At 33.2% G+C, this 72089-nt stretch overlaps 2 protein-coding genes across 2 annotated transcripts; one reads left to right on the top strand and one right to left on the bottom strand.

Moving 5' to 3' along the window:
- Positions 1-273: 273 nt before the first annotated feature.
- LOC126889617 (4-aminobutyrate aminotransferase, mitochondrial-like) lies at positions 274-13001 on the bottom strand. The gene is made up of 2 exons (XM_050658090.1): positions 12101-13001; positions 274-1009 (listed from the first exon to the last, which is right to left on the bottom strand). Exons 1-2 carry the CDS (start codon positions 12935-12937, stop codon positions 308-310), a joined length of 1539 nt encoding a protein of 512 aa, XP_050514047.1. The 5' UTR covers positions 12938-13001; the 3' UTR covers positions 274-307.
- A 3340-nt stretch (positions 13002-16341) lies between these two features.
- LOC126889618 (alaserpin-like) lies at positions 16342-33213 on the top strand. The gene is made up of 2 exons (XM_050658091.1): positions 16342-16613; positions 29787-33213. Exons 1-2 carry the CDS (start codon positions 16406-16408, stop codon positions 30770-30772), a joined length of 1194 nt encoding a protein of 397 aa, XP_050514048.1. The 5' UTR covers positions 16342-16405; the 3' UTR covers positions 30773-33213.
- Positions 33214-72089: the final 38876 nt, after the last annotated feature.

Raw genomic sequence — 72089 nt, forward strand, 5'->3', positions numbered from 1 at the left:
GTTGATTTTAAGCTTGGACCGTTTTAGTGCCCTTTTCCGTATGAATGAAAATAGTACTCCATCGTAAAAAATTGTTCTGTAAAACTGAGAACTATTCTCAAGTACCTAACATTATCACGACATTCAGACACGTTTTAACGATGGTCGGAAACCACTCAGTACGTTTCGGCGCCTGACACATACAAATTTAAGGCACACGAATTTCGGTATTGGTTATTTTGCCGCATACACAAGACGTTAACACATTTCAAAATACACAACCAGATATTTAATATTTCAAATATATATTTTGAACACACCATAAAATCTAACAACGTTTTGCACCACCCTTTATTTCTTTTAATACCTTCCGTAATATCTCTAAGTAGATGTCACCGTGATGCTCCTGAAACACCAGCGCTGGCCTTAAACGAATTGTTCGAGTACCACTTCCTCCAGCTTGAATACCATTTTTCTTTAATTTAATTACCACAGCATCCCTTGTCTTTTCGTCTTTAACGTTATACGCAATAAAAGTCCCTCTTCCTCTCACGGAATCAATCAAAGGCGTAAACTCGTGCTCTAAGTCTTTCAGACCACATAATAAATTCCTGCCAGAGGTATTCACTTGATCTAATAAATTCTGGCATTTGATGGTGTTGAGGATGGCTTCTAAGATAATAGCCTTGCCTTGATCACCCATCCAGGTGTTAAATATTCTTCCACCGTGTTTAACTTTTACTGCATCACTGTAAAAATAACCTGCTGCTTGCATTTTTTTACTAAAAGTTACAAAGTCTGGAGGACATGGTAAATCAAAATATTCATGACACCAAAACTTTCCGGTGCTACCACAACCCGTTTGAACCTCATCCATGATTAAATAAGCGAAATTATCTTTACAGATTTGTTGAAGATCTTTGAAAAACTCAGCTGATGCATGATTATCGCCACCTTCTGATTGTATGGGTTCAATTATAACTCCTGCAACAGGCGCACACTTTTTTTGCCTGTGGAATATTTCTTTTACCTAAAAATAAATAAACATTTTCAATTTACATACCTTACATTTCTAGTTCAATCGGAGAGTACAGCAAGAATCTCTACCGATTTCGGGCTTCTTAGCTTCTCATCAGGAGACCCATATGCTCTTCTCTCTGAATGAACCAGGATAATACTCCGCGTGGCGTCACGGATTGCAACGAACGAAATGGCAGCGATGTCCTAGCGACATCCGCTCGAAAAAATTTTAAGTTTTTAATCTAACAACACATAAAATGATATTTAAAATACCATATTATACCCTACCAGATTAAAAACAATGGAACACCATCTCTGGTTACACCATCCGAGGATTCTAAAAATGCAAGCCATGCTGTTGCTGAGACTGTAGGAAGATGAGGGAATTTTACATTTTATAATTAACATCCTATCAGGCGGTAAATATCCAGCGAGAATTGTTCCCTTAGTATTCCAAATAGAGTAAATATATAAATTAGAAATGAATAAACATTTTCAATTTTGTTGCAACCCGAAACTGCAGTCGCCGTATATTTCTAGTTCAATCAGAAATTACAGCAAGAATACCTACCGAATTATAATTTGTAAAATTCCCTCATCTTCCTATAGTTTCAGAATACGAATAGCTTGCATTTTAGAAGCCTCGGATGGTGTAGCCAGGGAAGGTTTTCCATTGTTTTTAATCTGATAGGGTAGAAAATGGTATTTTAAATACCATTTTATGTGCTATTAGATTAATAGCTTAAACTTTTTTCTAGCAGATGTCTCTAAAACATCTCTGCCATTTCGTTCGTTGCAATCTGTGACGGCACGCGGAGTATTATCATGGTTCAGTCAGAGAGAAGAGCATACGTGTCTTCTGATGAGGGGATAAGAAGCTCCGAAACCGGTAGATATTCTTGCTGTACTTTCTTATTGAACCAGAAATATAATGCGACTGCAGTTAACCTTTGTCGGGCGGTATAATTTTACAGTGGTAACAGGCGGCATAGGTACAATTGTACCTGTTATTTATTTTCTTAAAAATTCTTTAATCTAAAGGGAAATATTTGTTAGTTTAAAGATAATATTATTGATTACTAGCATAATTGGTTAAAAATTGTTTAGTATTGCAATAAATAAATAATAATATTGGGCAATTTGTCCTAGTACGGATTTACAAACAAAGATTAGAAGCCGCTGTTAAGTGACCCCCTGTTATCTATCGTAAATTATTGAAATTACTGCAACAATAAACTTGGAAATAGTGGTCGTAAACAAATTCTAGGAAGAGTAGCATTGTATTTTATTCTAATTGGAGACAATAGATTTCATCCACATTTAATTATTCGGTATTTGTCAATACGTGTATACCTAAAAATTATCATGAGTAATAATGATCCTAAATTTAGTTTACCGAAATGCGAACAAAAGAGGTATATATAGAATCAACAAAGAAAACTTGCGAGAGATGTGGAATTGTGGAATATGGAGTCTCTGCTACTTATACGTGCAGCAATGTCTCGTGATCATTTCAAGACCATGCTAAGATTTATAAGATTTGACAACGAAAATATCAGTCAATAACGTAAAAAAACCGATAAGGCTGCACTCATACGAGGTACCTGGACAATACTGAATAAAAAAGTGCACCAAGGCTACAAACCATGCCAATGTATAACCATAGATGTACAACTGTTTCTGTTTAGAGGCCGCACACAATTTACACAAAATATGTATCTTCTACACCCACTAAATATGTGTTTGTAATGCATAAAATCCCATACAAATTCATCTTTATATTTGAAAAACCACATATGAAGAGTACAGGGGAAAAAAAAGGAATGTCACTTTTTCATGAATTTTGGCTTTTCTCGGCATGTGGTAGCAAAAACTGAGTACTATCGACTAGACTATCGATTCAGAACCATAATCAGGAAGATCTGTCTATAAATTTTCTAAGAATTTGTATCCAGGCGAAAGACCAGGATTTTACGCCACTGGACAAAAATAACGAGTGTTTTTTGTGCATTATTAAATTAATAACTTAATATAGATTAAGATAATAATAAGATTATAGACCAATAATTGCTAGAATTCTGTTAAGAATCTCCTAAGTAGTTTTTAGATAACATAAGAATTAAACCTTTATTGGTGTTCATCTGAATATGTATAAAATATGACATTCCTTGTTTTTCCCCTGTACTCTTCATATGGTTCCCGACAAGTTAATGTTGGATAACGAACAGTTTTGGATCTGGTCACGTCTAATAACTTTTTACCAGTTCTGAACTAGCTAAAGTCTAGAATTCATGTCACATGAGATTATTGGGCTGAATTAGAAAAAATAAGAAATTTCTGTCCATCAATATGCAATCAAGCAAAAAAATAGCTATGTTTCTTTGCTAAAAATATAGCAAATCTTGCATACAATCATGAATGCTCTTATTTGATAAAGAAAAACAAAGCAGTAGTGTTACTCTCGTCCATGCAAATAACCGGACAAGTAGCCGGAAATGATTGAGTATTAGAGTAAAACAAAAAGGGGTGTTGATACCATGGATAAAATGCTGGGTGAGTATACTGTCAAACGTCGAACATTGTTTTGGCTCTTGGCCTTTTTTATAATATGATTGACGTCACTGGCTTAGCATCCTACATTACATCGAGATCGAGGGTACAATCCACTATAACAAACAAAGGACCAACGCAAGAAGTCTTTGAAGGATTTTTCTACTTTCTACAGATCTTTGTCTTGTTGTAGATATGTAGATACTCCTTCTCAAGTATCTCACAGCATTCCTGGATCTACTCCAGTAACCACAAGTCGCCATATTTGTCAAAACGAATGGAAAAACAACCAAAACGAGAAAAAGTTGTGTAGTATGTTTTCTACCTCGGTGTGACACATATTCTTTGTCTAGAACGACATGTATGGGTTGCGAAAATCCAAACAAAATTCATTTTTTATTTTGGTTCAAATAAACTATCATTTAAATACAAAATGTATTGATATTTTACAACATTCATTTAAAAAAAATATATAAGGTTCAAATTTACCTATTGCCGTCAGTTTATGGGGTAGGAAAAATTTAAACTACCGGCTGGGAACTGGATAAAGATTTCTTTGTTATATTTTCCAGTTATGGAGTATATCCAGTTAATATACTGGATCAATGTAGAGATGTTACAACATTTCAAGTCTCTATCTCTTTAACAAAAAAAGTTATGAAAATTTGAAAACTCTAAAGGTTACAATAATAATTGTACCTATGCCGCCCGACAGAGGTTAATGCAGGAAATTGAAAATGTTTATTAATTTTTAATTTATAATATTATTTACTTTATTTGGAGTACTAAGGAAACCATTCTCGCTGAAAATTTACCGCCTTAGTAAGGATGTGAATTATAAGTAATTTGAATAAATATTCCCTTATCTTCCTATAGTCTCAGAATCAGCATGGCTTGCATTTTTAAAAGCCTTGAATGGTGTATGCGGAGAAGGTTTTCCATTGTTTTTAATCTGGTAGGGTATAAATAGGGGAGTGAATATAGATTTTTACTTCGGAAAAAATCAAACAAGATAGAACTTTTTGTAGTTTTATTAAGAAATATTTAATAAAAACATCAAATATCAAAATGTTCTACTCGAGAAGTGGTTGCTTCATTTTTTATTAAACAAATGAACTACGAAATTAGATGTTTTTTTTAAATAACTCCGAAAATTTAAATTTTAGAAAAAAACTGACTTGACCATTGAAAAATTCAGAAAATTTTATAAAAAAAAACCTTATACCTATAAAGAATTTTATAAAATTAAATCTGTATCTTCTATAATTTTTTATTTATAACGCTAAAGTAACCCTTCTCACAAACATTGGCACACTGTAAATAGACCGGGCAGTATTGTCGCCCCCGCTAGCGCAATTATTCCGATTCGATTTTTTTGCACAAATTTACTCAAAAAGAGGTCATTATAACATATCCACAGGGTGCCGGGCGGTGCCGTGGTCGAAAATTTTTTTAAACAATTCTTTTTAAACAAATTCACAAAAATATTTTTTTATTTCCAACAATTTTTTTTTAGATAAATTGGGTCATTCTGAGCAAAAAAGGTATCTTGTCATTTTTCTCTCAAATTGACTGTTGTCTAGTTATAAGCCATTAAAAATTTGAAAAATGCAAAAATGGCCATTTCAAGGTTTCATAACTCGATCAAAAATGATTATTATGAAATTCAAAAAGTGACAAAATCAAGATTCAAATACCTTCTTCAATGTCCTGAAGAGATTTTTGTCACTATTTTATTACAAAGCTGTCATTTTTAGTTATTAACAATTAGCGGTATAGTCCAACTGTATCGTCGCCCCCGTTAGCGGAACTATTTCGATTCGATTTTTTTGCACAAACTTACTCAAAAACAAGTCTTTATAACATATCTACAGGGTGCCGGGCGGTGCCGTGGTCGAAAAATTTTTTAAACAATTTTTTTTAAACAAATTCACAAAAATAACTTTTTCATTTCCGACAATTTTTTTTTAGATAATCTGGGTCATTGTGAGTAAAAAAGGTATCTGCTCATTTTTCTCTAAACTTGACTGTTGTCGAGTTATATGCGATTAAAAATTTTTAAAATGCGCAAATGGCCATTTTCAATGCTTGATAACTCGATTAAAAATTATTATTATGAAATTCAAAAAGTGGCAAAAGCAAGATTCAAATATCTTCTTCAACGTCTTGAAGAGATTTTTGGCATTATTTTATTACAAAGCTGTTATTTTTAGTTATTAGCAATTAGCGGTATAGTCCAACTGTATCGTTGCCCCCGTTAGCGGAACTATTTCGATTAGATTTTTTTTGCACAAACTTACTCAAAAAGAGGTCCTTATAACATATCCACAGATGCCGGTCGGTGCCGTGGTCTAAAAATTGTTTAAACAATTTTTCGACCACCGGCCGGCACTCTGTGGATATGTTATAAGGACCTATTTTTGAGTAAGTTTGTGCAAAAAATCTAATCGAAATAGTTCCGCTAACGGGGGCAACGATACAGTTGGACTATACCGCTAATTGCTAATAACTAAAAATAACAGCTTTGTAATAAAATAATGACAACAATCTCTTCAGGACGCTGAAGAAGGTATTTCAATCTTGATTTTGTCAGTTTTTGAATTTCATAATAATCATTTTTAATCGAGTTATGAAGCCTTGAAATAGCCATTTTCGCATTTTTCAAATTTTTAATCGCATATAACTCGACAACAATCAATTTTAGAGAAAAATTAGAAGAGACCTTTTTTGCCCAGAATGACCCAAGTTATCTAAAAAAAATTGTTGGAAATGAAAAAATTATTTTTGTGAATTTGTTTAAAAAAATTGTTTAACAAATTTTTCGACCACGGCACCGCAAGGCACCCCATGGATATGTTATGAGTACCCCTTTTTGAGTAAGTTTGTGCAAAAAAATCTGATCGAAATTGTTCCGTTAATGGGGGCGACGATACAGTTAGACTATAGCGCTAATTGTTAATAACTAAAAATAACAGCTTTGTAATAAATTAATGACAAAAATCTCCTCAGAACGCTAAAGAAGGTATTTTAATCTTGATTTTGTTTTTTTTTTAATTTCATAATAATCATTTTTGATTGAGTTATGAAGACTTGAAAATAGCCATTTTCGTATTTTTAAAATTTTAATCGCGTATATCTCGACAACAGTCAATTTTAGAGAAAAATGACAAGAGACCTTTTTTGCTCAGAATGACCCAAATTATCTAAAAAAAATTGTTGGAAATAAAAAAATTATTTTTGTGAATTTGTTTAACCCAGATATTACTACCGTCCTTTTAAAAGGCAGTGTAAATTATGCGTAATTTAGGTTAGTACAGCTACCAACTGATAGATGGCTCTAGATGGAGTGTTTTCAAGAGCCAGCATTCGACAAGTTTTAACGATTTTAGTGCGCGCACATGCTGTAATTGTGAGGTTATCTGTGTAAATTGTCAGGTTTTGGACTACAAAATGGATGCTTATAATTGGAGGTAAGTCTAGAATTAAAAAACTGTTATTTCACGGCATTGGCATGTGGATTATTGTATAATAAGGACTTATGTACGTATATTCTTGGCTCGAATAGTTGTCACGTTGTTTCAAAGACTCGCCGCTTGGGATTTCATTTTGTTCTTTTAAAAGGACGGTAGTAATTAGTACTACCAACGTGCGTATTGTTTCAGGAGGCCTCTCAAATTGCATGAGCTATTAGAAGAGCTTGATTCTGATGAAATCCCAGTCCCTCCAGATGGTTTGATCATATTTCCCCCAGAAAATGCCAATGATGATGTCACCGATTGCGACTCCGGCGATGAAGAACTAACTACAATAAATAATTTACCGGGTAGTCAGTTGAGAAACGATGTAGAACTTGTTTTTGACAACGCGACTGAATTACCACAAGATTCTGTGAATTCCAGCCTACCAGAAGAATATTCGGATGATGACAATATACCATTGGCTTTGTTTCTTTCCAAGGAAAAGCTGCCCCATCAATTAGAGAAGAGAATATCTGCACACTGGATTCAAGGAGACTTGTATCAACACCCTGATTGTACTTACTGGAAAACTCAATTTGGACCGAAAATGACTCAGTCGCCGATGGAAATTTTCAATTTGCTTTTTGATGATGAAGTCATCAATTTGGTTACCGAATACACTAACATCTACGCAGGACAAAGAAATCTTTTGAACGACATTACTCAAAATGAGATTCGATGTTTTATAGGCGTTCTTGTATTGAGTGGTTATGTGGTTGTGCCGAAAAGGTACATGTACTGGGAAAATCGTGACGATTCGCACAACGCAATGGTGGTAGCTGCTATATCTAGGGATAGATTTTCCCACATAATGAAAGTTTTGCATGTTTGCAATAACTTGTCATTAGATAAATTTGATAGATTTGCCAAGATGCGACCCCTGTTCGACGTAATAAACAAAAAATTTATACAATTTTCCCCTTTAGAACAACATCACAGCATAGATGAGGCAATGGTTCCGTATTTTGGTCGCCATCCCACAAAACAATTCATCAGGGGAAAACCAATCCGTTGGGGGTACAAAATGTGGGTAGGAGCCCTTCGTCTGGGATACATAGTTTGGTTTTCTCCTTACCAAGGTAATTCCACTACAATACCTGAACAATATAAAGTCCTTGGATTGGGTGCATCAGTAGTTCTATCCTATGCAGACAGATTGAATGAAGTATGGCCTCAAAGGCGATTCCATCTTATTTTTGATAATTATTTTACTTCTATTCATTTACTGCATGAGCTAAAACAAAGAGGCATATTTGGTACAGGCACTGTAAGGGAAAATCGCACCATGAAATGCCCTTTACCCTGTTCATCTATTATGAAAAAAACTGAACGTGGTATCGTCTTGATAAAAATACAGGAATAGTGGTTTGCCGCTGGCATGATAATAATATCGTTTCTATTGCTTCCAATTTTGTACCAGTAATGCCTTGCTTCTCTGTAAAGAGATTTTCACAAGCAGAGAAAAAACATATTCAAGTTCCTCAACCAAATATTGTTAGAATATACAACAACTTCATGGGCGGCGTTGATCGCAGTGACCAGAACAGCAGTTTATATCGAGTGTCCATAAGAGGAAAGAAATGGTATTTTCCCCTTTTTGCTCATTGCGTTGATATGGCTATTCAAAATGCGTGGCAGATTCACAAAACTCAAGACGGTAAACTGGATCAACTTGAATTTAGAAGATCTATTGCAATAATATTTTGGAAACTTTTAAAAAAGAAACAAAACGCGGACCTTCTAAGCGGAATTCGAATTCGGTAGCCAATTCAAGATATGACGGTATTAACCACTTGGTTCTTTATCAAGAAAAGCAATCGCGATGTGGATATTGTCACAAAAAAGTCCAGTTTTTGTGTGAAAAGTGCAAAATACCTTTACATCCAAAATTTTGTTTTAAATCCTTTCATTCTTTGTAAATTGATACTAATAAAATATATATGATATCTGGTACCGTATATTACTACCGTCCTTTTAAAAGAACATGTCAAAACTTGACAGGTATCGTCATAAAAAAATATATGATTGTGTTTTTTGGTTCCATATGCTATAATTTCCATGAAAATTCGAAATTAATTCAAAATGTTAACAATAAAAGTTTCAGTAATATCTGGGTTAAAAAGAATTGTTTAAAAAATTTTTCGACCACGGCACCGCCCTGCACCCTGTGGATATGTTATAAGGACCTCTTTTTGAGTAAGTTTGTGCAACAAAACCTAATCGAAATAGTTCCGTTAACGGGGGCGACGATACAGTTGGACTATAGCGCTAATTGTTAATAACTAAAAATAACAGCTTTTTAATAAATTAATGACAAAAATCTCTCCAGAACGCTGAAGAAGGTATTTTAATCTTGATTTTGTCTCTTTTTGAATTTCATAATAATCATTTTTGATCGAGTTATGAAGCCTTGAAAATGGCAATTTTCGCATTTTTAAAATTTTTAATCGCGTATAACTCGACAACAGTCAATTTTAGAGAAAAATGACAAGAGACCTTTTTTGCTCAGAATGACCCAAATTATCTAAGAAAGAATTTTTGGAAATAAAAAAATTATTTTTGTGAATTTGTTTAAAAAAAATTGTTTAAAAAATTTTTCGACCACGGCACCGCCCGGCACCCTGTGGATATGTTATAAGGACCTCTTTTTGAGTAAGTTTGTGCAACAAAACCTAATCGAAATAGTTCCGTTAACGGGGGCGACGATACAGTTGGACTATAGCGCTAATTGTTAATAACTAAAAATAACAGCTTTTTAATAAATTAATGACAAAAATCTCTCCAGAACGCTGAAGAAGGTATTTTAATCTTGATTTTGTCTCTTTTTGAATTTCATAATAATCATTTTTGATCGAGTTATGAAGCCTTGAAAATGGCAATTTTCGCATTTTTCAAATTTTTAATCGCGTATAACTCTACAACAGTCAATTTTAGAGAAAAATGACAAGAGACCTTTTTTGCGCAGAATGACCCAAATTATCTAAGAAAGAATTTTTGGAAATAAAAAAATTATTTTTGTGAATTTGTTTAAAAAAAATTGTTTAAAAAATTTTTCGACCACGGCACCGCCCGGCATCCTGTGGATATGTTATAAGGGCCTATTTTTGAGTAAGTTTGGGCAAAAAAATCGAATCGGAATAATTACGCTAGCGGGGGCGACGATACTGCCCGGTCTAAAACTAACATACGGCGAAGTGCACGGTTGAGTTATTTTAATGTAATTCTTTAACTAATGGATTAAATGAAATTTTACAACTTGAACATAAAAGAACAAGAATTAAGCTATCTTATGGTTATAATAGAAAGAAATAAAATGTGTGGGCATAAGTACGGTATAGGCGGAAACTGAGGCTTACATGTATTTTGTTTAAAAATGATTTAAAAATGTGTAACTAATACAATTTTTCTTATAAAACTCTCAGTTTTGCACAACTTACCTTTCAAACATCTTACTAAATGATGTTTCATTTAAAAAAAAAATCTCAAATATTTAATTCAAATGATATGACGTCTCAAAAAATGTAATTTTTGAAATCTTCCTAGTTTTATAGAATTACCACCATTTTAAGACGGTATTATTCAAGTTAGAACAGATCTAGAATCTTACAATTTTATAAGTGCTTTTTTAAAGTTTTGGATGTTGTCTTTAAAATGCACTGAATTATTTTACTTTAGATATGAAATAAACTATTTATTTTTAAGAAAATTAAGAAAGATAACAAAAATGTAATAACAAAACCGAAAATTACCAGCTAAAATAATGTTTATATAAAGTGATCAAAACTTTTTTCTGTCAAACTGACCTAAAATGTATTTAATGATAAGCTTTAACAATAATAAATGTTCAGCAAAAAATTTTTTTCTTTAGCTCTTATACAGTATGTCTGCGTAACTTGGAACCTATTGATACCTTTTTTATTATCAGTTTTACGAAAAAAAGTTATTCCTTATAAAATAGCCTGCATAGTATATAATCTAAGATGCAATCATCAAATATCAAATTTAATTAATGTTGTACGAGGTATGTTAAAACATATTAATTTTACTCAAGAGTAAAGTACCTTTACATTTCACAATATCGAAATTTTTTATTAAGAAAAGTTGTTTGGAATTAAAAAATTTGTTTTAGTGTTCAACTACATCCTTCTAATTAAAATATTGTGAATAATAAAGGCTCTTAACTCTTAAGAAAAATTCATATTTTTTACATACCTCGTATAAAATTTCAAAAATTTTACATCTGATGGTTGTATCTTAGATTTTAGATCAGTGAGAGCATTTTATGAAGAATACCTTTTTTCGTAAAAGTGATAATAAAATAGTTATCATAATTAAAATAAAATGATAAGTATCCGTAATTTGAGAAAAAATTTAAATTTTTTTTGATTAGAATGATGTAATTGTATATTTAGATATAGTTTCTAATTTCAAACAACTTTTCATAATAGCATTTTTTGATATTCTGGAATATAAAGGTACTTTACTCTTTAACGAAATTCATATTTTTGACATAACCCGTATAAAATTGATAAAAATTTGATATCTGATGGTTCAGTTTTAGATTTTTGGCTATCCAGAGCATTTTACTAAGAATAACTTTTTTTCGTAAAATTGGTAATAAAAAAGTTTTCCATGTGGTTCCTAGCTACGCAGACACACTGTATACGAGCTTCTGTATAAGAATTTTCAAATAGGAATGCCATATTCGGATTCAGCATAATCAAAAACAAAATAGAAACATATTTGATCAAAGTAAAATGATGAATTTAACGATATTTTTAAAATTATTTATACAAAACAGTTGTTATTGTTTAAACAATTAATAAACAATTAGCGGTCAAATCTGCGAGTAGAACTTTTTTACTTGAACATGTATATAAACTAACAAAAAAAGTTTTAGAAAAATATAAGTTTGTTTGAATTTTTCCGAAACAATACCTATTATTTTCGTTCTAATTGCACTCTCCTAAAAGTGGTATTCTAAATAACATTTTATGTGCTATTAGATTAAAACTTAAACTTATTTCTTTTACCTCTTCGAGACACAGGCAGTCAATCTCTTTATTTTCTCTGCGGTTTTCTTCCAAAGGATACTTATAAACTGGAAAATTAGCCGTTGGCCAATAATTAAAGCTTGGAAAATCCAATTTCTGTATCGGTTTTGAATGTGTTGCAGATAAAATTCCGAGGGTTCTTCCATGAAATGCTCCATTAAAGGATAAAATGGACAGATGAGGGCTTCCTGGTGGTTGGTTGAAAATAGACGATTGTTTCTCTTCATCACTAAAGTCCTTGTTTCCTCTTTCTCTCATTCTGTAAGCTACAAAAGCTTGCTTAACGGCGTTTTCATTGGAACAAGCTCCACACATCATCATCTGAATTTTGGGTAATTTCGGTGATACTGATTTCAAAATATTTTCCATTCGTGAGGGCCAGTCCATGCAAGGAAAAACCCCAAGTGCTGACCTATTTATCATGCATTTTATATGACGCGGATCTTTAAAAGTATCCAAAATAGCTGGATGGTTATAGCCCAGTGCTATTGTTGCAATATTCATATACGTGTCTAACAAAACATTATCGTCAGCATCCACTATATAATTTCCTATTGATTTTTGGTAGTTTGCTAAATACTGTACTGACTGAACCATCTGTAAATTGCTTAAATTCTTTATACCTTCTTTAGATTTAGGACCAGGAATTTCGGTTTTTATATATGGACCATCAGGTTCACCGGGAACAAGACTATTTTTATTTTTTTGGTCACAGGAATCAGAGCACAGTTTAAACTTACTTTCCATTAAAAATGGAATATTACAGATGTCTAGAGACTGTAACTTTGAAGTTACTGATTGAGCGTAAGTTGCCATTTTGTGTACAATTACTTTTTAGTGAAAACACTTAAATTTCGAAAAATGAATTTTGACATTTACAAAAATCAGAGTACATAATAGGTAAATAACAATATTTATGTTAAATTTGACATTCCTGACATTATAACTTACAAGTACTTCTTCTTCTTACTCTCTTTCTTGGCTGGCATATTTGTGCATCTGCCAGTACATTTGATTATATTGCAGCTCGTCTTGCTCTAAGCAATGCTGCAACACTGAAATGAAAACCTAAAAATGTTGCCTTGATTTACCAAGTAATCAGGGGAATATTGGGGGACGTAAGTGCGGGTCGAAGTATTTTAAATTCATAAATTCATTTTAGCCCCGTCGGGATAGCATTTGACCTTGCATTAGGAGCTGCCCCAAATTTTATTTTTCTAATCTTTAGGGAGGGCCAATATTAGTATAAATTTAACATCTCGACTGAATTCCACCGTTGCGTTAGCCGCCATCTTGATTTTAAACGAGAACCGTTTTTGCTCAATATCTCCGCCATTTTCAATTTTTTGACAAAAAGTGTGGAAACTGAAATTGTTGAAAATACGATTTTCTATAATTTCATTTATTAAAATTTTTTTCGTGCGGTCGATATTTTCCGAGTTATGAGGGGAAAATAGTGACAGTTGTAGCATAATTATGGAATTATTGAATTATCTCGTTTATTATTAGTTTTACAACAAATATTTACCTATATAAAAATGAAGATAATTAAATTTTGTACAGTTTTGATGTCGTTCATTTTTTTGATAAAATCAATATTTAAGGTAGTACGTATGTGCTAAAGGTGCGAGCGTAAGACCTGATTGATTTTGTAGCAATTGTTTTTTTTTTTCAATATCTCCGCCATTTTCAACTTTTCGACAAAAAGTGTAAGAACTGAAATTGTGCAATTACGATTTACTACAATTTTTCGAGAGAACCAGTGGCGGGTCTACAAGGGGGAGAAATGGGAAAATTCCCCCCAACAGGGTCCAAAATTTAAAAAAAAAATTGTTGGAACATCACGATATATTAGCTGACATAAAGCTTAAAATATCGACAGACAAATTCAACCAATAAAACCGGCTAGTTTATAAAATTAAATGAACTTAATGTATATCATGTCTTTTTATGTCTTTTATATACTTAGTTTTGTTGATGTTTCATTGGAAGTTTCAAAAATTGTATAAAATATAATTCTCTTTATTTTTGTTTAGGTGCAATTATGTCGTAAAGTTAATAATAAATGAGACAATTCAATAATTATACTTCCCCTCCGCTTCCATTATTTTCCCCCTTAACTCGGAGAATATTGATCGTATAAAAAAATTGTGCCAAACAAATTGTAGGAAATTGCATTTCCAACAATTTTCTTTCCCACCATTTATGTCGAAAAGTTGAAAATGGCGGAGATATTAAGCAACAACAGTTCTCATTTAAATCAATACGGCGTCTAATGCAACCGCGGAATTCAGTCGAGATTTTAAATTTACACTACTGTTGATTTCTCCTAAAGGATATAATTATAAAATTTGGGGCAGCTCGGATACAAAATTCAATTCAATAATTATGCTCCCCCCACCACTTTATAATATTTTCCCATGTAACTCTGAAAATATCAACCGCATGAAAAAAATTGTTAAAAAGAAATTGTAGGAAATTATATTTTGAACAATTTTAGTTGAAAATGACGTAGATATTGAACAAAAACACTTGCTATAAAATCAATCCGGTCTTACGCTCGCGCCATTACCACATACGTACTACCTTAAATATTAATTTTAGCAAAAAAATGAAAGAGATCAGAATTGTGTAGAATTTAATTCTCTTCATTTTTGTACAGGTGTGTGTGGGTGTGTGTGTGTGTGCGTGTGTGTGTGTGTGCGTGTGTGTGTGTGTGGGTGTGCGTGTGCGTGTGTGTGTGTGTGTGTGTGTGTGTGTGTGTGTGTGTGTGTGTGTGTGTGTGTGTGTGTGTGTGTGTGTGTGTGTGTGTGTGTGTGTGTGTGTGTGTGTGTGTGTGTGTGTGTGTGTGTGTGTGTGTGTGTGTGTGTGTGTGTGTGTGTGTGTGTGTGTGTGTGTGTGTGTGTGTGTGTGTGTGTGTGTGTGTGTGTGTGTGTGTGTGTGTGTGTGTGTGTGTGTGTGTGTGTGTGTGTGTGTGTGTGTGTGTGTGTGTGTGTGTGTGTGTGTGTGTGTGTGTGTGTGTGTGTGTGTGTGTGTGTGTGTGTGTGTGTGTGTGTGTGTGTGTGTGTGTGTGTGTGTGTGTGTGTGTGTGTGTGTGTGTGTGTGTGTGTGTGTGTGTGTGTGTGTGTGTGTGTGTGTGTGTGTGTGTGTGTGTGTGTGTGTGTGTGTGTGTGTGTGTGTGTGTGTGTGTGTGTGTGTGTGTGTGTGTGTGTGTGTGTGTGTGTGTGTGTGTGTGTGTGTGTGTGTGTGTGTGTGTGTGTGTGTGTGTGTGTGTGTGTGTGTGTGTGTGTGTGTGTGTGTGTGTGTGTGTGTGTGTGTGTGTGTGTGTGTGTGTGTGTGTGTGTGTGTGTGTGTGTGTGTGTGTGTGTGTGTGTGTGTGTGTGTGTGTGTGTGTGTGTGTGTGTGTGTGTGTGTGTGTGTGTGTGTGTGTGTGTGTGTGTGTGTGTGTGTGTGTGTGTGTGTGTGTGTGTGTGTGTGTGTGTGTGTGTGTGTGTGTGTGTGTGTGTGTGTTTTATTCTTTTATTTTTTTAATTTTAGGTATTGTTTTAATGAAAATGTTTGGAAAGTAGTAAGTATTAAAATTAGTTTAATATTTGAAACAAATATAAATAAACTGTTTAAAGTACATATATTAATTTCGTTGGAATCATATAATAGAAGTATAACTTCTAACGTGCGTACAAAGTACACACACATTCCTTTTTCAAGTAGTAAATGCTCTGGTCTAATATATTCTGAATGCCTGACGCGCTATAATATTTCCATGTGACGGTTTTTTACATCTTTGAAAATTTGTACACGCTCACCTCCCCACTAAAATGGAAAACTTAACTTCTTTTGCTTTTAGTACCTAACTTTCACAACCCAATAAGCCCCTATCCTATTTAGTAACTGAATTAGCATCCCAGGCTCTCCCACTATTCTTTTTATAATCTTTTTTAAACGTCAACGCTTCTACCTTTGGTTTAATTCCAATAATTTTAAAATTGCCACAAATAAGCTTAAATAATTGTATGAGAATTTATTTAATTATTTTCATCATATACATTAAAGGTTTTATGTGTTTCGCATAATTGGTTAAGTACAGAGAAAATTAAGTCATAAATATTTTACGTATTGTTTTCATACTAAAAAATTGATGTAATATAAGATCAGCCTCCACATCATTGTTAATTTAGCGATATCTATTATAATAACATTTTTATACTAATTGCAATTTAGGTTATTAATATTCATATGAGAAAACATAATACATCATTTTGAGCTAATTGCTTAAGCTACAGGATGTTCAGCGCAATTATTACTTTTGGTTTTCTTTGGGCTTTAGCTTTTGGTTATAAAGAAGAAGAAATTGCAAATTTAGCAGCTGTAAACCAAGATTTAGCAACAGACATTTACACTGAGTTAACCACAGATGATGAGCGGGATAACTTTGTCTTCAGTCCGTTTTCTGCACAGCTAGTATTGAGCCTTATCGCAGAGGGTGCAACGGGTAAGTGAATACCAAAATTACCTTTTGTTTTCGTTAATTGCATAAACTATTAGTTAATTAGTTAATTTTTAATATCAATGGGAAAATCCCCCATTAGAATGTACCTTAAAGGGATGGGTACGTATTTTCGGCTGCAATGCTATTCAAATGGGAATGCATTCTTTTAGAATCCTGAAAAAACTAATAAATAAGTATTTTAGAAAAATTTAAACGCAGAATGCAAGATTACGTTCTTAGCGAGGGCCGAAAGTCCTTGAAAACTTCTATAATGTTTATTTTAATAAGTTACAGGGGTGAAAACCTAAGATAAAATGTATTGTGATTTTTAATTTCAAATATCTCAATCAAAAGAAACTTTATTTACTCTAAGGGACTTTCGGCCCTCGATAATAATTTAGTCTTTCATTCTACGTTTAATTTTTTTAAAAATATTTATTAGCTTTTTCAGGATATGAAAAAAATGGACACCATGTCCGTGGTGATATTTTCCAAATCGAACATTCCCTATCTTTGTCATACAACGCACTGAGTCAAATTGAATATGATGACAAGACACTGACAGTTTTAAATATTTGACATTTCATCGGGAATATTTTAAGTTGTTGATTAAATAAATTGATAGCGAATTTGACAAATAATTGATTTAAGACGTAAACTTAATAAAATGTTATAAGATGTTCAAAATTGTAAGTGGATTGTTCAAGTGGTGGATGCTAAAAGATGAGAAGGAAGGTCTATTCAGGGAAAGAATAGTAGAAAAAATATGTTGGAACATGAAAGGAAGCCCTAACACAATTTGGAGAAAAATGGCCAATATTATTAGAGAGACGGCTATTGAAATACTTGGGAAAACGTCAGGAAAGAAGTTTGAAGATAAAGAGACTTGGTGGTGGTCAAATGAAGTACAAGGAAACATAAAAGAGAAGAGAAAATTATATAAAAAGTGGCAAGAAACCAGATCGGACATAGATCTTCAAAACTATATGGTCGCCAAAAAGAAAGCGAAAGTAGCAGTAGCAAAAGCTAAAGCAGAAGCGTATTCAAACCTATACGATCAACTTGATACCAGGGAAGGCGAAACGAAGATATATAAAATAGCCAAACAGAGAGCAAAGAAAGCAAAAGATTTTAATCAGATTAGATGTATCCGAGATGAAAATAATAAAATACTAGTTCACGAAAGGGATGTCAAAAAGAGATGGAGAAAGTACTTTGACAGCTTATTAAATGAAGAATTTGACAGACAGCCTGTAGAGTCAACGGAGACAGTAGCAGCAATGGTCACCAAAATAACCAACGAGGAAGTGGCTCAAGCGCTTCAAAAAATAAAGAAAGGAAAAGCGGTAGGACCAGATGATATTCCTGGGGAAGTATGGAGAGCATTGGGAGAGACAGGAACAAGGTGGCTAGCAGGTCTATTTAATAGAATTATGGAAGTTGGACAAATGCCAGACGAATGGAGAAGCAGTATACTGGTACCTGTTTACAAAAACAAGGGAGATATACAACAATGTACAAACTACAGGGCTATAAAACTGCTTAGCCACACCATGAAAATATGGGAAAGAGTAATTGATAGACGGATACGTGAAGAAACCGAAATATCCGAGAATCAATTTGGCTTTATGCAGGGTAGATCAACAACAGATGCAATTTTCATTATAAGGCAGTTGATGGAAAAATACAGGAGTAAAGAAACAAACGCTCATATGGTATTCATTGATCTTGAGAAAGCATATGATAGAGTTCCTCGAGAGATTCTGTGGTGGGCACTCAATAAGAAAGGAGTCCCTGGTGAATATGTAAAGATTGTGAGGGATATGTATGAGGGAGTAACGACTAGTGTTAGGACAGGTGTGGGAGAGACTGATAAATTTCATGTGAAAGTAGGATTGCATCAAGGTTCTGTGCTTAGTCCGTATTTATTCTCATTAGTTTTGGACCAGATAACAGCGAAAATACAGGGTAACATTCCATGGTGCTTAATGTATGCTGATGATGTCGTGTTAGTAGGAAATAGTGAAAGAGACTTAGAACAAAAACTGGAACAGTGGAGACAAGCTCTGGAGGAAAAAGGTTTAAAACTTAGTAGGACAAAAACAGAGTATTTGGAATGTTCATTTAAAGATGGAGCTACTACAAATAAAATGGTATCTTTGGATGGTGAAATGATTGTAAAAAGCAATAGTTTTAAGTACCTAGGATCGGTATTACAGAGTAATGGAGAAATAGATGGAGATGCATGCAGTAGAATTAGGGCTGGATGGATGAAGTGGAAAGAAGCGAGTGGTGTGTTGTGTGACAGAAAAATTCCAATGAAGCTGAAGGGAAAATTCTATAAAACAGCCATAAGACCAGCTATGATGTACGGAACTGAATGTTGGGCAGTGAAAAAGAAAGAGGAACAGCGAATGCATGTGGCGGAAATGAGAATGCTTAGATGGATGAGTGGAGTGACAAAGAAGGATAAAATTAGAAATGAGTATATTAGGGGAAGTCTAGGTGTGGCACCAATTGATGCCAAAATGAGAGAGCATAGGTTAAGATGGTTTGGTCATGTTCAACGTCGAGACGTTAACCACCCAATACGAAGAATAGCTGAAGTGCAGATTCCTGGAAGGAGTAGGAGAGGAAGACCAAAGAAGAGCTGGGGGGAGACGATAAGGCAGGACATGTTGGTAAAGGGGATTAACATTGATATGGCCCAAGATAGAATTGTGTGGAGAAATGCAATTAGGGAAGCCGACCCCGCATAGGGATAAGGCAAAGAGAGAATGAATGAAGATGTTCAAAATTGTAAGCGTTCCATAGTAACAATATATTATTAAAAAATCACTTTAACACTTTTTCTCTTTTCTCGGTTGAGTATTAGTTTTTGTTGTGCATTTAAATTGTTACAATCACCGAATATATAGTTAGTGAAAAATTATCAGTAGTAATTGCACAAGAGCTCTAAAATTATTGAATTTTTCCCGAGTGTCACTTTGGCAGTTTTAATTTCACGAGCCGAAGGCAAGTGAAATTATGTCAAAGTGTCACGAGGGCAAAAATTCTATATTAATTTTAGAGTTCGAGTGCAATTTGTTGCGATTATTTCATGAATAAAACTGTTCAAAACCAAAATTTTATTGTAATTTATATATGTAAGTACCAATTAGTGAAATTAAACACACAGTTGTTATAAATATGTATTTGACTGTTGAAAGTCATCACCTTTATAATTTTTAAAACATTTGTCATTAATGTCACTGAATGTATTTTTTCGTAGCAACGAAGGGCATCTGACGTAATATGCTTAACGACGGGAGATTATCAAAAATTATCACCTTAATTTGGATGTCATAGCTTTCTATTGGTCAGAATCTCCTATGAATGAAATAATCAGTAGTAATTGCACAAGAGCTCTAAAATTATTGAATTTTTCCCGAGTGACACTTTGACAGTTTTAATTTCACGAGCCAAAGGCTAGTGAAATTATGTCAAAGTGTCACGAGGGCAAAAATTCTATATTAATTTTAGAGTTCGAGTGCAATTTGTTGCGATTATTTCATGAATAAAACTGTTCAAAACCAAGATTTAATTGTAATTTATTTACGTAAGTACAAATTAGTACAACTAAACAAAGTTTTTATAAATATTTGACGATTGAAAGTCATCACTTTTATAATTTTTAAAACATTAGTTTTCATTAATGTCACTGAATGTATTTTTTCGTAGCAACGAAGGGCATCTGACGTAATATACTTAACGACGGGCAATTATCAAAAATTATCGATTTAATTCAGATTTCTGTAGCTTTCTATTGGTCAGAATCTCCTATGAATGAAATAATCACATTTATTAACTGAATTAATAATTTGCAATTATACAAATAACCGTTATTCAAAAACATTCAAAAGTCATCTATTTAAAGTTAATGATGACATTGTCAATTAGAATGACATTCTAGTAATGTTTACATATATATACCAGTGTGAATTTTACTACACGTAATTTACCGTGTAAAGACAGAAAAAATAGGGATAGCCGTAAAATATTTGCGAATTATGTACCAATGGCCTTAACACACTAATCATTTTGTCCTGTTGCCTGTTATGTCATAACTATTCAACTTCATTCATTCCATTTGAAAACAACATACATACAGTTAATTACATTGGTCTGCCCCATATCTCACTCTCCATTTCTTATTAACATGCACGTTACCTTCTCCCCTTTTAGATTCTTTTAGAATAATATAATGTTTAACAATAGGGTACTGCTGCAGTACCATATTGTTAAAACACCAAAATCGAATATTACACATTCTTTCACAGTTCTTTCAGCTTATAATAATTAAATTTAAAATGCATATATACCATTCCTATTCATTTCTTTCTACCTTCATATCAGGCAACCCCCATTACACAGTTATCTTAATTATTTTAATTTCATATTGGTTTTTTGGTTTTTGAAGTTATACTTCTTTAGGCGCGATTGAGATTGAGGGTGAATTTATATTGATCTGCGCGCATGCGCACACCGACAGTTTGGTATTAGTCTTTATACGGGCTCTGATTGGGTGTTGAAATGATCTGTCAATAATTGTTAAATATGGAGGTTATCGGTAAACAAAAATGTATAATATATTAGTTTTTATTGTTGTGAGGACAGAAATAAAATCAAATTTATAATTATAGTGACTTTTTAAATAGTTTTGAAAAGCCACAGGTACGTAATTCTAAATGTTTCAGTTGTATTCCAATAAAAAATTATCTTCATACCTATTCGGAAAATGTAAAAAAAATAATGTACTTACCTAGTACTTGCTATGCTATACCCCTGGTAGGAAATGCTTTAATTTACATAATTTGATTACGAACAAACTTTCTACAAACTTTCATCTAATGTATTGTTTTCTTACTCTATATATTGTTGTATTTTAATTCGACAAAAATCAAACTAATAAAAATTAATATAAACAAAATGTCAAGAAGTTATTCAGTTTGTGTATATTCCCACATGACGTATACGCGAAGGTGGTGCAGTTTGAAATCGCTTCGGCTCTCGTACGGCGGGACACACGGGAAGTAGGTTCAAGCCCAATGCAAGTTATATCATTTTTTTATTTTTTTTTATAGATTTTATGATTGTAAGTATATTATTATATAATTTTTTTCAGAAAATACGTATTTAATTAAAATTTTTGGCAACAATTATTGTTCAGAAATTATTTGTGGCATTTTTCAATGTGTTTGTATGTTGTATTCTTTTATTTTTTTAATTTTTGGTATTGTTTTAATAAAAATTTTTGGAAAGTAGTAGAGAAACTGTTTAAAGTATATTGATTTCGTTGAAATCATATAATAGAAGTATAACTTCTTACGTGCGTACAAAGTACACACACATTCTTTTTGTTTTTGCATTTGCTTTAATTCATTTGGTCATGTCTGTCCTGTACGTTTACAAACTCTTGCCCATTAATATTTGGGGCAATGATCCCCAAACTTTTGACATTAACCCACAATTTTTGACCTCTATTAGTTAGCTCTCATTCTATTGTTCATTCACACACTAACCACTTCGTCTGGTAGCCTATCATGGTAGGTATAGATCCTCGAATTCTTTCAATCCATCTAAAACAACATAAAGTTCAATTACATTTGGCTGTCACATATTTTATTTCCTCTTTTGTGTTATTAAATTGGTTAGATAATTTTATTCATCCTTTTGTATTTTATTTAGAATTATACCCTCACCGGCACAAAATTCCGCCACCCAAAATTTTTGATTAAGTTTGACAACTTATACCTTTATTACTTGTGCTCCGATTTTAAAGATTCTTGCACCAGTTTGTAGGTAGATGTATTGACATCATTTGGTATTATTCCGGTAACACAAAAATTTTTATTGCATGGCATAATACATGTGTGAATGGAAGCGTTGTATTTTCTCCTAACTTTAAAAAATTCTGTGGAAAAATGAAAGAGCTGATTTTGTTTCATAGACCTGTCATATTATGTCAGAGGCATTACTAAAATTTTTTTTTTGAATTATCCGAATATCTCTTTTCTTGTAAGAGTTGTTCCGTTTTTTGTAAATAAAAACACTGATTGATTTATAAAATAGAGGTTGGATTGATAAGATTAGAATGGCCCGCATGCAGCCCGGATCTCAATCATATTGAGCATATATGGGATGAAGTAAAAAAGATATTCGTCGTTATCCTAGGCCTCCAGAAAATTTGGTACAGTTATGGCCCTAATAAATGAATATCTTGCTATTCCCCAGACAAGGATAAGCTTGTTATTCGATGCCAAACAGATTGCTAGTAGTCGTTGCTGCAAAGGTGGACATACTCGCTATTGAATTGTTTTGTTTTGTTGTTAATTTTGTTTTGTTTTGTTAATTTTAATGCGTTTGAAATTTTTACTTAAATCAACCTTCAAAGCAGTATTTTATTTACAGCTCTTACAGGAATATAGATATTGGGATAATTCAAAAAGTAAAACCTTAGTGATACCTTTAGGATAATACAAAAGGGGTATGAAACAAAATCAACCACCCATTTTTTCCACAGAATTTTTTGAAATTTGGAGAAAATACAACGCACCCCTTCACCCCCGTATAATGTCATCTAAAAAATGTTTGTTACCGGAATCATAACAAACGACACCAATTCATGTAACTACAAACTAATGCAACAGTCTTGAGAATCGTAGTACAAATAATCAAGTTATTGATTGTAAAACTTAATAAAAAATTTTGGGTAGCGGAATTTTGTGCCGGTGAGTGTAACTTTAACATTAACATTTACTTCCCCATCTGTATTTCATCTTTTAGTTACTTTAATTTTTTCACAATTCCTTTCCCATTTTTAACAGACATAATCAATCAGTACAATAGTATGCTGCTAAATTAAACACAACAATAGTTACATTTCTATAGCAACCAACAGTATATTTTTTAAAAACTTAAAAAAAACTGGGATTTTTGCTTTCTTCATCTTCCAATCCTTCTACTTCAGTTCAATAATTGTTTACTATGTAGTATAATTTCAATTTATTACACTAAATTAAACTTTCATCTTATCATTTCACAATTGATGACGTCACACATTTAACCATGAAATATACCCACCTTAAATCTAACTATCCATAAGTTTTCTGGAATAGAGATTTAATAATTTAGACTTTATAATAGATTCTACTATTTAAATAATTTAAATTGCATTTTCAGACACCTATTAACAACTATTACAGTTTAACTAATAATAATAGTCTCCCGTTTTATACCGCTCACGTGCACGTGGCTTTGGGAGTATAGCAGGGTAGACTGCTATATTTATTGCCTATGGTATACAAGGAAGGTAACAGGGCCAGTGCTACGCTTCAACCGCCTATTGTTACCGCTGGTTGTACCCAAGGTACTCATTTTATTCAGGCTGTGTCGACCTGGGGCATATAAACATTTTAAAAATGTCTAGTTTTTCTTGTCAGCGCGGTAGAATTTGAACTCCAGACCACCGGCACGCGAGCCAAGCACACTACCGCTTAGCTACGCCGGCCCTAACAGTTTAACTAAAATCCAAAATCAAAGCTACACTTTTTGAAAATCTTAACCAAAAATTGGCTTTATTCTGTCTTGTCATGTTACTCATGTCGTAATGAAAGTTTATTTCTTGCTTTCTCAGTTGGTCTGTGCCCATTGAACTGGCAAGGACCTAGCATTTTTTCGAGCAGGGAACCATGTTGCCCTTTGAGCATGTATATAATTTAATTCATTAATATCGACTTGTAGTCACTATATTTTATTAAACAATACGATGTAAACCATAAGAAGGGTACAGGGAAAAAACAAGGAATGTCACTTTTTTATGAATTTTGGCTTTTCTCGCTATGTGGTAGAAAAAACCAAGAACTATCGACTACATTATCGATTCAGAACAATAACCAGAAAGATCCGTCAACATAAATTTTCTAAGAATTTGTATCCAGATGAAACACCAGGATTGTCCGCACGCCACTGAACAAAAATATGAATTTCAGCAGTTTTTTGAGCATTATGGAATTAATAAATTAATATATATTAATATTATATGAAGATTATATCATAAGAATTGCTAGAATTCGGCTAAGAATCTCCTAAGTGGTTTTTAGATATAAGAATTAAACCTTTATTGGTGTTAATATGTATAAAATGTGACATTCCTTGTTTTTCCCCTGTGCTCTTCATATATTCTGAGGGTAGCACTTTAAATTGTATGCTAGTTCCAACTACTCAGCAGAATGTAAGTATTTTCCACATGTTTTTTCTTATTAACCCGGGAGTAGTCGCGCTAACTTCTGTAATAGGTCTGGATCCCGCGTATGAAAAAAGAGTTGATTAATAGCAAGCTGAAAATTTGTTAATAGCTTAAGGGTGTCTAGTCGGACAAACTTTGATATATGGGAACACTAAAACAGGGAAAGTTTTCATTGTGGAACAGGTTAAAAATTTGGAACGGTCAGACCACGAAAACGGCACATGTATTTTGTCTGACAGAAACTCTCATGCAAAAATCAGACTGCTATTTATCACCAAATGGGTGTTTTAATGAGTGGAACATGTAGAATATGTCAAGTGACAGGAATTATGACAGGTGATAAATACCAGTCTGATTTTTCCATGAGAGTTTAATCTCTGTTCTGAGAGTTTAAGTCTGTTCTGTCGGACAAAATAAATGTGCCGTTTTCGTGGTCTGACCGTTCCAAATTTTTAACCTGTTCCACAATTAAAACTGCCCCTGTTCCAGTGTTCCCATATATGAAAGTTTATCCGACTAGACACCCTTAAGCTATTAACAAATTCTCAGCTTGCTATTAATCATTTTTTTTCATACGCGGGATCCAGACCTATAACGTGAATAGTCGCGTGTTAGATTTCATCTCACAATACTAATTTAAATACTAATTTACAACAAATTTTTATTTTATAGTATTTTTATTTACTTGCTATGTTAGAAATATTATTTCTAACAATATTATTAAAGCTAATTGGCTCTCCCCAAAGCCATAAATTCCACAAAAAGAAAAAGAAGAAGAAAAAAATACCTACGCATTACTACACCCTTCCTCGAGGAATTTAGGAAATTTTTTCAAAATTGCAAAATTTTTCATCATGTTATCGCGAAAAAGGATAAAATGTGAGATTCTATCTAACAGCGCGACTACTCGCGGGTTCAGTCACAATTTTACCTTTTTTCTTTAGTCTAACATGGAAATACTTTACTGAAACCGGTTTTTTTACTCAGCAATAAACGGTTTTTCAGGTTGTTTTTGTCCCGGTTATAACCAGTTTTTTAGAATAGAATAGAATAGAAATATGCTTTATTGTCTTGAAAAAATTTAACAATTTTATAGACAAAGCTTACAAGAATCATAAATAAAAACAATAACAAATACAATTTACTAAAATTATACAAATCGTCAATATAAATACAACATAATAAAGTCAAATAAAAATCAGTAACAATCTATTGCAAAATTAAAAAAAAATTGCAAATTGCGTAATCTACCTTAAGAAATTTAATAAGAAATTTAATAAGTTATGCTGCTGCATATGACACTCAAATATAGATTAAGATTCTACTTATACATAACAATACTGTAATTTCTTAGTTATTGGTTAAGAAACTCTGCTATTGAATAATATGGTCTTTCAGATAAATAGGCTTTAGTCATTTTACGGAACTTGGGGAAAGATGTTGCAGATTTAAGTTGTAGAGGGAGATGGTTGTATAGTTTTTTTGCAGAATATAATATAGATTTCTTTATTAACTCACTGGACGGGATCGGTAAATAGATGTCAAAAGTAGAATTTCTGGTGGAATAGTCATGTCTAGGCCTTTCTGGAAAAACATGTAGATGTTTACGAATTAAGCAAACAGTTTCTAAAATATATAAAGAAGGTAATGTTAGAATTCTGTGATCTTTGAAGTAGCTTCTGCAATGTGTTGTTCTTCTGAGGCCAAACAGATATCTGATTGCTCTTTTTTGCAATTTAAAAATAACATCGGATTGGGCAGTTGTACCAAAACCCCAAAAAGGCAGACCATATCGAAGATGGGACTCGAACAATGAAAAGTATGTTATTTTGGAAGAGGCTAAATCCATTTCCTTAGAGACAGATCTTATTGCAAAGCAAGCTGGGGATAGTTTCTTGCTTAACACATCGATATGAAGGGACCATTTAAGGTTGCTATCAAAAAAAATACCAAGAAACTTTACAGAATCAACGATACTGATCTGGCTGTTATGAAGAGGTAAGGGTTGAAGAGTTCCTTTATAGGGTAATGCTACTGTTTTATCTACGTTAAAGGAGAGTAAATTAGAATCTGACCAGGATTTTATTGTGAGTAGATCAGAAGTTATAGTAGCATGAAAAGTTGCGATATTTGAGTTGCTCCAAGTGATACTGGTATCGTCAACAAAAAGAAAAACTTTTCCATCGATTTTTAAACTAGTGATGTCATTAATAAAGATAAGGAAAAGTAGAGGACCCAATACTGAACCTTGCGGTACCCCACAAACAACATTTTTGAGACTAGAGTCTGTATCATTTGCTCTAACCAGTTGTTTCCTATTTTCCAAGTAAGATTGAAACCAGTTCAAAGAAATACCTTGAATTCCATATAAATCTAGTTTTTTTATCAAAATGTCGTGATCCACACAATCAAAAGCTTTGGTATAATCACAAAAAACAGTGGCAGTGTGGAGATTATTGTTTAATGCTTGATAAACCTCATGTAGTACAGAAAACATGGCATCGGTGGTACATTTATTATTTAAAAATCCAAACTGATTTTGTGATAAAATCTTGTTATCAACGAGAAAGGACATAAGTCGGGCTTTTAGGGGTCTTTCAATAATTTTGGAGAGTACCGGTAGTAATGCAATAGGTCTATAATTGCAGGCAATAGATTTTTCTCCACCCTTATGAAGAGGAATAATGATGGCCGTCTTTAGGCACTCTGGAAATTTACCTTTCTCAAAAGAATCATTTATTAGAGAGATGAGGACTCCCAACACATTGTCTGGGAGATTTGAGAAAATTTTTATGGATAGTCCATCGGTACTACAGGAAGATTTGCTTTTGATACTATTGATTGTTTGGATCAGTTCAGATTTACCAACCGGTCTTATAAAGAATGAATTCGAAACCTTTCCTGAATTAGGGAGATAGGAAATGGGATCTTGTTGTGACACAATAGTTGATGTTATATTTTTACTCACATTAACAAAATATTCATTTAGATTTTCTGGGTCTGGAAGGGAAAATGTTTGAGCTGTGTGAGTTTTATTTCGAAGATCGTTTATTATGGACCAAGTTTCTTTTGCAACACTTTTGGAGCTTCTGAGACGATTTTGATAATACAATTTTTTTGCCGATTTTATAAGTTTTAAATAGATTGCCCTGTACTTGGTGATATATTCAGTAACAGAGACGTTGGTAGTAAATTTCTTGATATACAGTAGTGAACGCATGTTTTTGGCTGATATGCGGACACCTTTGGTAGTCCAGGGTTTGCGATGTTTTTGCTTAATTGTGATTAAAGGAAATGCTTTATTGAAGATACAGACCAGCTTATTCAAAAAATCACTGAAATTATAATCGACGTCCATGGAAGGAAAGTGCCACTCAGAGGTTAAGCATAAATTTTGGAATTTACGAAAGTCCCGACCGGAAAAAATCCTGCCTAAACGTCGAGTTTTCGAGGAGGACTTGCTAAAGATGTTAAACTTCGTATAAACCGCTTCATGATCAGATAGTCCCGCATTAACAGTTGTAGCGCAGACATCAATGGGTGAGAAATCTGAGACAATATAATCAATTATGGTAGATGAAGTTTTTGTAATCCTTGTAGGAGAATCAATGTGCATTGATAGACCATATGATTCAAATATGTTGACCAGGGATATTTGTGTAGCACAAGCAGCAGCATAATTAATGTTGAAGTCCCCGCATAAAATTTTTCTGCTTTTATGGGGCAGGTCATCTAACAAATTAAGCAGGTTCTGAAAAAATTGTTCCACGGAAGAGTCAGGTGATCTATAAATGTAAATAATATAAAGATTAAGGTTCTTACTGTAAACTAAGGAAAACTCAAAGAATGCTTCACTTAATAGAAAGTCATATTTTGTTACCAGAGAAAAATCATTATTTGTAGAAAGAATTAGGGTGCCTCCATAAGCTGAACTTGGACGGTCATACCTAGCAATAGTGGAATATTTTTCTACAAAAAAAGGCTCGTTGACTTCAAGCCAGTGCTCAGTAACCGCAACTATCGGTGGAAACCCTAATTCCTCTAGAAACAGAAATAATTCATCAGTTTTATATCTTATAGAACGAATATTAATCAGAACCATGCTAAAGTTGTTATCACTAAAATAATTTGAGGATTCTAGTCCCTCAGAACACGTCGTGTTTTCATTTTAAAGTAATAAGCGGGAAAAACCGGATAAGTTAAAAAAAATATTGAATTCAGATAAAAAATCGGAAAATTTATCGCCCCACGTGCGCGAATGTGACATTTTAAGCTGACTGAAACCGATTTGACAACATTGATGATAGATTTCTATACCGATATGGACTGATACCAATTACATTACCGATGGGGAAATAGAGAAAATAGCCTAAAAATTCTGTGAGCCGCGAACTTTAAAAAATCATATTTCGGAAACTGTAAATCCTAGTTACTTCTACCAAACGTCATTTTAAAGAGGAAGAATGATTTTTTTAATGTGAAGTAATGCCTATAGTTGTATCCCCGTAGAAAAAACTTTTGGCGAAAAACAATATTACTTTTTTTCGTGCTTTTTTGCGTATACTTTTGTAAAAAAAAAAATTTTGCTTTAAAAGGTGATCTTTGATAGTAAATTTAATCCGAAACAATTTTTCTGTAGACAAGTATGTACCAAAAATACATAGAACATACCATAATGCACCCTGTGCCTAGGGAATAATTCACCCCATTCTCAAAATTGCACCCCTTTGAATGGTAGTACTCCGCGGTTTTTTCATATTTAGAGGTCCATTGACCATATGAAACAATAAAACCTTATTAGCATTGTAGTTCCTTTTTAAAATACATAAAACAATAGCCGAATACTAGTAACAAAGATATTAAAGCTAAACATAAACTCTCTGTTGCAGGTAGCACCCGGGCTGAAATGGAAGCCTATCTTCCTCCTTCAACTGTCGTTTTTGGTAACTTCTTAAGCAGACTCCACAATATTGAAAACAAAACAGTATATAATAGTGCCAGCAGAATTTTTACCCGTCGTGACATAAGATTAAACAGAGATTTTGCTAAGATAGCACGAGAAGTTTACAGAACAACTGTACAAAAAGTAAACTTTTTAGAACCTCGACAAGCTGCGAACAGTATTAATAAATGGGTGGAGTATCAACTGGTGTCACAAAAGAAGGATAAATTAAGACCTGTAGTTGTCGCAGATTATATGAACCCTCATACGAATCTCTTGTTTTTAAGTTTAATTTACCTAAATGCTTCATGGGTTACATCATTTCATTCTCGAAAGGACAAATTTTATAACGAAGGCAGTAAAGTAGCAAAAACGATACCATTTCTAGCTAGAACTGGGGTTTTCAAATACTACGATGATAAAGAAATTAAGGCAAAATTTGTGGAAATACCTTTTACGGATATGCATTTTGCCACAGAAAAAGTATCTAGATATCTCAGCCTTGTTCTTGTTGTCCCTTATAAAAGAGATGGACTAAAACAAATTGCGATTAATCCGCAGAAGATCTTTCAGCCAAAACCTTTTAAAAACGAGACAATGCGACTACGATTTCCAAAATTTACTGTTGGATCTATAGTCGATATAGGTGAGATATTTAAAAGTCTTGGAATAAAAAAGATGTTTAATAGGAGAGATGCTGAATTTGCAAACCTAGCCTATAATAAATATAGAAGATATTACTTTACAAAAGTATTACAAGAAACGTATATTGACATAAATGAGCGTGGTGTTGAGCTTAAATCTAGTGACCAAAGTGAAACACCTACACGATCTTTTCAACCATCCTTGAACGTGGAACATCCATTTATTTACTATATTCAAAGGGATGGTATTATTCTTTTTGCTGGACGTGTAACCAATCTTCCCAACTAATAATGATAGATCAGGTCGTCGGTCCGGAAGAAGAAAGACGTAACTGCAAAAAGCCAAATTTCTCAGGAGAACAAAAATTTTTTTTTTTAAATATTTCAAATAGGGATTGAATGGGAGTAATTGTCCAGGAGCATCGATATGGCATTTATTCTTACCATTATGGCTTTTGTTTTTATCTCTATTGGTTCGAATTTCAATATCTTAATTTAATTCCGTTATTTTAAAGCCTATCTACAGTTGCGTCACTATTCACCTAAAATTTTTTAAATATTTAAATTAGTGATTAATAAAGATTAACCGTCCAGGAACATTCGGTACAATGATGGCTTTTTGTTTCATCCCTATTGGTTCGAATTTCATTTTCTTAATTTAATCCTCCCATTTTCAACCCTATCTACAGTTGCGTCATTTTTCATATTAAAATTTTTTGTACAAAAAAAAACTGTTTTTAAATATGTATTTAGTATGCCGTTTCTTCTGACAGCGATGGCTTTTATTTTCAATTTTCATCCCTATTGGTCCGACTTTCTTTATCTTAATTTAATCCACCCATTTTCAACACTAGAAGACTACAGGGGAAAAACGCTGTAAGTCAATTTTTATCGATTTTTTGATGAATACATTTTTCGATACTTGAATACACGTAGTACAATCCACAAATATCAAACAAAATAAATGTGCAAAAGTCAAACATTACAAACGAATAAAATAATGCTGTACAATGGAAGAGCGCTGCAAGTCAAGGTTAAACTAGGCAACAATGCTGTAAGTCAGATTTAGGTGCTCAATGGGCCTGTCCGTAGGGACAATTTAAAACGGAAAATCACAGTTACACAGTCAGTGTTCAGCATTCATACAAGTTGTTAATTTTAGTATCATTATTATCATAATCACAGTTTGTTTTTTAACGTTTAGTAAGTTTGAACTATTCTTTATCAATATGGAAAGTGAGGACAGTGAAATTGAAGAGGCTTTACAGTCAAAAATTACAAGAAAACGATAAAGTTTTGGGCGAATACGTGATGTAGCTAAAGCGCTAAAAGTGCAAATTCATATAACAGGCGAGGACTGCCGTTGCAAACGTTATCAGTGTTTTGAAAATATAACGGTTGAACAAATACAATAATTATTCGTAATTTTAATTCTATGCTAAATTGGGACGAGCAAAGTGTGTATTTGGGTGGTCTAATATCCATACTTCCTGTAACTGAAAGAAGGTTAAGAAAAGACAAAGAGAATGGCAACGTGAGAGATGGCTCTTTTTATTACAGAATTCGCCTTGCGGTAACTAATGATGAGGGACATATATCACCTGCAAAAGACGTTCAGGTTTGTCAAAAAGCTTTTGTTGCTCCACGTGTTGCTTGTGTTGCATATCCACGAGAAGATTACAAACTGTACAAAAAGCCCTAAAACATGGTAAAATTGCCAAGGGCAATAGAGGTAAACATGGCTCAAGACCCAATAAAATGTCTGAAGAAACTATGCAGCTAATTTTAAATCACATAAAATCATTCAAAGGGCGCATGAGTCACTACAGCCTAAAAAACTCTAGCAAGAAGTACCTTCCAAAGGAACTTAACATTAAAAATATGTACAAAATGTTCGTTTAGAAACATCTCAATATAGCAGTGTGCTATGAAGTATATAGAAAAACAGCGTTTACAGCGAATTACGTTTTGTTCAGAAAAATTTTGTTCAAAAAAAATTTTGTTCAGAAAAAGGAAGAATGTATTTTGATCAGCTCAAACATGCCAAAAAACATGACTTATTTTTTATCTTAAGAATTTTACAATGTTATTAATTCATTTAACAGATAATATTAATGTTTTTAGCTTTAGTTAAGTTAAACAAGTCTAGTTCTTTTATTTTTTTCTTTCGGTGAATTAATATTATATTTTGTCAATTACAGCGTTTTTGCTTTTTCCTCCAGACCTTTGGTTGTTTTTTTTTTAATTTCTCTTGTTACCTACTGTACATGACAATTTCAGTTTTATAATATCATACTCTGTATATATGAGTTGTCAAATACTCAATACAGCAGTGTTTTAGCATGTTTATTTATGGATTATGAAGTTTTGAATCTAAAAACCGAGTTTTCCAAAAATTTAAAATATTTACTTACAGCGTTTTTCCCCTGTAGTCTTCAATTTATAGTTGCATCATTATCCATCTGAAACAAGGTCTACAATGGCGCGTTTTTCAATAATGCAACTACCTGTGTTGGCTCAGCACATAATAACAGTTCTGTCGCTTTTGTATCATCTGTACACAGTATTTTAGAAGCTAATTACGAAATAAACAGGAATTGACAAAATTTGAAGTTACGTCATACTTGTTCCGGACCGGCGAAATAATGATGTATAGAAGAGATATAATTTTCGTTATCACTATAATAGTACCAATATGTAAAATATAAAACAAATAAATTTTTGTTTGTATTCTTTATTACCTTATTAACCCTATGAAAACATTTTATTTAATAATTTCTCGCTTTACAAAATACAAACGTTTTGTGAATTCTTATAATTTGTTATACTGTTTAGAATTGCTTAGTAGAGCAGTAAGGATCTGTTTTTAGGTGGATGTGAGAGGTGGCATTCAGATTTTTGCAGATAAAGTTAGGTGATAACATCGTTAATAATAATTGATTTATGCTCTTTCTCAAATATGCCCGGAACATTAATAAAAAAAATATTTAAAAATTTCAAAACATTTTGTTTTTTTTTTCTAATTTTTTTGCTTATAACTTAAAAACTATTCATTTTAGAACAAAGTCGTATAGGAATAAAACAAAGATAATTAAATATTCTATCAGATACCATTGGTTAAAAATGTCTTAATTTATCACCCTTGCTTCAAAATAGCAATAAATATAAAATAAGGGGGCAAAACAAGCCTGTTTTTATTCAATGATTTTCCATCACTTAGGTTACACTTGGACCTTCCCAATTCGCTTAGAAAATTTTTGTAATGTGCTAAAACTATACACCAAATTTCACTAAAATTGACTTACAAGATTTTGCATAGTAATTTTGCAATCTAAACTTCTTTTAAAAAATTAAAATTTTTTAAAAGTTTGCACAACAAAAACTGGAATATACAAAGATTTGTCAATTTTTTTACATATCTATTCCACCTATTTAATGCCCTTTACAGAATTAAAATCGGATTATTTAAGCAGCCTCAGCAATGTTTTAAAGTTATAAACAATTTTTTGGCTTATAAACAAATTAGTGCTGTGGCCAGGAGGAGGTGCTACGGGCTTCTTTATTTAGATGGACTTACCCAAGTTTTTTATGTATTTTGACCCGTAGAACACGAATTTTTTGGGTAACAGTTAATCCGGATGTCGATAAGATTGTTATAAACAAAGAACTTGAGGAATTACATAACATCGATTTTTCGCAAAATAAAACATTTTTTTGTATTTCTTGGGTAATTCTAAGCAAAAGAACTTGAGGAATTACATAAAATCGATTTTTTGCAAAATAAAACTTTTTTTGTATTTCTTGGGTAATTCTAAGCAAAAAATGTTCTTACAAGTTTTTTCGTAGGATGCATAGTTTTCGAGATAATCGCGGTGGAACTTTCAAAAAATCGAGAAATTGCAATTTTTGAACGCGAATAACGTTTGATTAAAAAATAAAATAGCAACTCTGCTGACAGCATTTGAAGTCAAATTATACCGGTTTTAATCAAATTATACACGATTTAAGTATGTTACAAAGAATGTCCTAAGCGAATTACTAAGGTTCTAAGTTCCACCAAAGTGATTAAAAAATATTGAATAACAACATGTTGCCCCCTTATTTTGTATTTATTGCTATATTGCAGAAAAGGTAATACCTTACGACATTTTTTACCAGCCGTATATCACACAAAATTCAATTATCTTTATTTTATTTTTCTACGACTTTGTTCCAAAACGAATCGTTTTAACCCTTAAGTACTAACATCTTAAATCAATGACGTAAACACTAACTAACCGCCTTTAAGACGGGTTTAACATTTTAGTGGTAATGTTTGTTTTTGTTAAATATTTTAATGCAAAAAATATCTCGATGACTTGATTGAAAGTATTGAGTATCTAAAAAACATAGTAATTAATCTAGTTTTTCTGTATTTATTAAAATAAAAAACATATCAGGAATGGAAGGATTGTTTCTGTACCTTTTTACTCCTGACAAAAAGTGTGATAAAAATTAAACAAATTAAAGAATCCTAGTAAAAATTTATAATCGAGTTAAACAAAGAGTAAGAAAAATGAAAATAAAAAGGTTTTTAAAAAATGTTAAAACAAGAAAAAACTGACAGGTACTATAATTAGTACAGTGTAGCAATGGTAGTCAGTGGCAACATTTTCATCACAAATTGATTCCACTTCGCTTATGTCGTCTTCTACCTCATCAAACCATTTCAAAAGAGTTTCATCAGGGTCTTTATTTCCTTATTTGATGTTTTTTTGACGAACTGGGGCACATTATATGTAATGACGAACTGGGCACAAACACTAACACCCCGTCTATTAGACGGAAATTACACTTTGAGCCTAAATATCTCTTGAATAACAACCTGACGCAAATTGCCGAATTCAGTACTACTAAAGAACAACCCAACTTGAAAAGTCATAAGCGGGTGACCTTCAAAATTTTCTAGGAAGGGAAATATCCCACTTTCGATAAGCGATGCCGTCTGAGAGACGGAGTGTTAGTACTTAAGTGTTAAAGTTGTAAGCCAAGAAAGCAGAAAAAAATCGATGTCTTTCGAAATTTTTAAATATTTTAATTTTTTTATTAATGTTCCGGGCATATTTGAGAAGGAGCATAAGTCAATTATTATTACTGAAGGTGTCACCTAACTTTATCCGCAAAAATCCGAATGCCCCCTCTCACATCCAAAAATACTTTTTTCGCAGATCCTTACTGGTCTATAGAGAGATTGCTTAATTGTTTTAGGAGCTTCTTTCTGATTGTATTGGATTTCCCATGTCGAGCTTGCTGTCGAGTAAGTACACTAGACTAAACAGTCTATCATTAGGTGTTGGACTGAGATTGGTATTAATTCGACAGGGCTATACTGAGCCGTGTGTATGTCTGATCCTGATCACTTGGGCACCATTTGAAAGTTTAACTCAACGCTATTGATTTGGTGTACTTGCGGTTTTCATGTCTCTCCTTGAAGCTAAGATATATACCTACCCCCAAAAAATATGGAGTTTTGTACCTACCCAGTCCTATAGCTGGCTTATGGATGGTCGAAAGGAACAAACTACGGCGGTTTTGAATCGGCCCTGACCCCCTTTTGAAACAAAGAAAAAAATTCAGATGGGTGTAAATTTTTTACATACATACACACATACATACAATAGCTATTTGTATAACAAAGGAGGAAAGTCCTACTTTTCCTCCCGAGAATGAAGTAGTAGTCACTCAAGGGAGGAAAAGGCACTTTACTCCCATGTTACACATATGGTTTTTCCACCTTCCTCAAATAAAAAGTCATTTTTTTATTTTTACTTAAATTTATTTATGTAACTAACCAACAAAATTTTTTAAAACTAAAACTAAAAAGTAGGTACAATATATCTGTCAACTGTCAAATATAAGTCAAATTATTAATGTAAACATTGTTAAATCAAAATAACAATTTACTGTGTTCTACCGTTCTGCAAAATACAAGGTGTTTTATAAATAAACGTTAAAATGTATAGATATTTACGTAATAGAAAATAGATATTGTACAGGGCGTCAATCAGTTATATTTCATGAATGAAATACCATGACGTCACTTTTACTTTTCCTCCCTAGGGAGGAAAAGTATAACTTTGCTCCCTACAATCAGGTCCGGAAAAGTATATTTTTGGTAGAGGTAGGTGGAAAATATATTTCATTTCTAAATAGAAATTGAGTCATCTTTCTCAGCTCGGTATCTTTTAAATGTTAAAACCGATTTTTAAAATTAAACATGCGTTGGAAATGTAATGATCAGTACTATCAGAAACCGCATAAGTCAGACTTAAATTTTCGAAATTTTCGGAAGTTTTGGGGACGAGAACGAAGAACAGACTCTTAATGGGAAGGGCCGTAAAATCCACACCCTTGGACCAAAATGGATGGATGACATATAGATGAGCGAGTCTTTTCCTAAATTTTAAGATGGGATTTAGCCCAATTTTCAATTCAGTCTGATTTAGAAAATCGAAAATTTCGTGTATGTACACTGTACACTGTATTTAAACAAAAATTTGACCCCGCCAGAAACCAAACCTTTCTTTAAAATAAAAAAAACACGTCAGTTTATACTGTGAGTGGGACGAATTTGCATGCAAAATTTATGCCCTTAAAAATGTAACCCCCTACTGCCTCGCATCAACTCCTAGTTTTTTTTTAATAGCAAGTGTGGTCGAGTGAGTCATCATTTGAAAGGTAATCTTTTCCCTACACGACCCATTTTTTTCCCATTTTTTTTAATTTACGTAATAGCTTTTAAGATGATTTGGATTTAACTAATTTATTGGTTGAATATCCAATGATATAATATTGAGGTGTTTGCAAATATACGAAGAGGCTTTAAAAATAGACTGTATTATTGTATGGAGGTCAGAGGAGGTTATTTCGAACATTTAATTGGTTAATTTGATGAAATTTTAGGTTTTTTGTTATAAATGACGTCCAACCAATAAATTAGTTAAATCTAAAATTATCTTCAAAGTTATTCCGCAAATTAAAAAACAATAGTATCGTGTAGAGAACAAAAATGTGTGTGTACTTTGTACGCACGGAAGAAGTTATACTTCTATTATATGACTTTAACGAAATAAAATGCTCTAAACTGTTTATTTTTATTATACTTACCACTTTTTAAAAATCAACAAATTAAAAAAAAGACATCAATTGTCCGCATTTGAATCCGGGACCTTTCGATCCGTAGTCGGATGCACTACCAATACAGAACGACGGTATTGTTTTCACGGTTTCTCGGACATTATGACAATTCACGGTAACAAATAGACGAAGTGAAGTAAAAAAATATAAAAATGTTTTAATAATACGTATTATCTTACTCCCGAGGAAGACAAATCCAAAGACACACAAATTATAATAAATATATTTACTAAATACACTAATATATTCTTTCCATACCTTTTTTTGGACTGATACATACATAACATAAAAGATTTAGCAACGAACTCCATACTGTCTGTGTGCGCATGCGCGCAGAATAATAAAAATTCACTCCCAATCGCGCCTAAAGAAGTATAACTTCAAAAAGTACCTTTTAAAGGATGTGCCACTCGACCACGCTTGCTACTTAAAAAAAATGGGGATTGATGCGAGGCAGTAGGGGGTTACATTCGAGGGCATGAATTTTGCATGAAAATTCGTCCTCCTCCCAATATAAATTGACGTGTTTTTTGAAGAAACTCTTGGTTTCTGAGTTTCTGGGGGGTCAAATTTTCGTTGGAACTTAGTGTATAGTGACGCATGTACGGGGGTTGTGATCCACTAGTGAAAACTTCAGTTCTCTGAGATATTTGAATGTGTGTGGAAAAGTTACACGGTTATGATTTTTTTTTCTGTATTTCAAGAGGGGGTCAAAGCTGATTCAGCACCGGTGTATTTATAACTTTTGACTACCGATTATCCAGCTGGGAGGACTGGGTAGGTACAGAATGACATAGTTTTGGGGGTATACAGGGTAGCGAGAAAGTATGGAAACACGGTAATTTCTCAGAAACCGCTAAAACGATTTTTATAGATCTTAGTAAATAAGGGTTTTCTAATACGGTCGATATTACAGTGGTAATGACATTGTTGTCAAATCTTCCGTTTTTCTGTAAATCTAATGAACTTTCTTATTTCAAATAGAATACCCTGTATATCTTTTGCGTTTTGACGACCTTAGGAAATACTGATTATTTTTTATGTTATATTCCCTATACCTAAATGCCGTAATTTAGGAGTTATTACTACATTTATTAAAAAAAATTTAAACAAATTATAAAAATCAAATTTTTCAGCCCGAAGAGAGATTTTTTAGATTCTTTGAATTATTGGAAACAAAAAAGAACTTTTGTAATTTTTGACGAAAGTTAATCGTTTCCTAGTTATAAACAATTTAAAACTGCTGAAAAAAAAATCTAAAAATGATTTTCTGGGTTTTATGTTCAAAAACATAAGTAAAAAATTTTATTTATAAACAACGAAGGGCCTATATTCACGATCAAACCTTATTCTATCAGATACCGATAAGTAATTTGGGCTTATTGAAATTTAAAATACTCTTTTCTAGTTGTTAATGCAGCCCGATCGCCCGTCCTCTCATATGCGCTTCATTAGGAATTAAAAAAAAAACAATGTTTTATAATAAAACGTGCCAAAAATTCTTATAGGGAGCTGATCAAATAAGGTTTGAGCTTGAATTAAGGTAATTTCCAAACTAATTTTTTTTGTGTGTTTTTGAATCTTGAAAATCGTAATTTTTCAATTTTTAGTTATAGGCTTCATGAATATGAATAAATCTATTTCCTATGGGAAAAAACGGTGTTTCAAGTTTAATAAGTTATGTAATACCTTCAGTTATCATACTCGACCTTGGATGCATCAGATACTACTTGTAAAGACGTTTCAGACTCATGTTTAGTGATTAAAATTATTTAAAGTATTTAACCATTATCGCTGTAATGGTTTATGTAGTTGTAGTGGTTACGACGCTAAATTTGATCAGGCAATCCGAGTTCATTTACCTGCCATCCCAATATTCTTTTTCAATCTGTTTCAAATAGACAAAAAAGTCTATTGTTCATTTGATGGGCCCAAAGAATTATATTGACTAAAAAAGTATTAGGGTGGTTGGAATATGACCTCGGATTGACCTATAACAAGTTTAGTGTCGTAACCACTAGAGCAGTTAGGAGATAATGCGAAAAAGGCGACCATTTATAACACTTAACGTGTAATAAAAAAACCTAACATTAATCTTCATACATTTAATTAATAAAAAACCTTGAATAACTTCTGATACAAGAATAAAAAAACCGCCAAACGACGTAAAATGGATTGGCGCACGCAATACTCTAGCTACAAAAGAGCTGATATGAATATTACGTGGCGCGAAAATGTATTTTCATTTTGATGAAAAACAAAATTCTAGTTTTATTTTGAAAGATTTTTCCATAATATTTGCTAAATTTGAAGTAAAACGCGCCACAAAATAGCTTTAACCCGGCATTGGTCGCTAGGTAGGTTGTTACGCGAGTGGTCGCGCGTGAGATTTTCTCTCACATATCCAATTTTTACCTTTCTTAACAAAATTTTACAAAAAAGATGAGGTTTCATCAACAATAAAGCCATTTGCTTTAAAAAGACACGACTTTTTTCTATTTTATTATTATTATCTTTATATAAAATGTGACTATTGATGCCGCCAATATTTAACATTGAAAAATATATGGTAAGTGACCATCTACAATTAACCCGTGAGACAGAATATAGGATTTTCATATCATCGACCACATCCATGGCGCCTTTTATTACATCATAAAAGGATATTATTTTAGGTTTTAAGGGGAAAAATAAAATTAATTTTTATACACAGTCGGTGACGCCGGTGGTCGCTTGATGAGAGAATCTCTCACATGAAGCGCACTGACTCAACAATATGGTGATACTAAGTAAACTGAGTCACTATCTGAGCGGACGAGTCTATTAGATTGTCGAGGGAGGATAGTTAGGAGACTAGAAGGAACTACAGCGCGTATAATTTCCCAGAAACAAATGTTTGCGCAATTTTCTGAAACCGTGAGAGAAAATCTCATATAGCGATCACTGGCGGGTAAAAAATGCAAACTGTAAAATTGCTTTTGAAGCGCGTTTTATTTCAAAGGGCCTAGCCGGGTAAGATGGTGAAAAGTGCCCCCAGCTCGATTTAAATTCCATATATGCCACTTTTTAGCACATATAGAGGAACTCACTTTCTGAAATTTTTGCCCCCTAGGTGGTCACGTGACCCCCCTAGAGCCTAATTAGGCATTTTATGTTTTTATTTTTTATCTCAGCCGCATCAAGAGCTAGCCAAAAACTTTATTTAAAAAAGTTTTAAGTTTCAAAAAGATCTATATGAAAATTTTTTTTTTTTATTTTTTGGCGGGAAATTCGAATTTTTAGAACAATTTTAAACTTTTAAATAACTCTGAAAAAAAAACTAAGACACTCGTTTTTACGAAAATCAATTATAATGTGTATTTTTGCACAGTATTTCACGCTGAATTTTTTCAGATTTTTAAAATTGGTGAAACGTACCTTTAAAAATAAAAAACCACGTTTTTTCGGTTTTTTTTTCGTTTTTTGATACAATTTTATACATGTTTTTCAAAAAAGGTAACACTGTCACTAGAATAGGTAAAAACTGAAAAATAATTGGGGTTTTCTTAATAAAAATTTTTTGTAACGCCATCGATTTTCAAGATACAGGGCGTTGAAGAAAACAAAATTTTACACATTTTTTACGATTTTGCTGAAACTACTGGCAACATTGTAATAAAACTTGGTGGGATTTAAGAGGTAGTTATTGTGCATGTTTTGACATACAATTAAGGATTTGATATTCATCATTGGCGCGCATAGGGGTAATGGTCTGAACTTTTTAAAGAATAAAGATAGTACGCCACTGACATATTTCAAATTAACAATGGTTTTTGAATTTCTCGTTCAATTTGTGACAAAAAATGTATCTTCTTACTTTTTCATCCGACGCGCCATTTTTATTAAAAAAATAAAAGATCTTAACCCTTACAAAGTATTCGAACTTCTAGTACTTTCTACATCTACATAATAAACTCGTACATCCATTATTATCAAAATTAATTCGAATACTTTGGAAGCGTTAAGATATTTTGTTTTTTGCAGCAAAACGGCGCGTCGTATGAAAAAATGAGAAGATAGATTTTTTATTGAAAATTGAACGAAGAATTCAAAAATGATTGCTAATTTGAAATATGTCAGTGGCGTACTATCTTTTTTTCTTTGAAAAGTTCAGACCATTACCCCTATGCGCGCCAATGATAAATATCAAATCCTTAGTTGTATGTCAAAACATGCACAATAACTACCTCTTAAAACCCGCCAAGTTTTATTACAATGTTGCCAGTAGTTTCGGCAAAATCGTAAAAAATATGTAAAATTTTGTTTTCTTCAACGCCCTGTATCTTGAAAATGGATATCGTTACAAAAAATTTTTATTAAGCAAACCCCAATTATTTTTCAGTTTTTTACCTATTCTAGTGACGGTGTTAAATTTTTTGAAAAATATGTATAAAATTATATCAAAAAACGAAAAAAAAAACCGAAAAAATGCGGTTTTTTATTTTTAAAGGTACGTTTCACCAATTTTAAAAATCTGAAAAAATTAAGGGTGAAAGATTGTTCAAAAATACACATTATAATTTATTTTCGTAAAAACGAGTTTCTTAGTTTTTTTTTCAGAGGTATTTAAAAGTTTAAAATTGTTCTAAAAATTCGAATTTCCCGCCAAAAAAAAAAAAAATTTTTTTAATCTAGATCTCTTTGAAACTTACAACTTTTTTAAATAAAGTTTTTGGCTAGCTCTTGATGCGGCTGAGAGAAAAAATAAAAACATAAAAAGCCTAATTAGGCTCTAGGGGGGTCACGTGACCACCTAGGGGGCTAAAAATTTCAGAAAGGGAGTTCCTCTATATGTGCTAAAAAGTGGCCTATATGGAATTTAAATTGGGTTGGGGGCACTTTTCACCATCTTACCCGGCTAGGCCCAATTTAGCAAATATTATGGAAAAATCGTTCAAAATAGATTTAGAATTTTATTTTCCATCAAAATTCCATCAAAATTAAAATACATTTTTGCGCCACGTAATATTCATATCAGCTCTTTTGTAGCTAGAGTATTGCGTGCGCCACTCATTTTTACGGCGTTTAGCTGTTTTTTATTCTTGTATATTTTATTCGACGGATAACAGTATGTCCATTCTTTCACGGTTTTAACATGAAATTTGGCATACGTATAGCTTACATGTCAAAGAAAAAAAGTGATACTGTGCCGATGTGTGCTTTTGCCCTGGGGGTGACTTTAACCCCCTATTGGGGGTGAAAAATATATGTCTAAAATAAGTCTGGAAATGGGTAAACTGACTAATTTTAAGTAACTTTTGTTCTATAGAGCTTTTTCGCCAAGTCAACACTTTTCGAGTTATTTGCGAGTGAATATGTTCATTTTTCAACAAAATAACCACATTTTTGGACGGTTTTTCGCAAATAAATCAAAAAGTTAGTATTTTGTCGAAAAAACGTTCTTAGCAAAAATATAGCGCATAGAAAAGTAAAAAAAAATGGTGTACGCGTTAGGTCTCTGGATCTCGTAGAACTAGTGTTATAGCCAATGAAAAATAGATTCATATTCACCAAATTTCAAATAGAATATTTCGACGTGAAATATCCAAAAAATTAAGCACTTTTTGGGGAAAACCCAATATAACTTTTTAAAGTGTTTAAGAAAAGCTTCATTTCTGTTTTTACAAAAAGTTTCTAGCATTAAATTTAAGCAAGTTACGCTCAAAATAAAGTTGGTTCCTTTTGTTTTTGCAATAAAAAATCGGGAAGACCACCCCTAATTAGCAACTTAATTGAAATTAATCGTTACCGCTCCACAAATTATTTTACTTACGTTGTGTTTATATGATCTGTAAGTTTAATCGAATCAAAGTGCTTATTTTTGAAAAAATTTGGTTTCAAAGTAAAATTTTTAAAAATTTAAATTTGGAAAAATATGCTTTTTTTCAAAATAACTTAAAAATTGTTAGAAATACCAAAAATCTGTACAAACAAAAAAGTCAGATTTGCTTTTCTGAATATCATGTATTTTTTTGTTTCTCTGTTAGACAAAAATTAATTAAGATTTGGTGTTTCCAAATTTGCATACATTCGTGATCAGTGACTCGTTCAACACCTTTTAACTACAGTCCTTTCAATAATAAGAACTTTGAACCGGTGAAACTTACAGATCATATAAACAATATATACACGAGTCAAGAAACTTGTGAAGTCGTAACGGTTAAGTTCATTTAAGATACTAATTAGGGGGTGATTTTCTCGATTTTTTTACCAAAACCAAAAGGGACTAACTTTATTTTGAGCGTAACTTGTTTAATGTTGATGTTAGAAATTTTTTTTATAAAACAAAAATGAAGCTTTTTTTAAACACTTTAAATAAGTTGTAATGAATTTTCCCCGAAATGTGCTTAATTTTTAATTATTTCACGTTAAAATATTCCATTTGGAATTTGACGAATATGAACCTATTTTTAATTAGCTATAACTCTGCTTTTACTAGGTGTAGAGACGTGATATATACACCATTTTTTTAAATTTTTTACAGGCTATATTTTTGGTAAGAATGTTTTTTCGACAAAATACTTACTATTTGAGTTATTTACGAAAAACCGTCTAAAAGCGTAGTTATTTTGTTGAAAAAATGAACATATTCACTGACAAATAACTCGAAAAGTATTGACTTAGTGAAAAAACTCTATAGAAGAAAAGTTACTTAAAATTAGCCAGTTTATCCATTTCGTGACTTTCTTTGGACGAATATTTTTTCACTCAAAAGGGGGGGGGTGAAAACCACCCCCAGGGCAAAGGCACATATCGGCACAATATCACTTTTTTTCTTTGACTTGTTAGCTATGTGTATGCCAAATTTCAGGTCAATACGAGCGGTTCTTTAAAATTTAGAGGTTTTGCAATATTTTACCGTTAAAGAACGGACCATAGGTGGGCCGGATATAATCCTTTAAAATGTAGTTTTAAAATCGAACGAAACAAATTAAAACCTACTATCAAAATGTTCTTTTTGCATAGACTTTTACTCATTCAGCCAGACTCAACATGATAGAAATGGTTGTCTGAGTTTATATTAAAATAAATACACAAAACAATAAACAGGTAAACAGGGTCACTCTTTTCTCGCCTAGGGGCCCATCAAGGCATCAAGGAATCATACACTGTCCTCGAGTTTAGTGATAATAAGTACTGAAGGTTCCAAGTGGCTAATATATTGTGTTTATGTAAGTAATTTATTAATCTGGATGAAATTTTAGTCTTTCTGGGGCAACTGAAAAATATATGATCTAGGTTTCCTTCTTCTGTACAAAATTCACATCGATCATTATCTAAAACCTTAAGTTTAAATAAATGTTTGGGGTAACAAGCATGTCCAAATCTCAGTCTAGTGATCGTGCTAACATATTTTCTAGGTACATTAAAAAACTTATACCAAGGAGCTTTAGGAATATCTGTTTGAAGAGAAGTGTATCTATTTGGGCTAACAATGGAATATTCCTTCCATATATTATCACCTTTGGTATAGTCTTAATTTTAAGGAAGCTAGGAAGTCGCAAGCCCTGATTTTATACGAAGTTTCTCTACCAGACGAAATACTTTCTTTTGCTAATTGGTCTACATGTTCATTATTTTCCAAACCTATATATGTGTTTTAATCCAAACAAACAATACATTATTGTCCCTCGTTACTAACTTTTGTTTGATATCCTTAATTTTGTAAATATAAGGGCAACTGTATGTATTTGGCAATCCTGGTTTCCCAATAGAGGTTAAAACTGATAAAGAATCTGATAATATCACAATATTATGGTCCGAGTTACTTTGTGTTGCATAAAGTAAGGCCTCGTATATTTCAAGAGCTTCTGCTGTAAAAATAGAGGTATGGGAGTTCAACTTAAATGTGTGTTTTTTTCGTTCGAACGGGACAAAAAAAGCGCAACCAGTACCGTTTGATGATTTGGAAGCATCGGTATATTACATATAACGACGGAGTTATCAAAATGTTTATTCATATAATATGAAAACTTTCCTTTGCTTACTTAGTAAATATACTAATTAAGGTAATTAATCAATCTACTGACTTACAGCGCTGATAAAGTGAAACAACTGAACAAACCAAGTGTCAAGCCTTCATCATAAAGCGGTAACGTAAAGGTAACAATCCTTTAATATTAACAATGAACAAGTCAGTTCTTATTTCATTTCATCGGATTACACCAAATATGAATTTAATTATTCATACTATTTACACTGTTGTTTGTTTCTTTATTTATACAGGGTGTTTAATAAACCTCTTTAGTCATAAATTATGGAAACTTGCTTTTAAATTATCCCAATATGGGTTACTTTTACTCAGGCCCGGCCCCAGGGGTGGGCGAACTGGGCGGCTAGGGCGGCGAATTCAGGGGCGGCAAATTTTAAAGGACAGCCAATTTTTGAAATTGCAGAAATAATAACTTATGTTTTAAATATTATAAAAAATCAATATTATGAACAAGAGCGGCAAAAATGCAACTGTAAAAACGAGAATTAAGTAACTGAAACAATAAAAATTGCAAGGTTTATTCGACGGAAAATCAACAACACCGCCTTCTTCTTCATCGCATAGAAATATTAGGATCAGAACTAAACTAAATTCACTGAAATTCAGTTCAAATTAACTTTACTGAAAATGGATATAATAAAATTAGAAACATATGGCTGAAGCTTGGTCCAGCCACGCTAACTAAGTCTCCAGCTCATCTACAGTTACAGCGACAGTGGGTAGAACTAGCAATTAGACTAGAATCGGGCAATATCATAAATGAAGAAACACAAAAAGTTCTAAATTCAAAAACTGATCTTTGGAAAAATGTAATACAACGACTTATATCAATAATACAGTTCTTAGCACAACAGTGTCTTCCATGGAGGGGCGATTCTGATAAGCATTTTCATCAAATCAATGGTAATTTCTTTAAGCTTTTTGAGCTCTTTGAAAATTTTGATTCTGTTTTACAAGAGCACATTAGGAGAATAACTAATGGGAGTAACAAGCAGCATCACTACTTGAAAAAAGTGTTTAAAACGAAATTATTCAGCTCCTCCATGACCAAATCAAAAGTATTATAGCATAATTTTAGATTGTATATCTGATATTGCTGGGCTGGAACAGATGACTATTGTTGTAAATTTTGTCGATTTAGGGTCTTGTCCACAAAGTGTTAAAATTGAAGAACGTTTTCTTGGATTTGTGGCTGTAGTAGAAACCACTGGCTTGTGAGTTACAGAGTCCCAGAATGAACTGGGAATACCTTTGGAAGATATGAGAGGACAAGGGTATGATAATGGGCCAAACATGAAAGAGAAGAACTTGGGAGTTCAAAACAGAATTTTGAAAAGGAATGCTAGAGCATTTTTTGTCCCATGCTCTAGCCATGCACTAAACTTAGTCGTGAACGATGCTGCTAAAGCCTCACACTTTGCAGTTGCTTTCTTTTCCTTAGTGACAAAAATTTATAACTTTTTCTCAGCATCTATTCGTCGTTGGAATATGCTAAACAATAATAGTTCTAGACTAACATTGACACATTTGTCCGAAACTAGATGGGAAAGTAGAATAATTGATGGAATTGCTCCCATTAGATACCAAATTGAAGAAATTTACGATGCTTTTATAGAAATCACTGTGAATAAAAAAACGATAAAATGGTTGCTCATGAGGCAAGCTCTTTGGCAAATCAAATCCTTGATTTTACTTTTCTTTGCTCTGAACGTAGTCGCGTATTCAGAGTATTGATACGGGAGCGTATCAAGCTATAAGTTTATTAGAAAAACCGGAAATCTATTTTAAGTCTCTCAGAAGTGATTTAAAATTCCAGGGCTATTTGACAGACGCAAAAGGGCTCATCAAATTAGAAATTGAGAACCCGAAAAGGATCCACAGTAATAGCCAGAAACAGGAAAGTGAAAAGACAATTTGGCCATGAGATTGAAGATGAAAGTATGGACCTAGATCCAGAGACACGATATAAAGTTGACTTCTATTTAAAAATTATAGACACAACCGGAAATGCATTAAGTGATATATTTCAGAAAATTAAGAGCCATGGTGAAATTTTTGAGTTTTTGGGTATACCAACGGGGGCGCCCAGTGCGGCAAAATCCCTAGGGCCGGGCAGGCTTTTACTACTACTACTACTAATACATGTCGCTTTATTATAACGTTTTCTGCCATCTTTAGCCTTCCAATCGCCACTTCTTTCTCTCGTTCCATAGATCTATTTCTCTCAGCTCTTTGTCTATTCCTTCGCTCCAACTTTTTCTCGGTCTACCTCGTTTTCTCTTTTCTTCTGGTTGCCACTTTTTGTGTATTCGTTGTTCATCCATTCTTTATATACAGAGTGTCCAGAAACTCTACCGACAAACGAAGACACGAGATTCCTCAGATAATCTAACCCAATTCACCTAATCCGAAAATGCTTTCTAATGGAGTTAGAGCTCTTTGAAGATGGCGTCATGTACTTAGTTTTTCTTAAATATCTCCAGAATTCTTCTATATAGAAAAACAAAAATTGGTATACATATTTATTGTTCAGAAATGAATCGATTCCATCCATTGCGAATTTCTAGTACCGGTCATAGGCGTCCGTTTTGGGTAGGGCAACGAATATTTTATCGCATAACTTTTTTGCCTTTAACTTTTAAGCATTTTTGATACTGGAATATTAAATTGTGAGGTATTTAAGTACTAAAAGGTACTCTTTCTTTAAGTCGGTGGGACACACCGCTTTCCAGAAAAAATCGATTTGAAAGTTTTTTGTTCTTGGAATTTGAAAAAAAAAAAATTAAAAAAAATTAATAAAAAAACTATGTATTTTATCAACTTAAAGCAAGAGTAACTTTTAGTACTCGAATACCTCATAATTTAATAATCTACTATCAAGAATGCTTAAAAATTAGACAAAAAAAGTTATGCTATAAAATAACCGTTAACCTACCCAAAACGGACGCCTATGACCGATACTGGAAATTCGCAATTAATGAAATCGATTCATCTCTGGAATATAAATAAATGTACCAGGTTTCGTCTTTCTAAATAGTTTTTTCTTGAAATTTTTTTTTTTGAAATTCAAGAAACGAAAAATTTTCAAATCGATTTTTCTAGAAAACGGTGTATCCTATCGACTTAAAGCAAGAGTACCTTTTAGTACTAGAATACCTCACAGTTTAATAATTCTGAGTCAAAAATGCTTAAAAATTAAAGACAAAAAAGTTAGGCGATAAAATAACCGTTGCGCTACCCAAAACGGACGCCTATGATCGATACCAGAAATTCGCAATGGATGGAATAGAGTTATCTCTGAAAGATATATACGCGCAACTATTTTTGTTTTTCTAAATAGAAGCGTTCTGAAGGGATTTATGAAAAACTAATTACAAGACACCATCTTCAAAGAGCTCTAGCTCCCTTAGGAAGCATTTTCGGACTAAGCGAATTGGGTCAAAATGTCTTAAAATTACCTGAAGAATCTTCTGTCTTCGTTTGTCGGTAGAGTTTCTGGACACCCTGTATATTAAAGATAAGTTGTTTTGTTTATACCTCGACACCTACGAGTATAAGAGGTTTCCGTTTATGTATGTATGTACAGTGGAACCTCGATTACTCGGATTAATCGGGACCGCGGCCGATCCGTGTTATCGAAAATCCGGGTAAGCCGGAGAATATGGTAAAAATGAATAAATTACGGTATACTTACAAATAAACTCCGTTATAATTGAAATAACATGAAATATATATGCACAGTACCTACACACATATCTAAATTATTAAAAACACGCAAACACAAACCTAAGCAAAAGGAAGCAAACAATAACAATCGGAATGATGTTATGAACAGTGAAAACTAAGACCATTGTTTAAAAAAGAATTTTTTAAATAGTCTTTTAGTCTTTTTTAAACAATGCTAAGACAGTTTGAAATAAATAAAGGAATAACAGGTGCCTGTTGTTTCCGATAAATCTGAGACAATGACCGTCGCTCTGCCGCCGCCGCCGTGTGCCATGAGTCATTTTTACTATCGTATACATAGTTCAAATTACAGAAGTATACATTTTTTCTCAGATATTATATTACATAATATACTATCCCTTGCAAGATAATTCGGATGGAATTTCCCGGATTAAGAGACTGAGCCGATATCAAGCATAAAATAATCTGAGGAATTCCATCCGAATTATCTTGCAACAGATAGTACATTTTTATTGTTGAAATGTTTGTTTGATGAAAATCGGTCCGGGTTAGCCGGACTTCCGGGTTATCGGGGGCAGACTTATCGATGTTCCACTGTATGTATGTTTTGTTGACAAGCCAACCGCGATTGTTTGTTTGATTACCATTATTTCTCTAATGCGTTCGTTGGTAATTCTTTTTCTTCTTGATCTTCTTGCTGCTCTTCTCCAAAAATCCATTTCCGTTGCTATTAGAGTTGCCAGTGTTTTTTCGTTCAGTGGCCATACGTTACAACTATACAGATACATACTTTTCACTATAGTCCCATATTATCCTCTTTTGTTTTTCTTTGCTGATGGATTGGTCCCATAAAGTATTGTTTAATATTGTGATTTGTGATGGCTTTTCTACCTGAGGTAATTCTTTCTCTTATGGCTTTTTCTAATGTTTCATAGTGTTCATGTAGTTCAAAAAACCCCTTATAATTTTTATATATTTTTATAATCAACCCTGCTCGCCACCCCTTTGTACCCCAAGTAGCATTCCGCCCCTGGAGATTTCACTTAGTTACCTCATGACCTACTTATTCCCAAATTTTGGTGCACTCGATCATGAGCGTCACAAAAAAAAATAATAAAAACCGCGAATTTGACCCCTTTTAACTACCCTCGTCCCCCACTCTGGTTTCCACCCGTTGGGGAAAGTCATGTATGGTTTGTTCAACAGTAAATGGTTGAATTCAATTAGTGCGGTCGTAAATATTATTAAATTTATCTGACCTGGCCCATTGTTAAGACCCATCCGGAGCGATAAGCCACCGAGGTAGACAGAGTTGGTCTTTTGCAATTAACACTGACTAGACGGTACTCCCATAATGAAGCCTGAAATAAATTTTACCTGAAACTAGGCCTTTTATACTATTATCGGTTAACCCTGCTGTTCCGTTCGAGTCAACTACACAAATGTACTGTTCGGGTCAATATTACCCAACTATGTTTTACGCTCTTTTATCAAAATAAAAAAAGCTAATGTTGATAAATAAAACTTTCTTAACAAAAAATTATGGTTAACTAAACAAAAAATGTGTTGTTTGTAAATTAAACCCTATTAACAAAAGTAAAAGGTATTTTTTCTTTCACTAACCAAAAAAGCCTAGTAACAAATAATATCTACAAAAATTTAATTCAGTTTACAACTGGGGCAGTAATAAAAAGAATGGGTTTTACAAATTTTTCATGATATATTATACAACATAATAATTACTCTTAGTTAGATTGTCCATAGACGGTTCACTAGCATTTCCATCTTGTCTATTCGCTTCTGCTCGTGTCCTTTTTACCACTTTTTGTGAGCGTTTAGTTATTGGTATATTTCTTCTGAAAACGATTACTGGTTTCCCCAATGTTTTTTCCAATTCCTCAAGAAAAATTCGCCTTTTTGCCAGTTTATTGCTATTCCATTGGAGATTTATTGATGTCCATAAAATGAGTGCGTGGTAAGCAGAACTGTCCAGCAGATTATGAAAAACAATCATTGGCCAGCGACTTGTCTTTTTCTTACATGTATATGTGCCAATAAGTTCATCTAGAGTATCCACTGCTCCCTTATTGGAATTGTAATCTAAAATAATTTCGGGCTTCATTCATTTGATGAAAGTGATGCATGTTGCATCGATTCATGATGTAAAGTACTCATAAGAACAACACTTTTATTATTTTTCGACTAATATTGTCAACAACAATGGTATCTAGCGTGAAGCAAAAAAGACGAACTATGAACCCGGCATTGTACTTTTTTAGAAGAAATTGTCCTAAATTTTATGATATAAAAAAGTTATCACAAGTAATATTTCAAATAATTACTCAAGTCACACACCACACCCATTCCCTGATTTCGTTCTGGCTCGGCACCTGCTTTCCTGTACTTTTAGATCGGCAATTTTAGAACACAAGAAGTTTTAATGTTCATAAGTAGATAAAGCCCAAATTTTTGTACCATTTTTCGCTGGCTGGCTTGGAATGTACTGTTTGAAGGGAGAGCGGCCTCTAAAGGCAACTAATTGCTCATCAACAGTAACTTCAGGGTTAAAAAATGTTGGTAAATTTTTTTCCCATGTTTCCCAAATTTCACGTATCGCAGCAAGTTAATCAGAACGTCTCCTATCCTGTCTCCTGCCTTTTTATTAGTTTTGTTATCGAAACGTATTACTTGCGAATTTTTTGTAACTGCCTCAAGGGACATTGTTGATCGAAATGTACTTCGACCCGTTTCTTCATTCCATAAACTTTTAGTTGATTCACCATGGGACTTTTGGGAACAGTTAGTTCCAAAAACATGCTGTCCTTCCATGTTGGTCATATTTATAATTTGGTTTGCAACTGTGTTTGCAACATCGTCCAGCTATACTACAATTTTTTTACAAGTCCTAGCTTGCAGAAACCTATTTTTATTTACAAACCTACCCGACTGACAAACACTGTTAGAAAATCTAGAATATAGTGCCAACTAAACGTACATACACAGGTTCACAGGTAATTTTTAACGGTTTAAATACGCGGGTCGTATTGACCCGAACGCACGGTGGTCCTTTTTCATAATCTATGATTGCAAAAGGTATAAAATTCATCTTCAAATAATCGGTTGTAATGACACTCATTGAATACCTAGATATCTAACTAGGTAAACAAAATAAATCGTTCTTAGAACTCAACTCCCACCTCGAAGTGAACAATTGAAACCGAAAGTTGTACTTCTTTACCGAACTTACGCTCAGTAGTTTCAGGAAATTTACCAGCGCCCGTGCCCTTTCAAAGTGAATTTAAGTGTACCTAAAACTGTTATTTTAATATTTTTTTGAAATGGAAGTCAAGCAAACAGGTATATTTACAATGTTATAAAACAATAGTTGTACCTTTGTTGATAAAAAAATATTTGATTGTAAAGATGATGATAGATTAGCACTAAAATAAGAATTTGTAAAGAATTTAATTGAGTAGAACTTTTGGGATTATTCGGGATTGTTGCTAAACTATTTTTTTATTGTTACTTTATTCATTTATCTCTCAGAAAAAGTTACTCTTGTGTGCTCGAACTTGCTCTTTCCATATTTTTTTAATTTTTGTAGGTTCTTGTATTTTACATATACAACAATGTTTTACCTGTATACGAATTTTCAGTCCCAAATATTTAGTCTTAGAGCTGGAAGCGGATTTTGTGTGTAATAAGTAATATGGAAAAACTATACGGGGATATGTTGAATTAGTTGTGCACATGACTTTCCCCAACAGCCAGAAACCAGAGTGGGGGCGAGGTTAGTTATAAGGGGTCAAAGTCGCCGTTTTTATTATTTTTTTTTGTGATGCCCATGATGGAGATAGTGTACCAAAATTTGGGAATAAGTAGATCATGACATTACTAAGTAAAATCTCCAGGGGCGGAACGCTGCGTCGCAGGCAAATGTTGTGATGCGTCACAAAAAAAATAATACAAACTGTGACTTTAACCCCTTAAAACTACCCTCATCCCCAACTCTGGTTTCCGACCCTGGAGATTTTGCTTAGTTACGTCATGATCTACTTACTCCCAAATTTTGCTTCACTATCTCGATCACGAACGTCACAAAAATCCCTTATAATTTTTATATTCACCCCTGCCCCCACCCCTTTGTCGGTACGCAACGTTCCGCCCCTGGAGATTGTACTTACTTACGTCATGACCTACTTATTACCATATTTTGGTGCACTTTCTCGATCATGAGCGTCACAAAAAAAAATAATAAAAACCGCGACTTTGACCCCATATAACTACCCTCGTCCCCCACTCTGGTTTCCGGCTCTGGGGATTTTACTTAGTTATGTCATGGTCTACTTATTACCAAATTTTGGTGCATTATCTCAGTCACGAAAGTCGCAAAAAAACCCTTTATATTTTTTAAATTCACCCCTAAGCCCATCCCTTTGTCGGCCACGCAGTGTTCCTCCCCTGGAAATTTTACTTAGTTACGTCATGACCTACTTATTCCCAAATTTTGGTGCACTATCTCGATCATGAGCGTCACAAAAAAAATAATAAAAACCGCGTCTTTGACCCCTTATAACTACCCTCGTCCCCCACTCTGGTTTCCGGCCGTTGGAGAAAGTCATGTACACAACTAATTCAACATATTTCCGTATAGTTTTCCATATTACTTATCACGCACAAAATCCGCTTCTATCTCTCCGACTAATTGTGGTGTAATATTTTTGCAACCATAGATCATCAGAAAGGACCACTGTGGAACGTACCCTAGGTAACAATTTAAATTCTATCAAAAAATCAGGAAGTTGACTGTTTATCTGATATGCAATTGAAAGAACTCATATTAGGTAATAAAGTCACGAAACACCAAATCGTTACGCCGCGCAATAATTCGTAAAATAAGAAAAAAATTTATTTTTGGGTCAAATAGACCCGAACAGGACAGCAGGGTTAATACAGGATGTTTATAGTGGTAACTAATTGAACTCAACCATTTACTGTTAAACATACTCTACACAGCTAATTCAACATATCCTCGTATAGTTTTTCCATATTACTTACCACGAGCAAAATCCGCTTTCCAGCTCTTAGACTATTATTTATAGAATCGATATAGAAGACCTCGCTTTAATAATTATTAAGTTGTAGCATATTATTTGATATTAAACAAATTTTTATTCTAAATATAATGTTTGAACAGCTTTTAGAAGATTCTTTTATTTTTAAAATACACGTTCGTTCTATTGACTATACAATCTTGAAATCTCATATCGAAAGAGTTTTTTATCGACTAATAATAGGCTAACCAGCACAAAGATATCGCAATCTTAACTAGGATCGAACAAAAAAAATCCGAATATATTTCCTTAACAATCCTGCAGAGACTATTGCTGTTCTCACGTGTCAAATCCCTGTTCGGGGAGCAGTATCGGTTTCCGAAATGGCCCAGCCCTCGTAAATAACCCTCGCGAAACAATAACTGCCACCCTCAGTATCGAATTTTCATAATTTCCTCTTTTGTCTACGTAGCGTTTTCGATGAAAATGAGAACAGTGAAATCGCTAAACAATTATCTTTCGGTATCACGATCGGCTTATATTTGAAACTAATAGACGATTTTATGTTTATTGCCGGGAGCATGCATATTGCCACTTTTGTGGCAACGTGAATAACAAAGTCAATAGGAATATTACGTGATAAGCAGAGATAATATTAACTACACGAAATCTTTTCAGATGTAATTACAATTTACGATTTAGATATTTTAACTTTAATTATGAATTAATGTACTAATATCCATATAAATATACATTCATGCATTTATTAAGCATTACAGGGCAGTGTTCTGGGACCCATATATTATATACTTGTGACATCCCTGTTACAGAAAATATTAAACTGGCAACATTTGCAGATGACACTGCAATACTAGCAGTCGCTGAAACATTCGAAGAAACAACTAGACACCTCCAAAATGCAGTGAACAAAATAAACACTTGGAATAATAAATGGCGCATAAAAATCAATAAAGGGAAATCTACCCATATCGATTTTACTTACAAATAAATAAATAGTCACCCAGTTAGAATCAACAGCAAAATCGTTCCATCCAAGGAAACAGTTAAATACCTAGGGCTACATTTTGATAGCAAATTAAAACTGATGTACAAGAAGTTATATTGGTTATTGGGTAGAAGCTCACAACTTACAATCAAAAACAAAGTATTAGTTTACAAACAAATGCTTCAAGCAGTATGGTCGTATGGTTTACAGTTATGGGGTTGTACTAGTTAGAGTAACTATGCTTGCCTTCAAAGAGTCCAAAACCGAATACTAAGAAACATAGTCAACGCTCCATGGTATATCCGCAACAAAGACCTACATCGGGAACTTCGTATAGCAACAATCAAAGAAGAAATAAAGAAGATTGCCAAGGATCTCGAAAACCGACTCCACAACCATACAAACAGGGAAGTGTTAGAACTTTTAGATAATCAAGACTTAGTCCGCAGGCTCAAACGCACCAAACGTTTTTAACAAGTGTGATAGGGATAAATCTATAAATGTCAGTGTCAGTTTAAATTCGGGCGATGAACCTTGCCACAACAGTGATGTGTACAACAATAATTTTTAAATTCTAAGGTGAACGGTTGGGAATACCTAGCACAGTACAATAGTAGATTAAGTGAAAGGTAAAATGCTGGTTAGTCTTAGGATTAGGTGCATGGTTAATTTAATAAATAGTAAAAAAATTCTTCTTTTTCTTCTTTTTATATAGACATTACTATGTCTGTTTTTCAATGTGCCTCCAGTAAGTTGTCATTCCATCTTTTTCGTGGTATTCCCACTGATCGTCTTCCTATTGGAGACAAGTTTCTCGCCGTCCTTACTACTCTATTTGCTCTCATTCGGCTTATGTGGTAGTTCCATTCTACTCTTCTGCTTTTCACCCAGTTATTAATGTTGTCCACCTTGCATCTCCTTCGTATATCTGCACTTCTAGCTGTATCAAACTGCGTCTTACCATCGATTTTTCGCAATGTTTTCATCTCCGCTGTTTCTAGCACTATTTTTGTCCTTTCTGTATCAGATCGTGTTTCTGCCGCGTATGTCATTATTGGTCTGATGACTGTTTTGTAAATTCTACCTTTCACTTCTTTTTCGATGTTTTTATTTCTCCATATTGTTTCATTCAGGCAACCTGTGGCTCTCTGTGCTTTATTCACCTGATCTTCCACTTCTGTTTCGAGCTTTCGGTAGCTGCATAGTGTGTTGCCTAGATATTTAAAGTCCATGACTTTTTCTATTATTTGACCCTCCAGCTCTAATTTACACCTTATTAGATCTGCTGTTATAACCATGCATTTAGTCTTTTTTGGGGAAATTAACATGTTAAATTTTCTCGCGGTTATATTAAATTCGTGCAGCATACGTTGTAAATCATCTTCACTTTGAGAGATTAGTATTGCGCCGTCTGCATAGCAGATTATTTTAAGTTGTTTTTCTCCAATTTGGTATCCTTTTTTTGTTCTTACTTTTTTTATTATTTCGTCAATGATCAGGTTGAACAACAGAGGACTCAGGGGATCTCCCTACCTTATCCCATTGCCAGCTTCAATTGGGTCAGTTAGTCCTTCATCTACTTTTACTTTTATTGTGTTGTTCTGGTAGATATTTTCGATCGTTTTAATTATTCCTAGAGGTACCTCTCTTGCGTACAATAAATGCATAACGTCCTTTAATTTGACCCTGCCAAATGCCTTCTTAACGTCCACGAAACATAAGTATGCCGGTTTGTTGTATTCTAACGATTTTTCTTGAATCTGCTTCATTATAAATATAGCGTCGGTGCATGACCTTCCCGACCTAAAACCTTGTGGATTAAAAAAAATTAAGCATTACAATCCCTAGGGGTTGTAGCCCAATCCCAGATGAAAATAAATATCAATTCAATAATCCTAAAACAAACCGAGAGCCGTCAAACAAACAAAAATTTAGGCCCATCCAAAAAATAATTGAAAACGCACTTATCCTAGGGGTGGTATGACTAAGTGTCCTTGCATCAGAGAAAAGTAATTAAATCACCCCCAAAATCCATGAACTTCCCCAAAGAAAATTTCTGAATCCACCACTGGTTATAGCTAACGCCATATGGCGTTCAAAATCCTATTCTTGGGTGAGATGGATTACTTCTCTGTCATTTATAGCTTTCTGTGTGTCTTTGCTGTTCTCGTGATTCTTTTCCATTTCTTACTGTCCTTACACTGAACTTTCCAGTCTTTCGAATTCATTGCTCTTATGTCTTCTTCGATAAGATTATAATCGTTAACCCAGGCCACAGCAACGAAACTTAGAGTGGCTCAAAGAAGAATGGAACAGTCACTTCTTGGACTGACTCTCAGAGATAGGATCAGAAACGAAGAAATCAGATCTGGTGCCACAGATGTCATAGAGCGAGTAGCATGGCTGAAGTGGAATTGGACGGGCCATGTAGCCAGAATGAAGGACGGGAGGTGGACCCAAAAAATTACAGTGTGGAGACCAAGAAAAGACAGAAGAAGTAGAGGTAGACCACTTACACGATGGACAGACGATGTCAAAAGGATTGCTGGGAATTGGTTGCAGAAAGTCCAAGATCAACCAAACTGGAAGAAATTAGGGGAGGCCTATCTTTGGATGCATAAGGCTGGATGATGATGATGATGATGATGTCTCCTTCTACATCATCCAGCCATCTTCTTCTGGGTCTTCCTCTACACCTGGGTCATAGTGGTGTTCAGTTAGTTATCATTCTCAACATATCTGATTGTGGGCGTCTCTGTATATGTCTTATCTATTCTGAGCGAAGCTATTTTATGCATCTGACTATATTTTCTCCCTTTAATTCTTCTTCACAATTTCGGCATTTCTTCCTTTCTTGTTACATTGAGGCCCAGTATTGTTCTCATTCTTTTTTCAAATTTCAGAAGGCTATCTTCCTCTTTCTTGTTAATCGTTGTTTTTTCTATTCCACATGTTATAACAGGTCTTACAGTAAAAGCTGTAATAAAAGCCAGTAATAATTGCATAAATGATTATAAAAGTATCTACACATTTTTTTAGATCACTAGATATGGAGGCTCTGTATATAAGAAACCAGTATACTTATTTATAAAAAATTTCTATTTCTTCTTTGCCCTCTTCCAATTGAAGTTTCTTGTTGCTTTTTTGAATTAAGCCTAATTTGAATTTTTCCCCTTTTTTCAAAAAGTTGGACACTCTTGATTTTATTTCTAATTAGACCAGGACTAATGTGTAAAAAAACGTGTATTTTTGGATGTGAGAGGTGGCATTCGGATTTTTGCAGATAAAGTTAGGTGACACCTTCAGTACTAATAACTGACTTACGCTCGTTCTCAAATATGCCCGGAACATTAATAAAAAAATTAAAATATTTAAAAATTTTGGAAAACATCGATTTTTTTCTGATTTCTTTGCTTATAACTTTAAAACGGTTCGTTTTGGAACAAAGTCGTAGAGAAATAAAATAAAGATAATTGAATTTTGTATGATACACGACTGGTCGAAAATGTTTTAAGGTATTAACTTTTTTGCAATATAGCAATAAATACAAAATAAGGGGGCAAAATACGCCTGTTGTTATTCAATGTTTCTTAACCACTTTGGGGGCACTTAGAACCTTAGTAATTCGCTTAGAAAATTCTTATAACTTACTTGAATGGTCTACCAAATTTTATTAAGTCGACAAAATAGATTTTGCATAATAAATTTGTAATTAAAATGTTTTTAAAAAAGTTTTTAAATTTTTAAAATCTTTCTGAACAAAAAGTAGACCATTTAGAAGTTGGCTATTTTTTTACACATAAAGAGGGGCTCTACCTATCTAATACACTTTACAGAATTAAAATCGGATTATTTAAGGGGCCTCAGCAATGTTTTTAAATTACAAACAATTTTTTGGCTTATAAACAAATAGCTCTGTTTAATAATAAAAAAATTAATTTTTAGCAATGCAAATTATTAAAACCGATATAATTTGGCTTAAACTTTCAAAAGCTGTCAGCAGAATTGCTATTTTATTTTTTAATCAAAAGTTATTCTCGTTCAAAACTTGCAATTTTTCGATTTTTTGAAGATTCCACCGCGTTTATCTCGAAAACTATGCATCCTACGAAAAAACTTGTAGGAAGATTTTTTGCTTAGAATTACCCAAGAAATTCAAAAAAATGTTTTATTTTGCGAAAAATCGATGTTACGTCATTCCTCAAATTCTTTGTTTATAACAATCTTATCGACATCCGTATCAACTGTTACCCAAAAAATTCGTGTTCTACGGGTCAAAATAGATAAAAAACTTGGGTAAGTCCATCTAAATAAAGGAGCCCGTAGCACCCCCTCCTGGACACAGCACTAATTTGCTTATAAGAAAAAAAAATTTATCCAAATTTAAAACATTGCTGAGGCTGCTTAAATAATCCGATTTCAATTCTGTAAAAAGCATTAGATAGGTGGAGTGCTTCTTTATGTGTAAAAAAATTGACAAATCTTTGTATGTTCTAGTTTTTGTTGTGCAAGATTTTAAAAAATTTAAATTTAAAAAAAAAGTTTAGCTTGCAAAATTATTATGCAAAATCTAGTAAGTCAATTTTAATGAAATTTGGTGGACGGTTTTAGCACATTATATAAATTTTCTAAGCGAATTAGGAAGGTTCCAAGTGCAACCTAAGTGATGGAAAAACATTTAATAAGGACAGGCTTGTTTTGCCCCCTTATTTTATATTTATTGCTATTTTGCAGCAAGGGTGTTAAATTAATAATTTTTAACCAATCGTATCTGATAGAACATTTAATTATTTTTGTTTTATTATACGACTTTGTTCCAAAATGAATCGTTTTAAAGTTTTAGAAAAGTTTTAGCAAAAAAAGTAGAAAAAAATACTTAATTTTTTTATTAATCTTCCGGGCATATTTGAGAAGGAGCATAAGTCAATTATTATTAACAAAGTTATCACCTAACTTTATTCGCAAAAATCCGAATGCCACCTCTCACATCCACCTAAAACAGATCCTTCCTGATCTAAATGATTAATGATCAATACTGTTTCTAAGTTTTCTCGAATTTTTTCTAAAGTGCTTGTGTCTATTATATGTCTATAAGAAATTTAGATATTCTTAGAATAGATATTATTTCCCTCAATTTTGTGATTACCAACTAATGATCTGAGTCAATATTAGCTCCTCGAAAGTTTTTATAATCAGTGATATCCGTGTCCAGTATTTAGTCCAGCTTTCAAGCTGTTTTTCAAATTGTTTCTTGTTATCTTCTGTTTGGTTTTCAGTTAGAACGTTAGCTTTGGTTATGATGTAGTTAAAGCATGATCTACTAAGATTATTTTTTATATTCGATTTTTATAACTTTAAAGTCTACAACAGATTATTTTGTCTGGATTTAACAGTGAATCCGACCCCAGAAATAGGTCAATTTTCTTGAGATCTGAATAAGCTTAAAGCTCTTTTTCTTTTCATTGTATTATTCATTTTCCAATCCATCTTCTGCATCAATTTTATATTCCGATTTTATTGTTTTTAACGGTAGGTATTTTAAACGGTCGTAATTAAAGGTAGGTTTTTGAGCCTATTTGTTTCCAACACTTAAAATCTGTAAAAAGGAGTAACCTACTATCAATAGACGAAAAGTGGAGCTAGCTCGTTTTGGCAGTAAGCCGACGATAGTTGCACTATTTTTGTTTTTAAAAAATTTGTGACTATTGACAATTTTTGTTACTGATGTTCTTTTCTGTTTTTTTTATTATATCATACAAGTAGAGTTTATCTAGTACATAAATATTAATAACAGAGAGTATCTATTATGTAGAAATATACTTGTTTAATAGCCATTTATTGCAAATGTACACATTTTTTAAAGGACTAAATATGGAGACTCTGTATATAAGAAACGGGAATACATATAATAAATTGGTATTGCTTCTTTGCCGTGTTCCAATTGAAGTTTCTTGTTTCGGAATCCGTGCCCAGAATCCAGCATCAGCAATCAAAAGAGCAAGCGGACTCAGCCAACTGCGATCAACGTCTCATCGCTAAAGGTCCGTTGCGGTTAACGCCATTTGGTACAATTTGACTTTTCTACCTCTGAACTCATGTTAGAGTCAACTAAAATATATTTAACAGATTTTTCCTTGAATTTGATAGAACAGTACTTTGAAATATACTCAGTGAGATTATAATTTTGTTACACCTTAACTTAATTTATTGACAAGCAACAGAATGACTATATTTAAAGCATGCTGTGACAATAGTAGCAATGTTCTATCTTTTATCCAGTATTCGGCAACATAAACAGTACTGAACTGAATATTGAAATGTTTATTATTATTTATATATTTAGTATGTCTGTATACATGGTGTAGCCTTGCAAACATTGTCCCCGACGGCGACCCCGATAAAGCAGATGTTCAACATGCCCTCCGTTCAGTTTTAATATTTTTTCGTAGCGTTCACGAAGGTACTCAATCATGTCTGTGAACTACTAAGGATATTGAAAAGTACGAAAAAATCTGGAATTTCATTCCCCGTCTGGTATTCCGCAATTTCGGGATGCCAGACAGTGGATTACGAAAATCGGAACGAAAAACAGCCTTATTCAGCATTCCCTATATGTAAGCATCAAGTGGCGTTAGGTCTGGTGAATGCGATAGGCATGGAGAATCAGTCACGCGAAATAAGGCGATACTCAAAATTATTGCGCAGCATTTGAAGAGACTCCCTGGTCGTGTGACAGGTTGCCGCGTCCTACTGAAGCCATTGTTGTATGCGTGTGTGTCGTGTGTGGACAAACAAAGGTAGAAGAATACGAATGAGACCAACTGATCCAAAGGTTTGGAGTAGAGGTAGACCTGTTACTATGCGTACTCTATGCCTTCGCATATGAGGCTTTGGACTGGTTTCATTCATCCCACGACTAGTGCTTCCTTTGACTGCGGACCAATGTCATAAACGTTTGAATTGGTGTAGAGAACGGCAGTATTATTTTGTAGAATGGCATAATGTAGCATTCAGTGATAAATCATAATTTTGTGTAGGCATTGCATGATGGTCGCAGGCTCATAAGACGCTGCCGTAAAGAGTAACGAGATATCGGGTTTTCTGCTGAGAGGCATGTACACAGGATAGTAACTTAAAGTAGTGGTTTGGGGGATCTAACATTTCTAAAGTCACTGAGTATACATATATCCGGTATGTAAGTTGGGATCATACAAAATATTATTAAATGGTTTAACCCGACAGTGGTCGCTGTATGAGATTTTCTCTCACTGTTTCAGAAAATTGCGGACAACTTTTTTTCTGGGAAATTCTATGGTTCCTGCACTGAGGTTCCTTCTAGTCTCCTATCTATCCTTTCTCGACAATCTAATAGACTCGTCCGCTCAGATAGTGACTCAGTTGACGTAGTATTACCAGATTGCTGAGTCAATGCGCTTCATGTGAGAGATTCTCTCATCGAGCGATCACCGGCTCCACCAACTGTGTATAAAAATTAATTTTATTTTAACCCCTGAAATAATGTAAAAAAATTGTAATTATTGTTATTAAACAATTTGTCCAGAAGATTCTTGTTATACCTGTGTGCTGTGCCGTAAATTGTGAAGATACGGAGATTGATTATTATTGGTTTAATTCCGATTATTTATTTGTATTTTATCATATTATTATCTATATTATTATGTTATATTATTATATTCTTATTATTAGTTAATAAAAAAAGTTTAAACTCTGTTTTAAAAATTTTATTTTGTAAAAAAGGCAAAATTTGGATAATATGTGAGAGAAAATCTCACGCGCGACCACTCGCGTAATAATCTACCTAGCGACCAATGCCGGGTTAAAGAATATTATAATATATTGAGGGGTAAAATTATGGACCAAATTAATTTTTTTCGAGAATGAGCAGACAAGTCGTTTTGATTTATTATTTGTGGCATATTTATATCATATTATTTGTAGTGGGCGTTTTCACTCCCCTGGGGGTTGTGAAATTAAACCTGTAAAAGTGTCACTCGGGATACAAATCGATAATTTTGGCGCTCTCGTATAATTACTACTGATTATTTCATTCATAGGGATTCTGACCAATAGAAACCTACAATAATAAAAATTACAGCGATTATTTTTTAAAGATTTTAACTTCAAATCGTATAGTAAAATATTTGATCACGTGTTTAATTCTGTCCAATCAGATTAAAATTATACTGAGAATTATCTACTGTAGAAAATTACCGATAGAATTTTTTTAAGTAGATTGTTTCTGTTTAATGGCAACCAGTTTCCTAGTTTTGACAACTGTCACATTTAAGAAAATATCCATAATCTACGTATTAAAAAATAATCTTACGAATATCACACGACCGTAAGAATAAATAAGAAAATAATGCTTAATTTTTACTCAAATTTGTTGTCATTGGGCAATAGCCACTCGAGCCCTGCGGGCTCTCGTGTCTATTGCCAGACAACAAATTTTCGAAAAACTGTCGCATTATTTTCATTGTACTTGCGATATTATACGTTTGCCGTTCTTGAACGGTTTGTGAACCGCGCAGTTACGAAAAATGTGTTACTGCGCATAATTATTCGTTATTGCGCAAGCACGTAACCATTCAAGAACGATTTTGTATCGAGTTGTAACAAACCTTATACCCGATAATTTTTGATAATTTCCCGTCGCCAAGTATTTTAGGTCAGATTCCCTTCGTTTCTACGCAAAAATACATTCAGTGACATTAATTACAATTAATGATTTACAGCTTATCAAAAAGAACAAAAAGAAAATGTTGGGTTTTTCAACATTAAGGAATAATTCTTCACTGGTTTTGAATTTCGGAAGCTAGGAATAACTAAAGGCACTTTTCACTAATTTACTTTACCACAATAATACAAACTTTTGGTATTAACGTAATAATTTTTGTGGGATTGCACACAAGCCCTACTTTCCCGTTTTTTATTCTTTTATTTTATTATTTCAAACAAAACCTTGACAACCAACTTTTTTTGTTTTGAATATTGGGCCTTTGTGTAAACTTTGATACATAGAACATAATAACATGGAAAAAACTTTGTGAAGTGCAGCGGCGGCTCGTGGGTCAATCTTCAGGGGGGTCATTTTGGTTTGAAAACTTCAAACTGTTGATTTTTTAAAGTATTTAAAAGATCTTTTAGCATTTATATTTTAGATAAAAAATACAGACTTAGATAAAACTCAATACTATTTACCCTAGTTTTCCGAAAATTAAATTTGTCTTTTTTTAGAGTAAATCTTTTAAAAAATATAGGAAAAATGGTATGAACAGGTTATTGACTGATATATAGATAGGAATATTTATAGTATAATAAATTGTAAATTTATTAAAACGAAACTTACTTTAAATATTTTTATATTTTAAGTCAATTCTTCTATCCTTTAGTTCTGCAAAATAGTCTATGACCTTCTCATTGAAATTTGGAATGCTCTTGACAAGCGTTTTCTCGATGCTCAGCATAGACAAGGCACTAAGTCTAGGTTGTCCCATCGTATTACGCAGGAATGTTTTTACTCTTTTTAAAGTAGAAAAACATCTCTCACTTTCCACGGTTGTCATAGGGAGTGTGCACAAAATATTTAATAACTTCACTGCTTCAGAAAATGTTTCAGACAAATTCATGTTAATAAAAAGCTGAAGTATGGCTACTGCACCAGCACTATTGCGAAAATCCTCACGACAATATAAGACTTCAAGTTCCGATTTTAGTTTGGAAATATTCACTGTGGGATAATTAGCCGTCACCATTTTTAAAATATTTTGCGGAAAGTTGGTAGTGTATGCTTCAAATTTCTCTATGTAGAATAACTGTGAAATCATGAGATGATCATTGAAACTAAACCTGTGATTTATTTCAGATATAATAATATCACAAATTTCAAGTGCAGTTCGTCGCTTTGGATCCTCTGCAGTAGTTTTTCTTTTTTTTGCTGTTGATGTGCTTGGTACTTCTGATTCCAAAATAGTATTTCTAATTATTTGGATATTGTTGTTAAAAGACAGGATACAATTTTTGACAGATATAACATCAATGTCTCGCATTTGCAATTGTTTAAACAATATATCAACATGGGGCATTATTTTATGGAAAAAATTTAACCAAAATAAAAAATGCTCATCTTCCAAATGTCTTTTTAAACCAGTTGCTTGATTTATATTGTTACCATCTTGCTCCTCATCAATAATTTCCTCTAAGCAAGATTTTAAATCATCTTTATAAGTGTATACAATTTCAACACATTTTGTATTGAAAGCCCATCGAGTAGGCGCAGCTTTAGGTAGCCTTACTTTAACCACTCTATCCAGAACCATCGTACGTTTTGGAGATCGGCCGAAAAAGGACGAAAATCCGTGTAAATTTGCAAAAAATATTTTTATCGGTTTGTGTTGACTCGCCGCTTTTTGGAGGATAAGATTAAATTGATGGGCATAGCAGTGAATGAAGTGTGCATTTGGGTATATTTCTTTAATTTTTGTTTGTACTCCTCCCAGTTTACCGCTCATGACTGATGCACCATCGTAACTTTGGGCAATCAATTTTTCAGGTGCTTCATTAATTTTTAATAATTGAAGTTCTTCCAATATTACATTAGTTAAATGTTGTGCTGTAGTACCTAGGGGGTTAACAAATTTCCAAAATCTTTCATGTACAATACCAGTTAATACATATCGCAATATGATAATCATCTGCGTTTTATTGGAGCTGTCTGTGGTCTCATCTACTTGAATGGCCACAAAATTTGTCTGGCCAATCTCCTTCATGATATGAGTATGCACAATGGCTAACATTGATTCTAAAATATCGTTCTGAATTGTTTTCGATGTTCCTTTAAATACTGTACTTTTTTCAATGTGTTCTTTAAACATTAAATCCAGTTCAGAAACAAAATCGATAAGGCCCAGAAAAATTCCACGATTATTGGAGCTGTCACTTTCGTCATGACCGCGCAATGCAATTTCGAAAACTCCACAAAATTTTACACAGTCGATTAGTTTGTTTAAAATATACCTATTTTTAGATACCAATTCATTAAAGTCATGCACAGATTTACGATATACACTATCAAGTTGCTGTCTTATGTTAACACGTCCTAAACTTGCGTAACTCATTGATGAATTTATATGAGTAGTTGAAGAGGCATGTTTTGTAATTTTCACTTTTAAATGCTTAATGTCAGTTACTCCATTTTTCGCCCATACAGCGTCATTCGAAAACAGTAAACACGGATAGCAAAAAAATGCATTTCTCACACTGCAGCCACAAATCCAATCACACAAATTGTACATTGATTCTTTAAAATATCTTTGAATGTCCTTACCCCTATCCTTTGTTGTTTGTTTTAAATTCATGTTTGGTTTTGGTCGACCACTTTCTTTTTTCTCAAGCCGCCGTTCATAATTTAGTGTTCCAGCAGATTTTAAGGCAATTATTTCGTCAACAACACTCATCTTGTTTTTGTTACAATCACAAAAAAATCCAACAAAACAAAATAAATTACGCAAATACGCCGCGATCGATATAGACCTGCCGTGAAGTGCGGTCAGCAGACGGTAACTAACTAAACGTGAGGCCGTCGACTCTACTAGAGGTATACGACGGAAAGGTCACTCCCACTCTCGCCCACGAAATTGCTATCTGCCGTCTCTTTTCTATTTTACATGCATTTGTCCATAAGCCATAAGAACTGTATATAGACAATTTAAAATACGGCCCAGCCACGGGCTTGTGTATAGCGCGAGGCGCGACGTTATTATATCTATTATATTTGTTTTGCCAATGCAGACTGCTGAGAGAGAATTTTATATTTCAGAGTGAAGTTTTAGATAAAAGATATTTTTAATAAAATTGGTATTTTTATGAGATTATTTTAGGGGGGTCATTGACCAATTGACCCTAAGGAGGAGCCGCGCTTGGTGAAGTGTACACAAGGCGCAAACCACTAAATAAAATATTCAAATAAAGTATAGTTTTACTAAACATTAGTGTTGGAAATTTATTTGTCCAACACCAGGTTAAGCAAATATTCGGGCGAAGATATCAATAAAGTATAAGCTAAAATGTTTAAAAAGACAGTTTTATTAATGAAATTGTTGATTTGTTTTGCCCTCTTGACACTTTGACACAATTTCACTCCCCTTCGGGTCGTGAAATTAAAACTGTCACAGTATCACTCGGGATACAAATCGATAATTTCAGAGCTCTCGTGTAATTGCCACTGAAAATGTAAAAACCTGTAGACCAAAAGTAAAATTGCGAATTTTTTTAGGAGACTTTTATCAACAAAAGTATTTAACCAAACAACAAATAAAGAACTCGTCCATCTAGGTATATGTGTTGTGAATAGCCTCGGATGGAGGTGTGTGCGGTCGCTCTGCGGATACGTTTCATTCTATTTGTCCACCGCCACTATTTTTAGGGATAAACTCGGGGAATCGCGATATCAACTTACTTGAAAGGATGTTTTGAGCGCTCTATTGAACGACATAAAACTCTTCGGTCAGGCTTTCTCCGATCATTTTATTTATGACTAACGGCGAAGACTCCTACGGGGTGTCAATACCCAGTCGTTAGATTGCTATATATGTATATCAAATCGGTATAAATGTCTCTTTAAATTGATGCAAACGACATATACTTCATGAAAATTTATAGACGTTAAAACAGTTGAATTTATGGCGTCTGCGTTTCTTACCCAATGCAGAGTAGGGACTGATTATAATATAGACAGACATAGTAAAAAAAAAATATTTTATTGCATGATCGTTTAAACTATTTAGTTCGTGCTAGAAAGATATCGGATTTATGTATAGATACTTTGATATGTATAGAGTTTCTAGATTTCGACTGAAGTAAAAAACAGACGTACTCTCAACCATTTATTGTAACTTCCGACGACCGGTTTCGCTCTCTAAAGTATGCAGAGCATCTTCAGGTCTACGGTTACAAGTAACTAAATGCTACAAATAAAAACCAGAGTTAGAACAATATCTGGTTTTAAAAGATGCTAAAGATCCATAACATCAAGCCAATATTGAACAACATACATAAAAGTAGTTAAGAGAGCAGACAAATACATATGCATGTACAATCGGGGGCGGTAACAAACGTTCCCAAGCTCACAAACACATGCAGATGTATGCTGTCTGTAATCATGCAATGATAACGTGTCGTACTTACATTCGGTTACAAGGAGCTACTTCCTGAGTATTCATTAACATGATATCTTGCTTAAGTTATGCTGACGGGATATGGTAGAATAGAGGGAGAATGTTGTAAAGGTTAACAAGTTTATGGAAATTGAAAATCCTTGAGGGTGATGAGATAGTTGGTGAAAGAAAAACAACAAATCTGTGCCAGTTATTTTGTTTCTGAAGTAGACTAAAGTGAATGTCATATATACAATTTTAATATGTGATGGTTTTAAAGATTTTTATTTCTATTTATTAAGATTTTTATTTAAATTTATTAAAAGACTTCTATTTATTAATGTATGTGTTAGTGTAAGGCTGAAAACTTGGATCAAAAGGGGGTTGATATATAATATGTATGTTAGCTGTGGACGTGCAGCTGTAAACCAAATTGTTAAGGTCAATACTCCTTGATGTTCTAATGAGAGAATTAGTGGTCGCATAAGGGACGAAAAGTTGGAAAGCTTAAAAATTGTAGTTAAATCATTGTATTAGCAGTCATATAATCAAACAATAAGAAATGTGAATTGATAGACAACAATGTAGATATATGAAACTACGATATAAATTAAAGAGGGAAATAGAATTGAAAAGAAAAAAAAAGAAAAGAAAAGAAAAGAAAAGAAAAGAAAAGAAAAGAAAAGAAAAGAAAGGAATTAATATTCAGTTGAAAGTAATTGATTGTAAATTGAGACTATGTTTTAATAATATAAGCAGTGAAGAAATTTTAATAAATTATTGAATCAGATGGTTACCTACATTGTGTTTAAATTTCGTCAATAAATAAATAAAATCCACATTAAATTAAAAAAAAACACACACAGGACACAAGACAACACAACAAATAATGTGGGTTACAGCTGCACGTCCACAGCTAACATACATATATTATACAGGGTGTAACAAAAATACAGGTCATAAATTAAATCGCATATTCTGGAGCCAAAAATAGTTCGACTGAACCTAACTTACCTTAGTACAAATATGCACACAAAAAAAGTTAGAGCCCTTTGAAGTTACAAAAGGAAAATCGATTTTTTCCGATATATCGAAAACTATTAGAGATTTTTTAATGAAAATGGACATGTGGTATTCTTATGGCATAAACACCCTAAAAAGAAATTATAGTGAAATTTGTGCAGCCCATAAAAATTTTATGGGGGTTCTGTTCCCTTAAACCCCCCAAACTTTTATGTACGTCCCAATTAAATTATTTTTGTAGTACCATTAGTTAAACACAGTGTTTTTAAAACTTTTTTGCCTTTAGTACTGTTCCGATAAACCAGTTTTAATCGAGATGCGGCTTCTTTTTTAATATGTTTACATAAAAACTTTTTGGGGGGTTTGTGCCTTTAAGCCCCCCAAATGTTTGTGTACGTTCCAATTAAACTATTATTGCTGTACCATTAGTTAAACACAGTGTTTCTAAAACTTTTCTGCCTCCTAGTATTTTTCAGATAAGGCACCTTTTATCGAGATGTGGCTTCTTTTTTAATATGGTTCAAAGTATACCTCAAACTGTAATTTATAAATAAATTTTCATATTATTACCAAGTCTCTAAAATCGTACTTAACAGTATAAATATCTAAAAAAAACTAACTTTTCGAAAAAGTACTAAGAGGCAAAAAAGGTTTAAAAACATTGTGTTTAACTAATTGTGCCACAATGATAATTTAATTGGAACGTACACAAAAGTTTGGGGGGTTTTAAGGGAACAAAACCCCCATAAAATTTTTATTGGGTACACAAATTTCACTATAATTCTTTTTTAAGATGTTCCTATCTAGTATAGTATAGTTGATCCAAAAGATGGCATAACCCAGACATCCAAACTGAAAGTTATCCTTCAACACCAAATTGTTCTATATGGTCCACACAATGTCCAGAAAAAAGTCACACCATTTTGAGCGTCGGGTTTGGGGGGAGAGGGGGGACAAATCGGTAAATTCGTAGTTTTTTAAGTTTTTCGCCAATATTTCTAAAACTATGCGGTTTAGCATGAACAACCCTCTATACAAAATTGTTCAACATTAAATTAGAAATAAAAAAGGCCCTATACATAATCTTTCTAAAATGAATGGTTCCAAAGTTACGGAGGTAGTATAGTATAACTGGTCCAAAAAAAAGGCCTAACCCAAACATCCAAAGTAAAAGTTTTCCTTCAACACCAAAATGTTCTATATGGTCCACATATTGTTCAGTAAAAAGTTACACCATTTTGAGCGTCCGGTTTGGGAGGGAGATGGGAGAGAAGCCGGTAAATTAGTAGTTTGTTTAAGTTTTTCGTCAATATTTCTAAAACTATGCTTTAGCGTAAACAATGTTATATACCAAAATATTCTACATGAAATTCAAAACAAAAAACATTCTATACATAATTGTTATAAAATCAACGGTTCCAGAGTTACGGAGGGTGAAAAGTCGAGGTTTTCGATACTTTTTATATTTTTTGGGCAATATTTATGATATAACTATACCAAAAACCCAGACATCCAAAGTGAAAGTTATCGTCCAACACCAAATTGTTCTACATGGTCCACATAATGTTCAGAAAAAAGTCACACCATTTTGAGCGTCGGGTTTGGGGGGGAGAGGGGGAGAAATCGGTAAATATAAAAAGTATCGAAAACCTCCACTTTTCACCCTCCGTAACTCTGGAACCGTTGATTTTATAACAATTATGTATAGAACTTTTTTATTTTAAATTTTATGTAAAACATTTTTCTATAGAACATTCCTTACGCTAAAGCATAGTTTTAGAAATATTGACGAAAAACTAATAATTTACCGATTTCTCCCCCATCTCCCTCCCAAACCGGACGCTCAAAATGGTGTAACTTTTTACTGAACAATATGTGGACCATATAGAAGAATTTGGTGTTGAAGGAAAACTTTTACTTTGGATGTCTGGGTTAGGCCTTTTTTTGGACTAATACTATACTACCTGCGTAACTTTGGAACCCTTCCTTTTAGAAGGGTTATGCGTAGGGCCTTTTTTGTTTCAAATTTAATGTAGAACAATTTTGTGTAAAGGGTAGTTCATGCTAAACCGCTCAGTTTTAGAAATATTGACGGAAAACCTAAAAGACTAGGAATTTGCAGATTTCTCCCCCCTCTCCCCCCCAAACCCGACGATCAAAATGGTGTGACTTTTTTCTGAACATTATGTGGACCATATAGAACAATTTGGTGTTGGAGGATAACTTTCACTTTGGATGTCTGGGTTTGGGTCTAACTATACCATACTAATCATAGAAATGTCGCATGTCCGTTTTCAGTAAGAAACCTCAAACAGTTTTCGATATATTGAAATAAATCGATTTTTATTTTGTAACCAAAGGGCTGTAACTTTTTTTAGGTGCACATTTGTACTAAGGTAAGTTAGGTTCAATCGAACTATTCTTGTTCTTAGAATATGTGATATAATTTATGA

The sequence above is a fragment of the Diabrotica virgifera genome, chromosome 8, assembly GCF_917563875.1.
Source record: "Diabrotica virgifera virgifera chromosome 8, PGI_DIABVI_V3a".
Lineage (NCBI taxonomy): Eukaryota > Metazoa > Arthropoda > Insecta > Coleoptera > Chrysomelidae > Diabrotica > Diabrotica virgifera.

What these genes read in the sequence shown, in the direction of transcription:
- LOC126889617 (XM_050658090.1), bottom strand. Translation starts at nt 12,937, where the DNA reads ATGGCAACTTACGCTCAATCAGTAACTTCAAAGTTACAGTCTCTAGAC. An exon ending in ACTGCCTGTGTCTCGAAGAG is followed by an intron (nt 1,010 to 12,100) that starts GTAAAAGAAATA and finishes ATTTATTTTTAG; the next exon opens with GTAAAAGAAATATTCCACAG.
- LOC126889618 (XM_050658091.1), top strand. Translation starts at nt 16,406, where the DNA reads ATGTTCAGCGCAATTATTACTTTTGGTTTTCTTTGGGCTTTAGCTTTT. An exon ending in TATCGCAGAGGGTGCAACGG is followed by an intron (nt 16,614 to 29,786) that starts GTAAGTGAATAC and finishes TCTCTGTTGCAG; the next exon opens with GTAGCACCCGGGCTGAAATG.